The 72,089-nt window shown below is 28.6% G+C and overlaps 2 protein-coding genes across 4 annotated transcripts in view; one reads left to right on the top strand and one right to left on the bottom strand.

Annotated features, from left to right (window-relative positions):
- Positions 1-10,558: 10,558 nt before the first annotated feature.
- LOC129960307 (sugar phosphate exchanger 3-like) lies at positions 10,559-42,084 on the top strand. The gene is made up of 14 exons (XM_056073645.1): positions 10,559-10,848; positions 14,801-14,906; positions 16,794-16,886; positions 17,594-17,677; positions 18,889-19,034; positions 19,898-19,994; positions 20,129-20,213; positions 22,826-22,995; positions 31,215-31,356; positions 32,414-32,439; positions 32,526-32,601; positions 35,613-35,812; positions 37,130-37,195; positions 40,887-42,084. Exons 1-14 carry the CDS (start codon positions 10,700-10,702, stop codon positions 41,031-41,033), a joined length of 1,587 nt encoding a protein of 528 aa, XP_055929620.1. The 5' UTR covers positions 10,559-10,699; the 3' UTR covers positions 41,034-42,084.
- Positions 42,085-42,680: 596 nt separating this feature from the next.
- The window catches only part of LOC129960714 (spermatogenesis-defective protein 39 homolog), a 37,323-nt gene continuing 7,914 nt past the window's right edge, over positions 42,681-72,089 (bottom strand). For all 3 annotated transcript variants that reach the window (XM_056074287.1, XM_056074284.1, XM_056074285.1), the window contains exons 3-17: positions 71,515-71,635; positions 70,318-70,424; positions 64,092-64,154; positions 61,926-62,018; positions 60,820-60,956; positions 57,579-57,606; positions 56,485-56,558; positions 55,381-55,471; positions 54,775-54,915; positions 53,889-53,930; positions 49,277-49,366; positions 46,065-46,151; positions 45,688-45,777; positions 44,427-44,531; positions 42,681-42,850 (exon numbers count right to left, since the gene is read on the bottom strand). In XM_056074287.1, coding sequence (XP_055930262.1) covers positions 42,830-42,850; positions 44,427-44,531; positions 45,688-45,777; positions 46,065-46,151; positions 49,277-49,366; positions 53,889-53,930; positions 54,775-54,915; positions 55,381-55,471; positions 56,485-56,558; positions 57,579-57,606; positions 60,820-60,956; positions 61,926-62,018; positions 64,092-64,154; positions 70,318-70,424; positions 71,515-71,635 — 1,290 coding nt within the window. In that variant the 3' untranslated portion in view covers positions 42,681-42,829. The remainder of the gene's footprint in view (positions 42,851-44,426; positions 44,532-45,687; positions 45,778-46,064; positions 46,152-49,276; positions 49,367-53,888; positions 53,931-54,774; positions 54,916-55,380; positions 55,472-56,484; positions 56,559-57,578; positions 57,607-60,819; positions 60,957-61,925; positions 62,019-64,091; positions 64,155-70,317; positions 70,425-71,514; positions 71,636-72,089) is intronic.

The raw sequence follows: 72,089 nt of genomic DNA on the forward strand, positions 1-72,089 counted from the left end.
TTGATGAAGAGATGACTTATAAAACACTAAAAAGTTAAGAAGCTCATTGAAAAAGGTGAAAGAATCTTCCACAATTTCTCACAGACATGTTTCAAAAATGATGGTAAAAATATCCATCTCTCAGTGAGCTCCATATATAATACGTGCTGTTCCTTTTCAATGAATGGTATATTTAGATTCTGTGTTTAAGAAAACACCCACTAACTGTAATAATCTTGTAAATTTTACTATCAAATGAACCTTATAATAATAAAAATTAATCTGAAAAAAAAAAGGTAACACAAAAATAAATTTTTAAAAGACACTTTTATTTGTATATGCTAAAATGCAGAAATGTTTTTTATTTTAAATATTTTCAGTTTTTTAATATTTAATTTATAATTTATTATTATAAATATTCTGGAGTCTTAAAATAATTTTTCCAAAAGTTCACAACCAACTAGAACGGGAATCAAAATTAAATTAAATTAATCGATTAATGAATAATTAAGTTCTGAAATAATAAAATAGCTATTTTTATCAGAAATACAAAAATGCACATTTCAAAACTCTAGCACATCAGAATGTCAGTAAAAGATCGATTACTAAATTCCATCTGTGAAAGATGTCAAATAAAACAATCTGAAAATAAACAAGTTCTTATTGGGACTCACTTATTCTCTTTTTTCATTATTAACTTAGTCTGATACCATGTACTAATTTATTAGTTTAAATTTAACTAGTTAAAACTAATTTATTAGAGTAGATCATTTTTTTGTAACTTTAAAATGGAAAAATATGTATAAAAATATTCGTTCGTCCTTTGATTTATTAATGCTAATAAAAGAATTTCAAAACTCTTTTTGTATATAAGGAATGCCTTTTTAACTCGTTGTAATTTAATTTGGTTGACTACATGAGGTGTATTTAGGGATGGCGTTTTTTCAGCATTATTCTTAATTACTTGGAAGATAGTGGAATAGGAGCTCACACCAGATGCTTTGGCAAATGAATGTCCAATTACATGAGCTATTTCTTCTGGTGACGAAATAACTTCTGTCCCAATCTTCAGTATTGGAAAAGTGAAATCTCTATAGATACCATTGATTGCTTTAATTTTCCTCCATAGTTGTTTACTTGATGTTAAAGAGGTGATTGAAGAGACATAGCATATGAAAGATTCTTTTTGACTCTGCCGCCGTATTCGACGAGCAAATGCCCGAGCCTTCTTAAAGGCGATGAGGTTTGACGTTATAGGATAACGGCGAAATACGTTCCATAATTTTTTCTATTTCTTGTATGCTTTTCGGCATGTATCATTCCACCATGGTTTGCGAAAACGATGAAGTTGTGGGGAACGTTTCGGGATCGAAAAATCAGCAGCCTCGATTATAGTTTCTTTTACTGCATCATTAATATTTGCAGTCTGTACCACTGCATTAGTAATCACTGCCAATTGTGTGAAGTTGCTCCAGTCCGCCCGTTGGTATATGAAACTATGTGGTCGCTCAATCACACAAATAGTATCAGCATAGGAGAGGCGCAGTGGATAGTGATTGCTATCATATAGGTCACTTCCAATATTAAAAGCTAACAATGTAAACAGAGAAGGAGAACAAATGGCTAAATCTAGTGAATGAAATGACCGTGTTGGTTCGTGAAAATAAGTTTTCTCGTCTTTATTAAAGAGACAGACACAATAATCTGAAATCAATTTTTCAATCTGTCTTCCTCGGAAGATTTACATCATCACTACCCCACATCATGTTATGTCCATTGAAATATCCGACCAACACAAATGGCTCTGGCAGCTGATCTACTAATAAATTAAGACCATGTAGATTAATTTTATCATGTGGTGGAATGTATATGTTACAAATGGTAACCAAATATTTAAAATGTACTTGTATAGCAACAGCTTGCAATGACGTGTGCAGTGGAAGAGCATTACTCGGATAAAGGTTTGATGTTAAGATGCAAACTTTCCCAGAGGAGCCAATTCCTCTTATCTACATCTTTTCGAGTACAACTATAGCCACGTAGTTTAAAAAGCTCCTTTCGAAACTGTTTCCTTCAAAAAGGTTTCCTGAAGGCAAATGCACACAGGCTGGTACATATTAATCATTGACTTGATATCCTCAATTTTAGAACGGTAATCGCGGCAGTTCCAAGAAATGCAAAGAGACATTAAAAAGAAGAATAAAAAGGAAAAAAAATTTACTTCGGTTTCTTAAAGAACTTTGATTTGTAAGACTTTCGTGAAGGTTTCTTCGAGTCTGAGCTTTCTCGGTCTTGATCCATGTCACTTAAAGAGTCATCAGATGGATGAATTGTAAGGCCGATGAACTTTTCTTTATCGTCAGTTTTATATTTCATTATTTTTATTAACAGCAGAAGTTTTTAGATTCGTCTTATCTTTTTGTGTGTTTTTCTTTCTATTCTGTTTTCTAGAGGAAGTGGAAGATGTTTCTTCCCATGACTTTTTGATTTCCAATAGCGCTAACCATTCACTCATTTTAACAGTAATTGTTTTCTCTTTTTCTTTAGAGGGGTAAATAATAGAAGTGGAAGTTTCGGAAAATTTATTTACTGTTGAAATTGGTTACAGAAAACTGCTTACGGTTGGAGTTTTTATAGTTGAAGAAAACAATGGAAACTTTGATGCAGGAGTTCGAGCTTCAACGACTTTTCTCGCTTCTTGGTAGGATAATTTTTGATGAACTCGGATCGATTGAATTTGTTTTTCTACTGTCCATTTGGGGCAGTTCTTTGAATATGCCGAGTGATTTCCTTTGCAGTTAAAACACAATTCGGAATTCGTACATGATGCATCCTCGTGACCAGATTCTGAGCAATGGGCATAGTTCACAGTATTGGATAGACAACTAGTTTTCGAATACTCAAACCTCTGACATTTAAAGCAACGTAGAGGGTTTGGGACATATGGGCGGACTTTACAATTTAGATATCCAGCTTTGATAGAGGTGGGAGATTAGTCGTACGAAATGTTAGAATTATATGTTTGGTGTCAAAAATTTCAGTGCCTTTTTTAATTTTTATGCGTCTAACGTGTTGTACTCCTTGTTTAGATAAACCTAAGAGGATTTCAGCTTCGGAAATGCCTAACAACTCAGTTTCTGATATAATTCCTCTAGAAGTATTCAACGTATTATGTGATGTAACATTAATTGGATGATCTAGAAAGGTTGTTGCCAGAAGGAAAGATTTCGTTTGCAGAGATTCGTTGCAGAGATTCTATTAAGAGGTCACCAGATAGCAACTTTTTCACAGATTTCAGTTCGCCATCTATGCTTTTAATAGCTTTCTCAATCGCAAATGGCGATTTGCTTTTCAACTTACCTTGAAAAGAAGTGATTAAAAAACGAGTGTAAGAAGCCAGTTCGTCCACGGTAAATGTCGGTGAATCGTGATGAGATGAGCCCATATGACATTAGAAAAGATTCAGGCCCGATGGCACCACCCACCATGGAGCCCAACAAGGGATGGCAGCCACCGGCTCTGGCCATTCCCAGCCTCGGAGCCTACCATGGTGCTAGCCGGAACCTATACGCTGGGAGTCACCCCCGGGTACAGTGACCACCCTTAACGCCAAGCCCGAGGAGTGACCTCTTCGTTTGATCCCCTTGAGCAGCCCAGTCATGTGCCTAGGATACCGGCCGATTGATACTCCGGGAACCGAAATGTACCACCCGTCCTGTGGGTCGCTATGCACGGCCAACAAGTGGATTTTTGGCTGTCCATGAGAAGCAAGAAACAATGTAAAAGGCAACCGCTTCCCATGGAAAGCTCCCTCGCTTACCGTCGAGGGAAAGAAACAAAATAAAAGGTACAATTAATCAATATATGCAAACCAAATCTTACAGAAGGAAAAAAAAAAAAAAAAAAAAACGGTTACCCAAAATACAAAATGATCCCCAAAAAATGCAAATTTCGAAAAGTTGGACAAATTTAATTTAAAACTAGGAAATGCAAAGAAATGATCTATAGTCTGGAGGTGAGGAAATTAAAAATAAAAGGGAAAAGATTGCTAAGGTATCCCAGGGTCGTGACGCCCGTAACTACTAAAGACAGTAAACCCTTTGAGATAGGAAAAGATCCATGGGTACCTCAGGGTCGGGACACCTGTACTCACCTATAGTAGGCGAGCCCCTGAGGGGGTAAAGTTGAGGTCACAAGAACACATACCGAATTTTATTTATTTATAAATCACGTCGTTTACAGGCATGAAAATAAGTATGTATATTTTGGATGTTTAAATTGTATACCAAATTTTATCTACCTCTCTTTTTGTGTTTTGTAGTTGTCGAGTTCACTTGTACTTAAACAGCCAGCAAACAGATTTCCTGTGAACGGATTTCGTTCAAAATTTGATAGAAACTTACAAATTTGATCTTAATTCCATACACTAAAGTTCAGCCATCTAATTGTTCAAAGTGCTTTTGAGTTATTGTGTTCACAGACAGACAGGCGGACATAAAGCTAAAAATGCGCTTAACGTAGAGATTCGTGAAAATCACGAATTCGAGATTTTTGTCGATTACAATACTTCCTCTATATTCTTCGTATACAAGAAAGAAAAGAGACACATATTTTGATATTAATAATAAAACTGAAGGCCAAATCGCATCCATCACAGATTTAAAAAAAAACAACACCGTGAGTAATATCGTTCAAACAATTTATAAACGCACTAAAAATATAAGCATTTTTGTGAATGAACTATTATTCAGAAAATGCTGACAACCAATAATAAGTTTCAGTAATTTGAATTAAAATAGCAAAAGCTGCGAATCAGAAAAAATGACGAAAATGATGATGAAAAGTAAAAGCAAGTGGAGAGAAACGGGAGAGGGGAAGAAAAGCATGAGTTGCGAGCGCATAGATAGAAATTCATTTTTATATAGCTCGATAGCTGACAGCAAATGGAAAAGAGAAATATAAATACTATTTCACAAAATATACATTTGTTAGTATTTATACATCAAACTCGCAAGGCAACAATTGTGTGCGTTTTAGCAACTTTTTTCAAGATTTTTTTTAAAGATTTCATTGATTTGAGTGTACTTAGTTTCCCCTTCAGTTTTCAAAGGGTTCATATATAATTAATAAGCCTTTTAATGTATATTTCTAAATATTGGTGAAATAACTGAAAGTGTAAAAGCATCAAATGAAAGAGAATATTGTGCAAGGCAAATATTTCAATAATGAAAGTAATAAAGACATCGTGAAGGTTAAAAGCGATACTCATAATATCCTAAAGGAAAAAGAAACATATTTATCTTGAAATTTTTACTTTCAATCTACCATATATATATATATATATATATATATATATATATATATATATATATATATATATATATATATATATATATATATATATATATATATATATATATATATATATATAATTTAAATCTTTAATATTTTTTAACAAAATAGTTAAATCAGTCGCTATAGGGCGAATCCTTTGTATATATGTAATATATGGAATAAAGTTATTTAAAGTAACGGAGTTCTAAATATTAAGATTAATTTGGAGTTAGTACCAATAACCGGTGTCCAAAGAATTTTTATTTTTAAAGTGACTATGGCTAAAGATGATAAAAATGGCGAAGATATTACACACAAACTGTGCAAAGTAAGTATCGAAATTCCTCCTTTTTGGATGGATCGCCCAGAAATTTGGTTTTTTCAAGTCGAAGCCTAATTTAGATAAGTGGAACTGTTTTCGACAAAAATAAATTTAACTACTTTGTATGACAATTAGAACCCAAATATGTCGAGAACATCTAGGATATCGTAACAAGTAATTCCTCTACAAAATATTCATAAACCAAAACAAGGCTCCTATGTTTATTTAATGAAAGTGGAAGAACTCAAACTAAAAAACTTATTACCGAAATTGATTCAGGTAACTTGAAACCAAGTCAATTATTACAAAAGTTAAAATCCGTTGCAATATCGGATGCGTACGAAAACTTAACCAGAACTTTATGGTTAGAGAAATTGCCAGATTCTATGCGTAATATAATACTTGTTAGGGAGGAAAAGTTACCCAAGTTGGTGATCATGGCTGATAAAATTTCAGATATGACACCTTTCAATGAGATTTGTAGCGTATCAAAAACTGTTAATTGCTCGAATACAGACCTGCTAATGAAAATTCAATCCCTGAAGCAGCGAATTGTCCAAATGATTTCTCGTCATATATCGAGACCACGATATAGGAACAACTCTCAGTTAGACAAACGATCTCCTAGTACTTCTAGAAGAAGATTTAATCCTAAAGAAAAATATAAAATATTGTTTTTATTATTTTCGTTTTGGTAACAAATGTCATCAGGATAAATGTACTTAGCCGTGCAGCTGGTCAACTGATTGGTCATTGAATCAGGGAAACGACAACGCAGTAGAGAATACGGCCCGCTCTGCTGGCGATAATGTCCCAGAGTGTCGCTAATTTCACTTATTTACAAGAGATAAAAATTCGAAGCTGTGTTTCTTAGTGGACAGTGGTGCAGACGTTAGCATTTTACCCGCATCAGGTCAAAATAAACAATCCACGGATTTAAAGTTGCATGCAGCGAATATGCTGAAATTGAAACCTATAGTATAAAACTGTTATCATTTCAATTGAGACTTAGGCGTGAATTTTTATTTCCATTTATAGTGGCCAAAGTTAATAAAGATATTTTAGGAGCTGATTTAAATTAATAGATTTAACTTAATAATTTATTTGCATAAAAAGAAACTGATTGATGGAGTAACTCAACTAAAGGTGATTGGTGAAGTTGCTTCCATCCGTGGAAATAATGATATCGTTACAGTAAACACTTCAAAAATTCACACTGTATTAAAACTATACCCAGACTTATGCAAACAAAATTGGTTCTTATCAGATTTAAAACAAAACATTCAACATCATATAAAAACAAATGGTCAACCTGTCCATTCTAAAACAATCATCAAAAGCTTGCAGTAGTTAGTTAATCAAGAGTTCGTATTCATGTTGGAAAATAACATAATAAGACCCCCTAGTTCTCAATGGGAAAGTCCTCTTCATGTGGTGCTAAAAAAGATGGTACTCTTTGCCCATGTGGAGATTATAGACAGCTAAACAATAGAACAGTTTCTGATAGATATCTTCATCCAAGGATTGAGGATTTTCATCATATTTTAAAAGGTATAAATATTTATAGATTTATTTAAAGCCTCTACCAAGTGCCTATTGCCGAAAAAAGCAGACGTAAAACTGTGATTATTACTTCTTTTGGACTGTATGAATTTAATGTAATGAGTTTTTGTTTGAGGAATGCGCCAGCAAAGTTTCAAAGATTTATAAAGTTTTTGCTCATCTGAACTTCGTTTTTCCTACCTAGATGACATTCTGATGGCATCTGCTAGTTTCAAAGATTTATAAATAAAGTTTTTTCTCGTCTAAACTTTGTTTTTTCCTCCCTAGATGACATCCAGAAACCAATATCTCATACATGTCTAGCTTAAAGGAGCACGAAAAAAAGATAAACGAAAAATTCAATGGACAGATGAAGATAAAGAACAATTTCAACGATGCAAAGGTGATTTGGTTAATTTAGTCAATCCCTCTTACCATTTCTGAGTCATGAACTATCTCTGTCACTATATACAGATGCTTCAGATTTGGCGATTGGAGCGGTACTTCTACAATTTGAAAATAAGGGATGGAAACTTATTCCATTTTATTCCAAAAAACTAAACGAAGCTCAAAAGCATCACATGATCTGGAATTATAAGGAATTTACCTTTCCATTACACATTTCAAATTTTTACTGGAAGTAAGAACGCTTAAAATATTCACGGACCATAAACCCATAACCTTTGTTTTTAAACAAAAACCAGAAAAAACATAACCTCCTCAACTTCGGCATTTACAATACATTTCTGAATTTTCAACTGATATGCAGCGCATTGAAGGTCGAGACAACAACGTTGCAGATACTTTATCTAGAATTGAAGAAATTTCTTTGATTGACTGCGATAAAATAGCAGATAAACAAAAGATGAATAAAGAATTACAGAATTTGAAGACATCAGCAATTTTCCTGAACTTCAAGCAATATCCGCAACATCTGGGAAGTTTTTGTAGTACGAAACGTCAACGAATAATATCAGATCATATATTCTTGAAAGTTATTGCATGAAAATATTTTATCAAATGCATAACGCAGCCCATCCTGGCATTTAATCACCTGTAAAGCTCTTATCATCTAAATTTATTTGATCAAGTATCCGTAAAGATGTGCCGCTTTGGACTCTATCTTGTATGGCTTGCCAAAAAAAGTAAAATTAATCGGCAAAAAATCAAGTTTCGGTGGTTTTCAACTTCCTTCAGAATGATTTAATGATGTGCATATTGATCTCATTGGACTCATGCCACCACCAAATGGGAACATTTGCTGTTTTACTTGCACTGACCGGTACTCTAACTGGATGGAAGTGATTCCGCTTAACAACATTTCAGCAGAACAGTTGCCAAAGCATTTTATTCTAACTGGATTTTAAGATTTGGTACGCTAGTCACAGATCGTGGAGCGCAGATTAGTTCAGAATAGTTCAACAACCTATCAAAAATGTATGGAATAAAACTGCAACATACAGCTGCTTACCATCCCCAAGCTAATGGGAAGGTCGAGTACCTCCATAGATCTCTTAAGACAGCACTAATGGCACACAATAACCTGGCCTGGAATGAAACACTTCCATTCCAACTGTTCTTCTTGGCATACGCACAGCTATGCAAGAAGATTTTGCTTACACCCTTGCTCAAATGGTTTATAGACAAAATATTCGTTTACTTGGAGAATTTTTCCAAAAGAGCACAACTCCTACACCACCTGATATTTTTGTAAGGCAGCTTGAAAATTCTATGGAAGAAATTGGGCCTAGAACAGTATCTGATAAATATGTCCAAAAAATATTCGTTCCTAAAGTTTTGTAAATGACATCACATGTGTTTATTCGCAAAAATAGAATTAAAAAGCAATTTGAACCTCCTTACGATGGCTCTTTTCAAGTAGTTGAAAGAAAAAAAAATATTTTATTATAAAAATCAAAGACAAAGATGTTACAGTGTCCATTGTCAGATTAAAGCCTGCATATTTCTTGCAAATACCAGACACTACAACAGAACAATCAGCAAAGTCAGTAAGACAACCTGTCAAACCTCTAACACAGTGATTCCCAAACTATTTTGGTCGTGGAACCCCAAAATTTTTTGCCAATGATCGCAGAACCCTGAATAATTTTTAATCAACGACCTTTCAAAATTCAATATCTGATATTAAATTAAACAAGTATTATTTTGGTATTTCAGTTTTTATTGAATTAAGCAAAACTAAAAAAAAAAAAAAAAAATCATCATAGAAATAATTAATAAAAATACAAAACATAAACAAAAATAAATGGAAAATCTTTAATGTGAAGAATGCACCTGTTTCTTTGATTCCAAGATTCTCTTAAAATTGGGCATTAGGTTTGATAACTGAACTCGCATATCTGGTGCCGCATCAAGTTTGTTACGATATTTGGTTTTTGTCGCAACATATTTTGAAAACCCAACTTCACACAAATAAGTGGTTGCAAACGGCAATAGAATTCGAATAGTCTGTTTTGCTAAATTTGGATATTCATCGAATACATCTGACCAGAATACTGTTAATGAAAACCGTTTTAAATTTGGCTTCTAATTGTGTATCCAAACTCAATTCAATTCAATTCAATTTTATAAAAAGGAACTTAGTTGTGTGGTGAATAGCTTATAAGCCAGTTAACATATGAGCATATGCTTTGGACTGCGAACCACAAGGTCCCAGTTTCAATCCTTGCGCATCTCAAATTGGTGACCTCGGACAATGAACCTTCAACCTTCGTACAGCTGTTGTGGCGCCATCTATCCACAGCAACACAATGTCGTCACACTCAAGGGATGCAGCAACCCAAAGTCGTCACACTCAAGGGATGCAGCAACCCAAAGTCGTCACACTCACGTGATGCAGCATCAGCAACCACTCACCCACACACATGCTCGCCATAGTCTGTGATGAATAGCATATAAGCCAGTTAACAACGACGCTACATGAGCATATGCTTTTGTATCCTGGTTATGTTACTGGACTGCGAACCACAAAGTCCCAGGTTCTATCCTCGCGCATCGCATATCAAACCACTAAAGCTGTCGAAAGATTCTTTTTATAAGAAAGTGAATTTATATTGGAGTAGAACATTCAAATAAATAGTTTTAAAATACATAAAGCTCACCAGGCAAGGCTACAGTTAGCATATGAATAATAATGAATAGTGTAATTAATATGGCATTATAACTGAAATTAGAATTATCGAAAAATAATCTAGTTGATAATTTCTGTGGGTATTTAAGATTCATACTTAAGCATGATTCTAATGACATTTGAATTAAACAATAGCTTATCTATGGATCAAATGAAGGCGAGAACGTACTGCAGCTTTTATCCTTTGTTTAGTTTCTTGTGATTGGCATCAGTATGTTATCATTGATAAACGATCAGCGTGTTTTTGTTGTGAATAGTTTCTGTCAGTTTACTCAGGCGACTCAGCTGATGCATTGTTTGAAAATGGTCTTCAAATTTTAAAAGACAGAGCCGATTTTGGAAGTGTGCATAGCCAAATAGTGACATTACCGATGGCAAGTCGTCGCGCTGTGCACCGATCTGATTATGAAAAAGAAACTCCTTCGACAAGTGAGGATTTGGAATCAGCCAAGATATTATTAAGAAACCCAAAACCGCATTCGAAGTACCATATACTTGCATTTGTGCTTACGTTCTTCAGGTAATTTATTCATTAATAAATATTTTATAGTCTCTATCATTGTGAGTGGAGTCGAAAGTTATTATTTATGCTGAATTTGTGTACGAATCTCTTTATGATTAATCTGTTTGTAACTATGGCACGTAGACTTGAGTATCCATATGTATCATTTTCGGAACGAATCTAAATAATAAATATTTCTGTAAAAAATTTTTGACTTTATTTTCTTTCCTCTTATGAAACTTATTTTCCAATCAATTATTTATTAAAAAATATTTATTGATCGAATTTAAAAATGAACATGAATTTTTTAAAATTTTATTTTATGTAAAATACTAAAAGCAGTGATCAAGGAAACGATTTTTTCAAAGTAATTCTGGAGTGAAAACTTGTATAAAAAATTGACATATTTATATTGTATATTCAGTAGTAGTCTGAGAAATTGGATTTTTCTGATTAATTTATTCTTTACATTGTGTTTGAAAATTGGGACATTAAATCTGGTATTCTACATATTTAATATATATATATATACGCGTATAGAAGTTACCTTGATTTTGATCCCTCTTAATATTTTATTTTGTTATTCTATTGCATCAGTTCTCAACTTTAATCTGTTCACATTTTTTAATGTTTAATACTGGTTCATGTTCTGTTACTTTATGTAACTTGTCTTGTTACAAAATATCTGACCAGTTCCTTAACAAATCTCATTCCAATGAAATTTTTTTAAAGAATTTTGCTACAAAAATTTACTTGGTACTTTCTACTTTTTAAAATAACTTCAAAATATATTTGGAATCAGGTTTAAAATGATGTGCATTCCTGTAAGTGATCTGTAATATCACAAAGATCGGAATAGTGTAAGTTTTAGGAGTCATTAATTATTCTATATCATGTGTTATTTCTTGTGAAGTGAATAATATTCAAACCATCTACAAAGGCAGTTAAAAGTTCTTAAATGAACTTCAAAAACTATCCAGGCATACACTGACAAACTGCATGTACATAGGAGCATGTTAGCAAATCAGTACATCATAGAATAGACTGTTACATGATATAATGGCCTATATTTGCCTGAACTTTATTGTGACAACATTTCTTCTAAATATGATTGATAAACTTTCTTGCCAGACTATGCAAGCATGAGCCAAGGGAGTAATCTCCCACAGTGCCAGGCTAAATGCTGATGCTGCTGTATTGCATGTTATTGTCTTATTACTTCCATGAAATTATGGCATCCTTCACGAAACAATCACTGACCAGAAAATCAGCCTTCATCATAGCTTTTGGCTTCATTGTCTCAATGATCTCACCATATGGTATGCTTTGAATTTGCAGATATATTATCTTTTTTTAAAAGGACTTGTATGCTTGATCTGCTGTTAACTCTTTCAATACTGAATTGCCTGTTTAAGTAAGTATGGTGATCACTCAAAATGCTTGATTATCTCTGTGTTTTATTTAAAGATTCTTGCCTCATCCTGTATATTTCAGAGATTTGAAAACTATGAATAAAATTCATTAACATTCATTCTATAATAAGACATAAAAAGCTTGAAATTGAATAGGACATATTTTTTATTTGTTTATGAATTATAATTTTTAAGTTAAGGCTTTTTATCATAGAGATTTAGTTTGATAAAATAGCATAATTTATGCTCTAGTCTGAATAACAATTGATGTATTAAAGATTTTCAAAACACTAATCAATAAAAAAAGAGTATAATGAATTTCTTCATATCACCATTATCTGCAATAATCCTTATTTTTATAAAGATCGAGAAGAAGATCATAAAGATCATTATAAAAATCAAGCAGTTAGCTTTAAAGGAATTCAGTCCAATGTATAAAATCAAAGCAAGTCTCAAATTCTTTGTACCTAAGTTTAAAATATCTGATATTGAAAAAAATTCAAGAATAACTGTATCATATTCTATTATGATAATTAGTTTGGATTTATTCCGTTTACTTTTTCTGATGGCTGCTTCTTGCTCTCTACATGATTAAAGTTAGAGGCTTTATATATTATGTTGAAATGCCCAGTTTATCCTAATATAATAAATGCTTCATTACTGAAATTATTGATTAAAGTTGTTTTTTCACCATTCATTGCATAAAATCAAATTATATTCTCTGAATTTTATATTCATAGTATACATTCTAATCATGGTTCAATATTAAATTCTAAATCTCTTACGATAAGCAGTTACTTCCAATTAGAAAAAGTTTTAAATGACGTAGCATTAAATTTTGTTTTTGTCAATAAATGTACTGCTGAAAAAATTACAAAATCTAAGTTTTTATTCAGTGCATTGGACCTATCAGTCATATTTAGTAAAATATTCTGGATAATAATGTTTTATAGAAGAAAAAGAAATTCCAACTATTATAGTCAAACTAGTTAAGGTATCAAACTTCGAATTTCATTAATTTAGACTATTCAGCAGCCGTGTCAATGAAACAAAATCAGTTGATTGAATGATCTTCCTTGAGAAGGTTGTTGAAGTGGTCCAGAATTATCCAGAATAGTAATATTCAAAGCTTCATAACTTGATTAGTTTTTTACAGAAGAGTAAAACTTTTTTTAATTTAAATGTTAGTTTGTCATGGATACTTTACTGCATAAGATTAATTGGTTGGGATTATATAAAAATTTATTCATAATTTCCCAGAATTACATTTATTCACTGAAATAATTATTTGTGTCATTTAAATCATTTTCCTAATTTGAACTACATGTGTGTCTGTAATGGATTTGAATTTATTTTTATACCATAATTAGATTGGGCACCTTACATAAATATGCAGGAGAAAAAATTGAATTTCCCCAATGTAAGGATCAAAAATTATTCTGCTTATATTTCTTGCTTATAGGGGAGGGGATCCCATTATTTTAATTTTAAATAGTTACAATTTATATAGTAATATAAAATTTACTAGCTGTCTTTTATGTACTTGGAATTTAATATATCTTATTTTCCTTGAATTTTCTATCAATATTTTGTGAAAAAAGCATTTATCAGTAAGATTTTTTTAAAAAATATACTGGAAGTTGATGCATGTTTTCATTTCTCATCATTCTAAGTATAGATTAGAGTTAATTGATTTTCAGATAATACAAAGTCAATGTGCAATGTTTACCACAAGTTTGATGTCCTGGCACATAATAAGACAATATATCATTAAATGTTGGATGAATTGGCCTATATTACATAACTATGATTAATTGACTTCATTAAGAAGTAAAAAGTATAAATAAATAAATAAGCTGATACAAATATATTTATATTGAAAGATATTATTTTCCTTCCTATCATGTTATCAAATAAAAATAGTTACACCTTTAATTTTTTCTTGTTTAAATGCCCTGTTTCACAAGATTGGTGCGTAGGAAATATAAATAGAAGAATTTTACCTGCTTCTATTTTTTGATCCAACTTTTTGTGAATTAATTTAAAATGAAATGTTGATTGATTAAGATGTTTGATTTTTTTTTCAATGTACTTAAATTAAGCAGGTATTGCTAGATGTGTTTAAATAAAGCCAAAAGGTGGGATTTCGAATTTTCTTAAAATTAGAGTATCTCATGGGCAATATCCCCATACATTGAAGCTTAGCATTTTGATTAAGCTACAAATGATGTTGACTTCTGAAATGCACATAAAACACACACGCACGCACGCACCGCACGCACACACACACACACACTATATTGTCCATTAAACTTTGAAAAGTAGAAAGGCTGCTTGAAAGTCTCATTATGTTTGCATAAAGCCTGTGAGTATAAATCTTGATGTTCTTTATAATAAATTTTGTATTTGGGAAAGAAGTGATTATTTATAAAAAGTTAAATGGCTAATACAAAGTTTATTTATTTGAATTTATATGTAGCAGTAGTTTTCTGTTTTAATAATTCTGCTCTTATAGTTTTCTATTGAAGATTCATATACTTTTTTTCCTTCCTGTTTAGCTATGCACTCTTCCATGCTACTAGAAAAACCTTCAGTAATGTTAAAGTTACTATATCTGCCACATGGACTCCTCAGAACTTATCTTTACCAAGTGTATTTGACGATGTAAGATTTTTCGCAAATAATGAATTTGCTTTTGCTTGAATAAAAACTGTTTTGTAATTTAAAGATTTTTCTTTTTTTTGAATATAGTTAAAAACATTACCTTGAAAACTTCAGCATTGGATTAAAAATATTATTATGACAGTGTTTTTAGATATATTCAAGTCTTCAATTTTAGAGCTGTATTAACTTTTTTTTTTTTTTTTTTTGCTGTATTGTCTGTATTTGTTAAATGCATCCATGATCATTTTAGATCATAGATTTTTTAGATCTGTGATATTTGATTGTTATTCAATTTTGTTTTAGCTCTAACAAAATATATTCTGAATCAAATTAATGAAATAATTTGAATTTGATGAAAATAATGAACAAAACGTGCTTAACATTTTTTGATTTGAATTAAATAATTATTCCTGTGACTAGATGATTTTCCTCCTTTTTAATGATTTTTTAGATATATGATATTAGATTGTTATTAAATTTTATTTTAATATATATATATATAATGATATCTCTTAATCTAATTTAAATCTTAATTGTTTGATACTGTTTGCCGAGCACACTAAAATTCTTTTTGGAGTTCACATTAGTTTCATCCCTAGATGACAATTACTGCATTGACCTTTGTTTTCATTCTCTTCTTTTCATTTTATTTCTACTTTTACTATTGTTTTAGTCATATATATATAATATATTTATGAAGCTTAAGCTAATCTCAGAAATGCTGATAGGCCAATTTAAATGTGATTATTGGGAATCACAATAGGTTAAATTCAGTAACAGTATGAATGACCTGAATGATCAGAAAATTAAAAGTTATTACTCAAATCCAAATTATCACATATGCAGGGTGTTTGAGCAGAGTTACAAACATCTCACTAGGATGCATTTAGATGACTCGGAATCGCATAGCAGTGCTAGGGCAGAAATTCTTGCCAGACAGGTAGATGGCATTACACATGAACATAATTCCAGAGCGTTTCCCTAGAGACTCTTTATTTCAGCATTCCATAGCAAAATTCGGTGATCATAATCAAAGACTTCATTGCTGCTCATGTGAGCAGAGAGTGATGATAACCAATGATGCCATAGTTGACATCACTGAACCAAAATATTTTTCAATATGCATAATTCTTGTGTAGGTGGAATCCCCCCCCCCCTCCATTCTCCCATATGCATATAAGTAGTTTACTTGATGCCGTCATCAAGTCTTTTTATCAATTGAAAGAAAATAATATTACATTCACTTTTGTTTCTTGAGAGGAGAATGTAAATCTTTTTATGCAGGATTTTTACTGTCATTTCAGTTAAAATGTTGATTGAGAAGACTTTTTTCAATCAACAGTGACATTTTTGAAATATGCATTTCAGATCTAAATTTTGGATCAATTGTGATGTCATTGGTTTTTAGTCAGTGTTCAGTTGTGTGGTTAGTTGTCATAGGTTAAGATCATTGAGTTTTGCTATGAAATGCTGAAATGAAAGTTCTCTTAGAAAAAGCTGCAGAATCATGTTCAACACCATCTATTGTGTCTGACGAGCGTTTTTGACCCTGCATTCCTACATGTATGATTCTCATCTAAGTGCGCCTTAATGCCTCTTAGAAGTAAGTTTGTAGCCCTGTTTCTGAGACACCCTGTCCATTTCTTTAAATGATGTATTGAGATAAAAGCATATATAATTTCAATTTTCTGCAGCTGATTATTTTTCCCTGCTCTTTATTCTCTTTTTGTGATTTTAAAATTTTCAGATGTAGTTAATTCATTTATGTTAATATATCAGATGTAGTTAATACTTTTTATTACCCTTATGTATATTTGTAGTTTAAGGTACAAATTGGACATTGAGTTTGATATTCGATTTTGATATTATATTAATTATCTGTTTTAGAATTGGAATGGTCACCATTTATTTGACACACCAGATGATACTTCAGTATTTCTAGGTGTATTAGATACCGTATTTATGACTTCTTATGCAACTGTAAGTTCAGCTTTTTAATTACTGTCTTATTTTAGGTTTAGTGTCACCAAAATTCAAGATGTATTTATTAAATTTTATTTTTAAATTCAAAAGCAATATATCCTAATTTTATTTAAGTTGAATAATATCTATATTACTATGACTGAAATGCTTTGAGATTTCTAATATGTTGATATTTTGTTTTTAATATCATAATTTTTTTGTGAGCTCATTAATTTTATCTGGGTGCAAAGGAGGACTGTTCCTATTTTAATCTATCCCTAACTCAGTCTCCTAAAGAATAACAGTTTTTTTTTAAATAAAAAATAGATTTGCAGCCTCTGTTATGTAACTGATATTTGATTTCCTGTCATCACAAAATATTGATGCTTTTGCTTCATTTAAGCTTCTTCAGCATGATATATTATCTCAGTGAGTAGAATGAATATGAGATTGTAATGGGATGAGCAATGGAAGATCATTTTTAAAGATATACAGAAAGTTTACATTAAGAAATATCAAAACTTAAGGAATTGGTATTCTCATATTGTACCTCAGTAGGCAAAAGTGAACCTAGTCAGAATTAATTTGTTTCATTAATCTAAAATAATAATATAGCCTTCTGAGATGTAACTTATTACTTATGGCAGATTTAATAAATGTTTGATGTTGCTTATTTATTCTTAAAATACATAACTAGCATTTATGAAATTAAAATCTATTTGTAGGGATTGTTCATTAGTGGTGCCATTGGCGATCGAATGAATCTTAAATACGTTTTAGCATTTGGAATGTGTTCATCCTCTCTTACAGTAAGTATTTTAAATTGTTTATTTTGCTTGAGCTAAGCTAAATTTCAGTTTTTGAATACTTTAATTCTCTGATTTTTTTCTGATGAGAAATGCCTGAATATATTTAGATTGTTGTTTCATTAAATTAGTAAGATTTTATGACCATGGAATTTCATTGCAAATATTTACTCACTTCAGTTATTTCGTCCACCTCAAAGAAGTGAAGTACATAACCACAACCATCATTCATATTATATTTTTCAAAGTTTTTATTCAAATTACCTGCTGTGTTTTCTGTCTGGGCTTTGCTATATACAAAATTAATGAAAGTTCCATAGTGTCTCTTTGCTGTAAGCCTTTTTTTGCATCAATGTATGAAGGGGGGGGGGCGGTCAAGTACAAGAAAATGACAAATAATTGGGTTATTGGTTCCCTTGCAGTCAAAGTAAGTGATATCAATTTGTCTTGTTTCTATTATGATAAAGCACATCATAATGGGAATATGGTTGGTGATTTTGGAATTATGGCCATTAATCATTTGTATGTATGTGTTCTTGTGTGTAGATAAAACGTGTGTATGTCTTAGGCTTTGTCCTATCCATTGTTTGTGTGATTTTAGTGTGAAACCAACCATTTAGTTTTTAAGAATATACTTTATGAAATATTCGTTCCTTACTTGTAATAATTACAAACAGGTTTGAATTCGCTTATTTTCTGCAGTTTTTTTTAAAGGTATTTGTAAATTATATGTATCACATTATAAATGAAAATTTAGACCATGCAAGATTTGTCCCTATGTTGAAAATTTTTCATTGTGTTATCTAATCTACCATTATTCTTGAGTAATTATTAAATGAGTCACTTTTATGCAATTTAAAGCATATAGCTGCCATGTTTAAAGATTTTCTGATGTAAGTTCTGCTTATTTGCATTTCTTGTTTACTTTTAAATTAATCCTGCATGCACTAAACATTGTGGAATAGTACTATTATTTGAGTTAAAAATTCTATTAACTATTGTGCAAATTGAAATTATTAACTTATATTATTTTCATGTTTTTTGTTTATGAACACATTATGTTTTTCTGATGCCAATAACGCTCAGCTGTTGATAGAAAAAAAAAAAAAGCATAGAGTATACTGTAATGATTCGGTTTCTTTGTATTTTCTTTTATATTGCTGTTTGAAATACTTTTGGAGGAACAATATATTATTAGATACTTTTACTTTTAGGTTTTTATGTTTGGAGTAGTTAGTGAATGGCTCCATATATACAGTAAGATATGGTATGTGGTATTTTGGACCCTAACAGGCTTATTGCAGTCTACTGGATGGCCTACTGTTGTAGCTGTTATTGGAAATTGGTTTGGAAAATCAAGGTGTGTTTCAGTTTTAAAAGCGACTAAATAACTTCTATGATATTAATTTCATTACCTGCTGCTGGTCTACTGTATGCTGTATCTTCTGTATCTTAAGATTGTTCATCGGAATTTTTGTATTTACAAAGAAATCTGGAAATTGCTTATTTATTTTAAAAAAAGATTAAAACGAGAAAAGACAAGGGATATTTAATCAGCATATATCTTTATGCTGATAAGCTTATAATTGACACCAGTTTAGGGTTAATAAAGAAGGGAGTGGTTTCTTGCGCACTACAACTCATAGCACATGCGACTTTATATAACACTTCAGAAAATACTATTAAAAACTATCTTTTTATGTAATTGTAATAACACTCAATTTAAAAAAAGTGGAATGGAAACAAATAATTATATTGGTATGATATACAAGTTCTTATGTTGTTTTTTCTTTTTGATTATCCAGGTCTCTTTATTTCTTTTTGGATAATTTTACTACATACTCTAGTGGATAATTTTACCTAGAAATATTGAAGATAACAGCTATGGAACTGGAAACCATGTATCATTTTATGGATTTTGAATTCATTTTTTAAAACTACCTAAATGTGTTTAATTTGCATCTGGAATTTTATCAGCTGCAATTCAGTACACAATAGCCTACATGGAATTTGATGATAATTATATATATATATTCTTGAAATGATTTGCAAAATATTTAATTCAAAATGACGTTTTGTAGTTGCCCCCTTACTGTGTAACTATGTCTTTTTTTTGTCCGGATTCTTGAGTGAATTGTTATGAAATGTTAATTCTGCTCATTTGTGTTGAAATTTAGAAACATATTTTTTCAATTGATTTTCCTCCTTTTTTTGTATTTTTAGTCGTGGTTTTGTTATGGGAGTATGGGGAGCCTCTCCATCTGTTGGAAATATTGTGGGAACTTGCATTGTGAATGGTGTTTTACATTTTGGGTACCAGGTATGATGAGAAAATTTATAGATTTATTCTGAGATAATTAAATTAGTATTTATCTATATAAAAAAAATATCTGCTCTCTAACACTTAGTTACTTTTATAAAATAATCTAACCATCTGCTCATTTTTCTTTCAAGTACTCTTTTCTGGTAACATCCAGTGTTACATTTGCTTTTGGCATTGTTATCTTGTTCAGTTTGATATCATCACCACGTGATGTTGGTAAATATATCATTTATTTATTTAAAATTAAATAATTTTAAAATGATATATTTTTTATATATTTCCTGAAATAGACATTCTTTAAATGCCTGAAGTAAGTATATGGGAAACTTAATTTTTTGTTTTGTTTTATAATTGAGTATCAACTATAGCTCATCTGAAAACATTTTTGATTGTTTTTGTTTTATTTATTTATTTATTTAAATTTTGTAGATTTAGATCAATGAACATCTTGGTGTTTTCTTCATTTTCATGCCAACTGATTTAAACTAATATTTCTTTCTATTAATTTTAATTTGTATATTCCTAACAAAAATTTATGACTTGTGTATATATTATATGCAGTTTTGTTATTTTGAATTTTATTTACTTGCACTCTATGATGAAGTATAATTTTTATTTAAATCTTAACTTTGATTCTCAACTAAACATATAATTATTCATTTTTTTTTTAGTTCAAATGGTTATCTTAGAGCTGCAAAGGTTGTAACAATAACTATAAATTCATTTATTTGCATTAATTATCAAGAATGCTAATACAGCAAATTATTAATATCAGGGTTCATTTAATGTAGAATAAATAGGGTTAACCAAGTTTAAACGACTTTAAAAATGGAACTTAATGAATTGGTTAAGGATCAGTTGAAAATAAGTTAGTGATAACACAGTAAATAATTTATAGTTGTCATACGTTGAAAACAGGTACAGTAAAAGATCGAAATGGAATTAGAGGTTTTCAAAACAGGACGTTTATTGTAACAACTTAACAGATTTTAATTCCTTCAAAGATAAATTATTAACACTGAATATATGTATATTATGAGCTAGAAAAGCAAAAGAGAAGCACAATCTGAAAATTACCTTAGTTGAAAGTGCAACTTCCAATTAGACTTAATCTGTGAGTGAGGGAGAAATGTAATATTTGTAAATATTGTGCATGGTGGTATATTTTTTGTTGGGTTCTGTGTTGTGTAGTGTAGTTGGGCCTGAATTACTTTGATTTTGAATGACACATAAAAAAAAAGACCCCTTTGGTGATATAACGTTGTATCAGTGTAAAATATTTTCTTCTAAAATAACGCATTTTATAAAGAAACTTTTGATATCCTATCACCTTTCCTGGTTGAAAAAGCATTAGCTGTAAGTATTGATAAAGTGAAATCAATAATAATAATAATAAATTCTTGTAATTTGCCGCTGAAAGTTAATACTGAAAAGCAAAGTGAACTTTAGTCAAAACCCTTTATATTTCGATAACTGTTACAATTGTAACAGTTATCGAAATATGTTACAGTTCGACAGTACAATTGTAATTGTACTGTCTGTATACAATTTTAACTTTTTAGAAGACATAATTTCTAGTTACGAAATATTAAATGTTCCAATTAAGGAAATCACTGAGTTGTTTAGTGGTCAGATAATAATCCTTGTCGGACTCATTTCTATGCAGAAGCACAAGCTGTTGCTGGAAAAAGCTCCTTATTTTAACATATATATATACTCCATATTTCCTCGATGTGTAAAAGATGACCATATTCGCTATTTGATAAGAGGATATATACTTAATCCACTATTCTCAGTGTCTAATATGATTCAGATCTCACCTTTACTAAATGTCCAATATTTTTATGCTCGAATATGAAATTCAATCCTCAAGGATTATCAGCCTGAAAGTGGACTATTAGCTTATCATGAGACTGAGGTTCAGAACTGCATGAACTATCTTTTCTAATTTACATTGTAAATGCGAATCAAGTTACTTGTTTAACAAGTCAAGTCGACTTTTTTTTTTTTTTCCCATTCAAATTATGAAAGTTTGTAAAAGAATGCTATGATGCTGTTTAAACAAATGTCATTAGATATCCTAAAAAAAATCGGCAGAATACTTTGAATAATAAAGAAATCTCGATTAAAAATTTTTTTTCTTTAAAGCATTTGTTTATTGAAGTCAAATTTTGGACGATTTGTTTTTAAATAAACGTAGTTGGTTATTAAGAATTTTCATCATGATGACAAGTCCTTAACTACTATAACTGTTTTTTTAACAATTGTCTGTCAATCTGCATAAACCAGGAGTTGCATATAACAGAAAGGAGCTGAGGAAAGATTTAAGAAATTTATCCCATAATCAATCGAGAAAGAGATTAAATTTACAGTGAACATTGCACAAAAAGTTCTTTGCCTTCATATGATCTATAAAGAATTCTGACGAAGAAAAAATGTATTTCAGTTTATTCATTTTGTTTTAAGAATGCCATGATACTCTAAATTCCCTTCAGTGGAATTCTTTTGATGAAAATGTTCATATTAATAATGCTATTCACTTTTCTACATGGTAAAGAATTTCTTTTAAAGGGTAAGTTAGTCGAAGTAACTAGATCTAATTTAATAATAATGGAAAATTCAAAAATTTGGAAAATTATCACACGTGCTGTATTAATCTTATTTTTAATTATACTGTGTTTAATTTTGATTATGGCTGAAAAATATATAATTTTTTTCTTAAATATCGTTAAATGTCTATTACTTTTTATTTGATATTTTGGATTATATTTCTTAAATTGCTTCTTTTTTTATAAGGCGAACATTTAAAGAGAAATTATGATATATAGGTCTTCCTGGGCCTGATGAATTCTCTAAATCTGCTCGGACCTCTCTATCTCCTGATGAAGAACCTCTTTTGGGACCTGGTATGGCGACAAGAAGTATTGAAAGCACAACCTCTGTTCGGCCTACAGCTGTAGGCTTATGCCATGCATGTTGTTTGCCTGGTGTTGTGGCTGTAAGTATCGTTACTGTCATTATTTTCCTCTGTAAGAAAGTTTATTCATGAATTGTAAAGCGCTTTCATTTTCCTATAATCTCATTTTATGTATTTTTATTGTTATTTCTAAAAAATGTCATGATTGAAGTACAAGTTATTTAACTCCATAAGCCCGTGCAATGTGAAAATTTCAGTGCTTCAGTGTTCGGGGAAGTTTCTCGTCTATGGAAAAGGAATAAAATCGTTTCTTCCTTACGAATAATAACCATAAGGAAACATCTGTTGAGCCATAATTGAAATGCCAGATCCAGTTTTTCCTACAAATTGGACATCCTGTGGTTACAATTTGCGGTTTTAACCCTTGCAGGACCAGAGCTTGAAGAACGAAGCGCTCTCAGAGGACCGAGCGCTTCGAAGTGGAGTGTCGCCATGGGCCTACACAGTTTTCGCGTCATTTTAATGTAATAACTTCAATTTCACAATTAACATTTGTAATATATTATTACTAAATATGTATTAATATAAAGATTATAACATTAATAGAAAAAAATGAGATAAGCTAAACAACTTTTAATTATACCCACGAAAACGAACGTTGTACACATGAAAACAAAGTTCTAAATCCAAAAATTGTATAATATTTCATTCTCAACCCTAGCAACAGACATCTGAACGCACTTTCCCATATTCTTCTAACGTCAACATTCTGTGAGATATATTCCAAAATTATCAGGGACTTCAAACGCCATCTAGCGTTGTTTAAAAATTTAAATAAAACGTACCAAATAGAAATAGCGCCGTCGTAATCGGGGGCCCATAGAGATGGAAAGGCTTGTCGCGTTTGATACTGTGGACCGTGAAGGAAGACTCACGTGATCACATATACTTGATCATAGTCCTGAACGGGTTAAGAAAGGGTTTCCTTCATTTGTTGATAGTTGCTAAATTTTCACTCTCCCGTATTTGGAAGATTTTAAGAATATTTTTTTTGTATCACAGCAAAATATCAATTATAACTACTATATAATTGGGAGAAAATTTTTTAAAATAAAATAGAATAGACGAATCTTAACTTAAAACATTATCATCTATAATATTTCTAACTAGAGGTTCGAATCTTCTTGAAATTTTATTCTCAAGAAATGTATTGCTTATTTATCACATATGAAACCATTTAATGATAAAAATGAAATTATTTTAAATTCACTATGATTGATAAATTTTCCTCATAATTTTTTTAAAGTTTAATTGGCGACTTAAAATATAAATTGACTTTTTACGGTTTTTTAATAACGTCATTCGCTACATGGTGAAGAGAAAACTGCTTTATTTATCCATCTTTTCTTACTTTTTATAAAGATCTCAATTTTGTTTATAGTTTTCATGTTTCACAAACAATTCATATTTAAGCGATTTTTAGTTTAACTTATTTTACTACTTTTTTTTCAAAAATAATTTTATACTTCAAGACAAATTTGAAATGTAAATAGTGATGTGCCATTTTGATGCAAAAAGTTTTCTGCATTAAGAAAACAATTAAATGTGTCAGATTAATAAACACGTATTTTTAATTTGTTAGTTTTTACATTTTCTTACTAGAACAATGAAATGATTTTCCACCATTTTTATTTACATATTCAGATATAATTTTAATAACTCTTAAATTTAGAAAAATTTTATTCAGAAAAAAATGCTGACAGTATTACTACAAGTTCCCATTAGAAATAAAGAACAAATTTCTAAATTTCGTTTCAAAGCAGTGTAAGGTATTACCAATGATGTGTATATAGAGGGTGATTATAAAACACTGTCCCGATGTATAAGACCATAACTATCGTACCGTTCACAGGAAGAGAATAAAATTTTGATTCAAAGTATTTTGAGGTGTGAGCTCAAGAATCATATGAAAAATAACAGCTAAGCTCTATAACTTATGGTTTCAGTTACAAAATTTTGAAATGGCAATATCAACTTTTTTTATTGGAATACTAGCCGCCTTTGGCGACCAGCCTGTTTGCCAGTGTTAATACTCGCTATAATAATTCAATAATATTTTATGCAACTTGTTCTTATAATAGGTTTTTCAGCAAAATATTTTTAAGCTTCAAGTTTTGATAGTCATATTATTCAATTATTCTATTATGTAAGCCTAAAGCCGTTCTGTTCATTGTACTACGCATCTCTCTCTAATTTTCAATCAGCTCCCGTAAAATTCAGTTTTCAATTAAAGTGGAAATGACGAAACTGTAATTAATAGAAATACATTTTTTTTTTTTTTTTTTTACAGAAACCAAGCATATTCTAAAAAAAAACCTATGAAAACTGAGAGAAGAGTTGTTCGGCATTGAAGTCTTATGTGCGTTATAAAATTATTTTCATAATTTATAATTAATATCTCAAAGTATTAATCAAAAAAAATTTCACGGGTTCATCGTAAAATTTAGTTTTTAATTTTATTTGCAAAAGAATTTAAAGGATGTCAAAAATAATATTTTATTTTTTGGTTTATAAATATACTTCAAAAATTATGCAATCTAAATTTTAGGCAGTTCTTTGGTCCTCAAGAATCATAGTCTGCAAAATATTCATGACACTCCAACTTTTAAATAAATAAATAAACTTTTCTATCATCTATGATCACATCTAACCGATTTATGAAGTTTTGAATATTACAATATTAGAACAATCAGTATTTTCATAATCTAGACCAATCACTCTTGAAAAACTCTGGAAAATGATTGACTTCTTTTAGACGGTCGACGATCTATAATCATCCATTTTTATTGATTAATAATTTTCGAATTTTCATAAATCGTTCAGTATTAGTGATTGATTTATTTGATTGGAGAGCAACTCTTTTTATTTAAAATAGTATATAGCGTCTTAAGAATGTTTTGTTAAATGTGATTCGCGGGCATAGGATATATGTAAAAATTTATAGTTCGTAATTCATCAGTATTTATTCAAATTATCTAAAATATTATTATTTCATTTCATTGACCATTTAACAGCAGATGTTTTTCAATTGCTGAAGATTTAAAGATTAGCTGTTGGGCTCCGATTAGAATAGATTTGCATATTAAACTATATTTGTCTTAAATAAAACTGCTTAATTGAATATAGGTATTGTGAAAGATAATAGAAAACGTATCCTTGCATTTACTTTTCAAAAATTATCATATTTCGTATTTATTTAATTTTATACAGACACATGCTGAAAATTACATTCTTATATATAACTTTTTTATATACTTATTTTTTTTAGCTTAAATCAATGAGATGACAATGCTTTGCAACTTGGACGTGCAGCTTAAATTTTATTTTTATTTTGCACTGAATAAATTTTTGAAAAATATGATAAAAATATTTTTTTTAATTCATTAAAAATAGAAATTTAATTTGATCATTAAAACATTAGTATCATTGAAAATATTATTTTTTGAACTTCAATATGATGTAAAAATCAATTTTGTGCTGTAATATTTTTGGAAGTTATAGCGGAAAAACGCCAAAATTTCGCTTAATTTTTAATTAAAATTCTAATTAAAAATTTAAAAAAATCTCTCCGAGGTGCACATTTCCGACCTCTAAAGTATACAGATGCCAAATTTGGTAGCTATAGATCAAACGATCTAGCCCGTAGAGCGTCAACACACACACACACATTGAGCTTTATTATAAGTACAGATATTCTTCATAGCTAAAAACAATAACGAGCATTGGAACGGTACATGTAGCACGAAAATCACCAGCTCTATACAGACTAAGAAGAAAAGAGAAAATAAAAATTAACAGCAGAGGAACAATAGAAAAAACAATTTATTATGTCTCACACATTTTCTATTTGACCGACTTCAACCACAATGGCACTTTGCATGCGACAGATGGTGCCGAAAACCAAAGCAAATGGGATGCCGGAAGGAATGTGTTGAACTTCACTTCTCTGTTAGACACATCACAATTGTTCTCACTTTTCTTCTTAGTCTGTCTAGTGCTGGTGGTTTTCGTACTGCAGATACCATTCCAATGCTGTTTATTGTTTTTTTTCCATGGAGAACACATTCCAACAAAAAAAGTTGCCATTTAAAAGTTATGAAATTTTGTCACTGTAACCCTAATTGTTGTAGCTTAACTATTGCTTTTTGTATGATTCTTGAGTGCATACCTCAAAATACTTTGAACTCAAAATGCTTTTATTCAGATCCTGTGAACAGTATGATAGTTACGGTCGCATATATTGGGATAGTTTTTTTTATAATCATCCTGTATATATTTATAATACATTTTTTAGAAAAATGTATTTTTATTTGAAGCTGCATAATAGTGTCGAAAAATACAATAGAGAATATCATTTTATAAATTATGAACCTTTTTGTTTTTTTTTTAATTAAATTTGAATACATGAAATTTTACTTCATTTCGAAATTGCATTCACAATTTGATTTGAACTACATTTAACAATCAGCATGTTTCTCTAAAGTATGAAGGTAATAACGCATAATAAAATATAAAAATCCTGAAGAACTATGGGAAAAAACAGTGAATACAAAAACTGGTAATTTTCTAATTTCTGATTTATTTTTTTAATAAAGCAATAAACCCAGCAAGCTAAATCTAAAAATTGAATAATTTGACTATCGTTTATAAAGATTTCGGGGGAAAAAAAGTTTTCTTTTAGTGATAAATGCTTCAAGTACTTAGTTACTGTCTTTCCTCCCTTCTGCTCCTAGCTTCATTAGAATGACAAAAAAACCGCGAATTAATCACTGTCAAGGGTATTGGAACCCCATAGAAAACATAAATACTGGTGATCACGAATTCCCATCATCCCTTCATTTGAGAATCTGCTTTTTTTCATGTACCGCATGGTTTCTATTTGCTTTTGCATTGACATTTTTGTTTCAAGCTTTGTAGCTGACAAATAATTTATATTTGAGTGAAGTCCTTATGTATGGTTATATATGCATCCTCTTAAATAAACTTGTATAGTTGTGTTAATATTTTAACATGAGTTATTAACAGTGGTAGTAGATTTAAAAGTTTATTTTCAATATGTGTAGTCCCAAATGTGCCATAATCTGCTTTTGTCTATTAAAAATTAATGAAAGAGGAGAAATAAACATAAAAAAGAGACCTAAAATTATTAATTAATTAAACAGTACAGTGATGCACTGCAGTAAAATATGTAATATTGCATTGAATACATTTTCAGTGCGTGTATATGATCCTTATTGTTGCATATTTTCTGTCATGTTCTTCTGATAAGTTTTTGTTGCAAGATATGCTTCTTTTCCTATTGCTGGCACTAACATTATCTATCTTATTAACCCTTTAAAGGGCCATTTTTTTCTAGTCATAATATGTTAAAATATTTTTAGGTTTGAAATTAGAATAAGAAAATGGATTCATTTAGCTTATTAGATAAATTTAATTTGATTAATTAATTGATTTGGTTAATTAATAATTAAGTAACAAATCAAGACACATCATTTTGTCTGAGATAAAGAACTGAAGCATCTAAGTTTCTGACTTACTAAAATAATTTGTCAGAACTTATGCCAACCTACATAATTTCATACAAAGATTGATAAATTTGGTGGGAAGCATACTTCCCACGGCCCTAGAGAGGGTTAATTAATTTTATTCTTCAAAATAACAAATGCTTATAATTGTTCGTATGCATGTAATAAATTTTTAAAGACTTGAAGCTGTAAATACGAATTCTGTACATTCCATAGTTCCTTTCTCCTCAAAAACATCTGTAGAGGTTGTTTGATGCACCTATGATTTGTGCTTATCAAAACCACTTCTGCATGAATTAAATAAAAGAATTTATAATATATGATTATTATATGTTACTTTCAATAAATTAGCTTAGCTGGACTAATTTATTAAAGCTAATATGATGTGAAATTAGATAACAATAATAAATCTGAAGGATGCAGGTTAACATTAATTTAATAAAATTAAAGAAGCATAGTGTCTTATATTTTTTTAAAGACATTTGCATTTTTATAGAAGAGCTATAGCGGACAGCGAATACCTTGCATTAATAATTTGTGTACAATTTCGATCAATGCTTGCTTGTCTTTAATTTTATCTATGAAATTACTGTGTTTATGTCTCGGTTAAAACATTTATAAAATTCATTAAAATGTTAGGTAAATCGAAATGGCAACACACTGATGCTTCTGAAAGGCTTTATGTGTCCCACATTATGGTTCGGAAACTGAAATAGGTTTTAATAAAAGAATTGTGAGAATTTGAAAATTATTTAATAACAAAGGTTTTGCGAAGGTATGTTCCAGATCACCTATATGTTGCAATTCCTGTTGAAGATTCTTTCTAGTTTTTTTTTGGCGCAATAAAGTAGGACCGCTATTGTTCCTTAGCTTGTTTCAGATCATTTTTCTGCAACAGGGATAAAAATAGTAACCAATACAAACGCAGTACGAAGATGTCTTCACAATCAAAGATAGTATGCAAGAAGACTGCATGCGTGTAAACCTTTTAACCCTTAAATTCATAATTTTATTTTATTTTTAATAAATGAAAATTGAAATCAACCGGGAAATGGGTGTAGTTAATGGAAAAAATACAAATCCAGACACAAAAACTTTTATAATTTTCAAAAAATAAAAATAAAAATTAATGTATTTCTACATTATCGTGGGCAATCACTTCTTGAGTTCTACAAATCTACAAAATATTATTCTCTTTACTCTTATCATACGAAAACAATTTTTCCTGTATGTTCTTATTACTTTTTATATAAAATTCATGGAGTAAAAAAAAAAATCTGTAAATAATTCTAGTTACTTTCGGAAACGATAAAATAGTTTTGGTAAAATTAAAGTTTATAAAAAGAAGAAAGTAAGTACTAAACATGCCATGCAGATCTGCAATGCTGGGCATTTAAGAGTTACTCAATATCAAGAAAGTGCCCATTTACATTTGGCAAGAGAGCATCTTACCTGTACCAAGCAATAATGGGTTTCTGTACCCTTCGTAGATGAGTTCAGATTTTCTCTGGAGAGTGATTTTAGATCGTATGCTGATACGGAAATAAAAAAAAGTAACAAGCAACCAGAAACCAGTAGTCTGAAATTATTGAAAAACAGAATTATAAATGATATTGAATCATAGATTGGGCTGCAATATCTGGATGATCACACTGACCTCCATGTGCTTTGTGGGGGATTTCTTACTGCTGTGAGGTATAGACATACTCTCAATCCGTATGTCAGATCATATGTTAGTGCTAATGGTGAAGAATTCATCTTAATGGATAATGATGCTCATCAAGCAGGGCTTGTCAGGTAATATCTTGAGGATCAAGTTTGGGAACAAATGGGCTGGCCAACCCAATGTCTGTATCTTAATTCGATAAAACATCTTTGAGGCTATCTTAATGGCTAGTGGTTGCTTTAAGTACCCTTTTGAGTTTGATAGATGAGCTGGAACAAGCATGAATGGTCGTTGCTGGCCGGCAACTTAATCGAAAGCATTTAAAATCGATACCACCAAAGCATTACAGCTAAAAGACACATTTTAAATTTGTAAACTAGATTAATAATTTGATAATAAACCGTGCTTGATGCTAAAATTCGGCAAAATACCATTAACAACTGTTTAAAGCAAAAGTACACCAATTATTATGTTTTAGGTCAATTTTATTTGCATATTAGACACACACAAAACAGGTTGTACTTTAACCTTTGGAGGTCAGTGCTATGATAATAATAAGTGGCAGAATGCTGACCTTTATTAATTAACATATTTTCGGCCAATTTATTAAAATCCATTGTAAATATTTATTCGTTTTCTCTGAAATCTGGTTTTGACAAGTCGCTTTTATTGTTTTGTTTTTATTCGAACGCTTTTCTTTGGTCACTGCCATGATGGATTTTTTACTGTCACTTTGTTTTCAGAGAAATGAAGGTAATTTTTCACTTCTTGTTACCTGTTTTTCACTTGTCAAGAAAGGTTTACCTTTGGCTTTATATTTATGTATTTATGATTTTATTATGTGAATTACTTGCAAATGTAATCTGATGTGGCTAAATGCAGTTTTAATATATTTGTTGTTCTATGAAGTTTTGCTGTCAAATTTCATTCAGCAATGAACTTTTAGTGAAATTTGATTGTCAAACGTCATTTATTTAAGTATTCATTTTTTTTTTTTGCTTCTGTTTGAAAAAGTTATTTATGTGCTGAATTTGTTATTCTTATTCCAGTATTCTGTCGCATATGCATGTTTGAAGTTTGTCAACTATTCGTTTTTTTTCTGGTTGCCATATTATCTGCAAATGGCTTATGGATGGAAAGAAGATAAAGCTGATTTGCTTTCTGTTTGGTATGATGTTGGAGGAATAATAGGTAAATCAAACGATTATCTATTTTTACCTATCAAACGATTACCTACAACTTTTCTGCTCATTATTTTATTTGTTCTTTTTAAAAGTGTTTTATATTTATAAATTTTTATACTGGTTTCAACTTTGAAGAATGGGAGGTACTTGCTATTCATTAAAAATCAATTTCTTTCAGTGTATAAATACTTTCATTCATAATTTCTGAAGCTAGTTTTTAAGAAATTATAGTATATCAAACGCTCCTGGTAATTATTAAAACACTGTAAATTTAATAATCATGAATTAGAAGAAATATTAGCTTATATCGGCATAGCGTTTGGGCAAAGAGTGCATTTATAAAACGTCTTCTGATTGTAAATAAAATATTATATTCTATGTAATTATAGATTATTTATCTCCTATGAAATACAACCAAAAAGTTCATTCATATTATTTGAGAATTTATATTTTTTTCCAATTTTGGTAAGGATCTAATTATAATTCAGGACATTTGATTTTAGCACGATTCATTCACAATCTTTTAGACTTAATGTGAATTGTTTACAGAACACATTATAATTAAATAATATTTCGCTAACTTACAATTTATGTTACAGATTACTGAGATGTTTTTTGTTAATATAATTTCTTGCGAATGGTAGATGTGTAAAATTGCTAACATTTTTTTTCAATGTTATGAGTAGAGTTAAATTATTTGCTTTGTCAACTATATTATTAATTTCAGAAAGTCGGTATATTTATAAGGAAATTATTCTAGTTGTTTTTTCTATTTTATAAATGAATCTAGAAAAAAATAAAGAATATTTGAATAGATTTTTCCAAATTATTTACTGTTAAAAGTTTGATCAAGTGAATCTACCTCAACCATTTCGTTTGTATAAAAAAAAAAAAAAAAAAAAAAACTTCTTTAGAATATTATGTGTTGAGATACATTACCATTAAAATGATATTAATTTAGTTAAATTTAACTATTATCAGTGTTGTGAAAAACTTACATTTTCTGTTAGCTTGCACGAGTGTTAAATATTTTTATTGATTTAATTTTTTTACATTTTATGTAGGTGGTATCCTCATTGGATTTTTGTCAGTAAGTAACTATTTTTCTATTTAATTATATGTCTTTTTTATTTCTTTCGTTTTTTATATCTTTAATATTATAATTTCCATTTGTAGGATAGATTAGAAAGTCGGTCACCAGTTGTTGGTTTAATGCTTGTTATAGCTCCATTTTCTTTGTACATATATAGTGGTATGTGAAATTTTCAATGATTTTCCATTTCTTTAAGTGTGATGCATAAATATTTTATATATAATATTACACAATGTTTGTAGAATAATAAATGGATAATGTTGGTGTAAAAGTAAACTTGGATTTGATATAGTATTAATTAGGATTGGTATTATAAGTTCCGTATAAGTAGAATTTCTGAGAACAAGGCATCTTTTAATGGTGAACATGCATTAGTTAAAATTCTATCCCTTTGGGATTTGTAGTTTCTTGTAGATAGATTATATATATATTAGAATCTAATTTATAAGAAATAGTGCATTTCTTTAAATGAGTAAAATAAATGTCTTCTACTAATTACAGGATAAAAAGATATTTAAAAAATGTATAAATTAAGAGTATTGAAATATTTATGGACTACAATGCACTTTTGTAGCTCAGAAAAAATGTGATTATATCATTACTTTGAAACTATATTGAGCTAATAGCTGAGTTTTGCCTTTAGGTTCAGATGGTTGTGTTTTTAAAATCCAATTTCATTGTGTTTCGCCTCTATGTACAGTTGCAAAATAATATGAAGAAGCCACTCAGCTATATTTTTCTGTTGGTTATCGTATAAGGAATCTAACATTATCTTTCTATAAGTAATATCGATTACTAAAAGATTTTGTGTAAAATGTTTTCAAGGGATTATCTGTGTATTTAAAATTGTACAAACCTTAAAGTTTCCTACGGCAGTACTTATTTATGATGCCATTAATAGATTCCTCGTGGAATAATTATCTTGAGTAGAAATTTTGTTTAATGTACTATGTTTATTTTGGAAAATATTTGACATTTTCTGTTTAGGTGTCGTTTCCGTATTTCGATATTCTCTTGACGTTAGTAATAGCAGTTTTGCGAACACTTTAAAAACAGCTTTGAATTTAAAATCTGCATGTTATAATTGAGTGCTATTTGAAGAATAACAAAATATAATTGCAAAAAAGAAATTTGATTCTTTGCCCCCCCCCCCAAATTTTCAAGAGCATTAATTGTTTAAAATGCTCTTGAGCTTGAATTGCCATTTTGCTCAAAGCACTGAAATTGAAAGTTTTGTTGTTTCAGCAAAAGAAATTAATAGATATTTCATTATTCGAAAGAAATATATAATTCCAGTGTTAAAATTAGTATCTCACTGATGAAGAGAGAAAAAGAAAATCACTAATCCCCCCCCCTTGCGCTTTATTTCTGCATTTTCTTATCCGTATAAGCCATTCCTAATGTCATTGTGTATTTCTTGTAAATAAATGGTCTACCATTTTTTTTTACAGTAATATGAAAAAAGTGGTGAATTTCAGTCACTGGTAAATGTTAATAACTTTCTTACCATGTTTTCTTACAACTTAATGTTCTATGCCAATACATTTTGATTGCAAAAGATTTCATCATATAGAGACATGTATACCGGATATATATTCGTACCATGAACATGGAAAGCAAATTGCAGAACATGTCACCCTTAAATATATCCTTCATTCTATATATCTCTAATTTCCATTGTTGAAGCATTTATTTTAAGTAGTTAAGCTGCTGATTCATCACATATTTTTCTGCTTCAAATATGAATAGATATTTAAAAGCAGATATATATAATATTAAATGCAGCAATAAAATTAAGAAATAAGAGTTGTAAGAATGCATTTAAATGTAATTAATCAGAAATAATGTAATTATGCATTGAAAGTTTTGAGAATAGATAAAAGTTAAATTTTTGCATTAGTTCATAAAACTTCAAAATTGTTTTTAAAAAGAAGTGAATACAGAGCTTTAATTCATAACAAAATTAGTAGACAAATCACGATTGTTCTCATTTAGTTGAAGTTGAACAATAAATATCTGAAAATACTTTAAAATCAATACTTATAATATCTACTTTGTAAGTCACAAATTTTTAAAAATTCATGAAAATAAGTTTCAGTGGATGTATTGTATAATTTTGTAATAAAATATTTTTTGCTTATATCGAAAGAAATTCTTCTTTTTCTGGAAATCATTCAGTAGGCAGATTGTAATTTAGTATTAACACAAGTAGATAGAAATTTATTGTTTCTAAATGATTTGAACCTCGTATGAATTTCATTAAATATAAAGTAAGAAATTCACAGTTTTATACAGCAATCTAAGATGTTAATTAATACTTTGTGAATGATCGAACAAATTTGAAATTGTTCGGTTTGCTTTCATAAATGTTTGGAATAAATATATTTTGCACCTAAAATTTAATATTGAATATGTAATCTAATAATGTTTTGAGCCTGAATTTAGTTCCATCTTATGATCATAAAAATTGCGATAATAAAGATAATTTTGGTAGATTAGTTAGTATGAAATTAAGAATTTTGTTTTCAATGTGAAAACAAACATCAGTAATTACTAAATAAATAAAAATGTCTCTTTTCTTGTTACAAAATAGGAGTTTTTTATGTAATAATTATAAATAAATAATTTATTTTTCCTGCTAAATATATGCTTATTAAATACCAGTCGAGGTCAAAACGCAGGTTTCATCTGTTGTATTCATATGAAATATTATGGTTTAAATACAAAATTATTTTTTCTATCTTCTACTTTTTTCTAATAAGTTACTTTAAAGACTAAATTTCAAAACATCTAAAATTATTTATCCATAATGTTGTTTATATTTGTTTTAATGAAATATCAGCATTGTTGATTCTTTGAATTGCTAAATTTAATTTCATTGATTTGTAGGTTTTTTTTATTTATTTATTCTGTGGTCTTGCAATTTTATGTAATACTTCTCATAACACAATTTGCATTTATGTGGCCCCTGTATCACATGCTAACGTATGCCTATGTTATATATTTATAATTTTAAATACTTCTTTTCATATAAACTTAGTGTATGATCTAAAAAATCTGATGACTTGCAGTCAGATTTGTAATCAAACTTTATGTATCAATTTTATTGTGTATTCAATTATTATGCTAATAAATTGTTAAATATTGTAATTTTTTAAAAATTCATCTAGAGGCTCCTGCTGATCTAACAATAAATGCTGCTTTGATGACTTTTACTGGAACAATTATTGGTGGTGTTGCTAGTCTTATTAGTACTGCTGTTTCTGCTGATTTGGGGAGACATCCTGAACTTGCTAACAGTAAAGAGGCATTATCTACGGTAACTGGTATCATTGATGGCACTGGAAGCTTTGGTGCTGCTATTGGACAAGTGAGATATTTTTCTACTAGAGAATGGTACAATAGTTTTAAACAGTGATTATATAAATGTTTAATAATAAATAAGTGGTTATGTATATCTGAATTGCAAATTTTTTATATTTAAAAATTTTTACTATCAATAAATATTTTTAAAGAATTTATATTTTGATGCTATGTAATTATCTCCTTCTATAAGTAAGTGAATATGTATGTCTGAATTGCAAATTTTTCTATATTTAGAAAATTTTATTATCAATTAATATTTTTAAGGCATGTATATTTTGATACTATGCAATTATCTTCTTCCTTCCATACATCTTAGTATCAGTTTTATGAAATAATAAGATGAATATTTTGTAACACATTTCATTTAAAGAAAACCACAGTTGTACCATGTTGTATATTTTTTGGGTGCGCGCACACACCCAAACTTTTCATATCCAAATTTATTTTTGGAGGACATGAGAATTGGCGTATGATTAATATTCTTTTAAATGACTCTATGATGTAAATTATATTTTTGTTGGTTATTTATTAAAAATACATGTTAGAATTTTAATCGTACTTTATATTTTTTAATGCAATGCAATACAACCTAATTTTAAAATGATCAGAATGAAAACTTCTATTATTGGAATATAACCAGTTTTTTATCATACAAATATGCTCTTTTGTAATTATTTTGCCGATACATTATATTAATTACCTGTGATTTAAAATGTGCGAATCTGCATTCAAATCACCCTTGTAATTTTAATATTGTTTTACTTCACTCTTTGAGTAATCTTCTGTAATTTTTATTGAGATTAGAAACCAACTAGCATTTTATTCAATAGTAGTTTGCTGTGAGAAATATTTCTTATAATTATTTGCATGTTATTACTTATTGTGTTAAATGTGTTTTTAATTAGCTATTAAATCGTGCTCTGTTATGATTCATTATTCAGAATTTTGATTATTTAGAATTCCATTTATTAAATAGCCTGTGAAAGTTTCTGTAATTGTTCTCTGTACAATACAATATGTGTACTAATTACATATTTATTTCATAGCTGAGAATTTTTACTTTCTTTTTACTTAGATGTTACAAAAATGTTATCAGCTCCTTAATTTTCAGTGCATTCTATCAAAATTCTGAATGTAAAAATTGAAATTCATTTAATGTTCAGATGCAGAAGATATAATTTGTTAATATACATATACACCCAATATTATATGCTTTCTCAGAGTATTTGATTTTACATAATGTTTTACTTGATTTTCATTTTTTTTTCATTCTATTTTTTAAAGTAATTGTTAATAAGTTTCATTTACCTCGACTTTACAGGTTTTAGTTCCTATTATTATGAAAAAATTTGGATGGAAATCTGTTTTTTATGTGTTCATTATTATGGTAAGTGTTTTTTCTCTTAATTTTGACATTTACATCTATAATTTTATATCAATCATCTTTTTACAGCGGATGTAGTGTCATAAAAAGTGCTTAATTTGATAATCATTTTTAAGCACCTTAGAAATGCTTAAATTTGGAAAAAAATATCTTTAAAACTGTTTAATTTTCTCAAAATGTACAAAGAAACCTTTTTTTGTTTTGTTTTTTTGTTTACTTACCTGATGTATCAAGAAAGACAAATGATGAAAGGGAAAGATTTGAGAAAAGAATCCAGGGTGATGTAGAATCAGAACTGTCAAAACATGTTAAAATAAAGTTTAATTACAATTTTTTCACTGTCTCGTTTTTAACATTTGGCATCGCCGTTTATTCAAGTACTGGAATGACTATCCCGAAGGGGCATTGCTAAATATGAAGTTAGTGTGATTTATTGTGATTAGAAGAGCACTCGAACTTTTTAAATATTTATTGTTTTATATGATGAATTTATTTATGCCTAATAAGTGGTAATTTACCCTGAATGGAGAATAAAGAAAATTATTCAAATTGGTTCTGATTGACGGAAAATAAGAATAAAGCAAGATGTATTTCTTATTCATGAGAAGATCTATATATCAAACATAAATAACTTTCTTATAAACTCGACATTTAACTGCTATTATTATTAAATTAAAGCCTCTTTAATATGTTATACATTCGATCATCGTTTCTGTTAATATGTCATTTCGGAGCGATGTTTCGAACGACTCTCTAAAGGGATTTTGCTGTACTATTTTAAATGACAATTCATTACAATGCATAATTTAGTCGATTGTGTAAAAGCCAGGGATGAAATTTTAACTTGCAGATGAAGTTTATAATGATTGCGATTTCTTTTGCGGTGTACTTTCCCCGTTATTTAAAAAATTATTATTTGTTAGACCAATCTTGTCAAATTTTAATTTTTGTATTAAAAAAAAGTCTTCTAGTTATGGTACTTAAAATTAAAAAAATCAAAAGGGTTTTAAGAAAATTTAGGATTTAAATTAGACCATTTCTTAACGAATTTTTCCTTTTTCTCTTTTTGTAACTCTTACACATGTTTTGGAACTTTGACACAGGTCGCAGTGATTATATATATATATATATATATATATATATATATATATATATATATATATATAATGGTTTGCCCTAATTGACAAAGCTATGCTCAGCCTCAACCACTGAAATTAGGAATGGAGTTACTTTTTGAGTGGATTTCACATATTAGAAATTTATTTAAAAAAATCTAATTTATCTGTCATAACATCAAACCATTATATCACACAAACAAATGTATGTCTGCAACACATAGACACACATTTATATGATAATCAATACCTCTTAAATCAAATTTTCTTTCTGCTCTTTTGTGAATTGAGAATGTCAACCTTATCTTTATGTAACAAGTGACAAGGCTGTATTCAACCTCTAAACATAACCATTTTTAGAATTTGCAATATCATATTAGAATATTTTGATTAAAATACGGAATTTTTTTTTGTGAAATAATATTTCCACAATCAATCGACATGAATGCATTAATTAATATCCATATGCTATATTATTGATATTTAAAAAAAATATTCTTGGAACGTTTTTAATACCTTGTAAAATGTTAATTGATTTTATTAAATGCATTCTCTAATTTTTATTTCAGCTTTCATATAAATGATAAAAAAATTGTCATGCTATGTTTTTACATCAATGTTGACATTTTTAGAAATGATGTATTTATCCAAATTAATTGATAATTTGTTAATTTAAAAAATATTTGAAAGCGGTTAGAGTTTTTTTGTAGTTAATCGTATAAATGTTGATTTAATGCAAATTGTCAGAACCAAAAATTATTATTTTTGTCAAACTAGAATGACATTTTACAATAGAACATATTTGCAAGTTCAAAAATTAACATTAAAATTTAAAAAATACATATTTAAAATAATATATACACACACATATAAAACTTTTTAGTAAAAACTATGCATTATTATAAAATCAGAAAGTATAACATCCTACGTTTAGAAAATATGTGGGTCTTGGTATACATACATGTTCAAAGGTGCATTCCCCCTCTTTTGTCTAAGGTGCTTGAAAGTACTTAATTTTTACAGCAGTTTCCAGCAATGCACCTTGTTTTTTGATTTACTCTGTTAATAGGATATATCTCACTGTTACTTTTAATTATTTAAGAACTCGAGCATATTTATGCAATACAATACTTCATGTTTATCTGTTATCTCCTTAAGCACTACAACAAATCTCAAATGTAAATTATTCTGTCTGTAAAAGTATATATTTATAGTTTAGGTTTTTTCAACCCCAACTTCTGTTGATAAAGGAATTAAAACTGTGTGAAAATATATATGTATGAATTTACAGCTTTTAAATCTGCTACTAGTCTGGCATGTCTTCTATGTCAGGTCTGAAATTTTCAATTGGATCAAAAAATGAAATATCAGCAGAATATTCATAAAATCGTTAAACTGAATTTTCGAAGGTGAAATTTTCACCAAGCTGAGAAGATCAACATTGTATATAATCTCAAAATTGACAACTATTGCATTGTACATATTTTGTAAAATCTGGTTTGAAATTATATAATAATGAAGACAGGAAATAGATTTTTCTGATCTGCACGATTTGAGATGTTAAATAATCCAAAGGTAATATACTATTGGTAGATGCTCGTATCATTCCTTGACACCTGTTCCGAAGTAAAAGAGAATTATCAAAATGGAAGAACTTAATTCAGCATTATAATGTAACTCGTGGAAACAGTTATTGTAGGAAATATTTATTTGAAAATTGGGAGGGTCAAAAAAAAATTTCGACTAATTTATTTGTTAGTCAAAATGGTTTACAATTGTCTGAAACTAGAGAGATTAGAAATAGAACTCTTAAGACTTGAAACCTTATACTATCAGATAATGGTTTGCCAGGAGAGATAGATATAGCATCATAGAAATATATTTTTGTGAGAAAGGTATTAAAACTCATCATAACTAACCAAGGTACTTTATTTAAGATCATTTTAAAGAATTTTCTTAGGTGTTGCATGAAAAATTTATTATAATACTTTCATCCAAGTCCATGCCTAGAAAAAGATCTCAGACAAATTAACCTAACATAATTTTGCTTACTTACTGCCTAGCTTTTTGGCAGTTAATTCATCTGTATGAAAAATATTTGAAAATGCAGCCTGGTAATAAGCCTCATCCTAGTAGCAAGGGTTTCAGACATTATCTTAATGATTAGTTTTTTTAGTATATGCTATGAATAAAACGAAATTTGAAAAATGTATTAAGGAAAACTGTAGCCATTTTGATAAAAAAAAAAAAAAACTATTGCTTTACATTTAGAAATATATTATCTATGCTACTGCAATCAGATATATTCTTTTATAGATAAGATTAACTGAAATATTTACAAAACACGCATGCAATTCTTGCTTGCTAAGTTTGCTCACGAAGCCCGAATAGAGCTTTTGATTCATGTATGGTCTTGAAATCCGATAGAATATTAATATAGCTTTATAAAATTTACTTTGTAACAAAATATTTACTTTTATCAAAATTATAGTCATTGAATTAAAATGTTGTGGGCAGCATTTTTTGTACTTTCTAAATATTATAGTAGTCACTGAGCATATTTTTCTTTTTTTTTTCAGACAATTTTAACACTTGTATGTATTATTGATATTGTCTATCGAGATACAGTTGCTTTAGTGAAAAGAGTTATAAGAAGAATTTTTGCTGTCAGTGTGGACGATGGGCTTATTAATGCTGAGAGAGAAAATTCTTCATTGGATCAATGAGAATTTTGCTAGCAAAATTTTATAGGTAGATTTCTGAATGATATCTTTTCAAGCATGACATCTGTGATGATGCTAGTTGAATTTAAGACTTTTTAAAACTGAAGAGCTTGCAGGATTGCATTCGTTTCATTTGGTTAGATTTATTTATTTTTTATTATTTAAAATACTCGGCTGTTTTACCTGTTATGCTATTTATTATCTGGCTCTGTGAAGATGATTCTAAAAAGGTCACAAATAACCTGCAATCACCTATAAAAAATATTATCCAGATAAAATGTTAAATAGAAGGACCTAAGACATTTTCTGCCGTTTTTATTTGTTTGCTTGAAACTTTCTACAAAACTATAGGAATAATCTCATCAGTGCCGGACAATAAATATTACGAAATACGTTTTATGGAGAAGTTATATGTTAAACCTCTTAAATAATGTTAGTGGATAGACTTAGGATATTCAAGTTTTATTTGAATATCCTATGTCTTCCTAAATGTTTATTTAAATTGATATGAAGTTATCGGTGATTTCTGTCATGTGTTGTCAGATCTATCAAGGGAGCATTTATGTTACTATTTTTTTAAATGTATATTTAATGTATGTATTGTAAACAATATGCTTTATTGATTTTAAATATTTTTAGAGAAATTTTATCAGTGTTAAAAATATATTTATAATCAGGATTTTGTTAATATGTCTCATTCTTTAGACTTCTTTAGGCTATCTTTTTTTTTTTCCTTTGAAATTCAAAACAGTTATTTGCTCCTTGCTGTGGATAAACTATATGAATATGTGGGAATGACATATTTAACATTCCAGCATATTTTAATGAAAATGTGATTAAAATTGCAGTCCAAAATTACATTTAATAGATGCATAAAATTCCATTGTTTCCCTGGAATCTACAAAAATTATGAATGATGAGGATTTGCATGTAATTCAAATAGATGTGCGCCCTTTGTTATTGGTAAATATTATTATATGTATGAAAATTTTTGTTTCCGTGTCATTTCTTTGTACTCAGCACAAAAAAAAATAAAATATTTCTATGAAACATACACATTGCTTTAATGAATTTAGTGTTATGATTCTACTTATAAAGTTACTATTATAATATACTAATTATTTTTATTTCTGAAGTGCACTAGTCCGAAATAGATTTTCAAATGCTTAATCCTTTGTTAAAATCTTTATATTGTCATTGATTGTGTTTTAAAAAAAAATCATTATAGAAAAAGCTAAATAAGAAATTAAAGTTTACATTCGTTTAGTAGATTAAAAGTAGGGTGTAAATATATGTCTTAACATGAGTTCTAGAAACATAATCAATCATTCAAATAAATTTTAATCGTACAAAATTTTTTTATAATTGAAAAAAACACACACACCCATAATAGGGTGTTTTTTTTATATATATATAATTTTGAATCATGTTGATCAATATATGTATTGAAGAGCCAAAATAATTAAATTCAAAGCTGCATAACTAGATCAGATTCAGTTACAGAAATGTGAAACTTTATTTAAAATGTTATGTTAAGCAAAATATTTTTGAAGCACTGACAAATAAAACTGGAGGATTATAAAAAATATATATACCTATGTCTACTGGCTTAGAAATAAGCTATTTGCCCACAATTAGAGTGTATATTAGCACAATTAAAATAAATTTTATTGTAAATAAGGGACAAAATAATACAAGTCTTCATGAGTAATAAGAAAATATATTTAGAAATGAAATTCTTGACATGTCCTGCATAAAAATTAAAGCTGTGCTTCAAAGGAATGAAAGCCCATACAGAATCAGTTTCGCCAATTCACCGGCTAAAATAATTAATAAAACGTATAAGATATTCTTATGAAGATGACACAATCAGCAGAATAACAAATATAAAAATTTACACATCATCGTAAAATATTTAGTTGAAAATATGAATTACTGCACTAACAATATAGAAGAATTCAGTTATCTGGATTTGAGTAAGAGAATAGGTAGAAATACCCTCCACTGTTTTTAAAGAATATATGCACGGAAGAGAACAATTAAGAAATACGGTCTAAGCTATTGCTATAAATGTTGCAAATGGGCATCATTTTCATGAATTTTTGGATTTTACTTTACATGCTTCATTTATATATAACTGGTTAGAAAGTTTCAATGGCATGATAGATTCACCATGGTAATTGATAAATGATCTATATAGAGTCATACGGAAGTATAATCTGAAAAATCTATCGATATCAGCAAATTGGAATTACAAGAAACCATGCCAAAATAAATAAATAAAAAAAGTTTATAGGAGAGCAGTTTAAAAAAAATGTGATTATTTACAGCTTCTTTGGAAAAAAAAAAGTTTTTCAGTAAGCCTCATAACACAATTATTATTGTTACTATATTACTGGAGCTGAAATCATAATACTGCTGCTTTTAGGTTTATTACTTTTAAATTTATTTTACAAAATGAATATAACTTACTTAGTGCCCTATACCTCAGTGTAGTGTAAAATAACCAGCAAATTATACTAATATTATTTAGATATTTTTGAGGGGGGGATCTTTACCTCTGGTATATGGAAATATAAAATTTATTTCTGTACTTCTTAATTTATGAAACTCTATTTAAACTGAATTAAAGTTAGAACTTTATAATATTATGAAATAAAGATACTTTTCTATTAAAAAACACTGCAAACTATTCGCGATTTTTAAATATTACTTTGGATGTTTATAGTTATTAAAGGAAAAAATGAGGAAATATTCAAAACAAATGTTTCCTAAGCATTTCTCCATAAGAGGCTATATCTTTGCACCTAAGAAAAAATCATTCAAATATTTTCACAAATATATTAGTTTCTTAACAAATTCATTGATTTATGTATTTGTTTTGAAACTTGTAAATTACTATGAAATTATTTGATAAATCACAACAGTGAGTGATAGATAATAAGAAATTTAAAAATAAAATTGTTGTAACAATTTTTTATGAAATAAAAAAAGACAAACACTTTTCAGATTATCCATACATTTTTCTGACAGTAGATTATAAAAACATACATTAACATGAAAAATACCAAGCTAGACCTTGAGGACTGATTCTGGTTTTTTCCTTTATGAGAAATTTTAAGTAACCACAGTTCAATAATCAATGTAATAAATAAGTTTTTATATAATACTAGCATTTGGCCAAAGGGGAAAAAGAAACGATTTATCCAGCTGGATTTAAATGTTCTACCTTTTCTTAAGTTACTCAAAAATAGGGCGGTTATTAGGTTGAATGTGGCTCTTTACAAGTTGATGGAAATATTTAGACTCTCTAATTACCTTTGAATTAGGATTCTGTATTAAAAGTCTTTGAACCAGAATAAAGATCGTATTGATTGTAAAAACAATTTAACTTACCTCGTTATTTAAAATAGTAGTAGCAGTGCAAAAATCAACGGAATGTGGTGGTAAAGTTGCTTTATACTCAATAAGTCCTAGCCTGTCCCGATTCTTTTTAAGGATCTAAGAAATAAAAATATATTCAAGATAAAGAAAAATCATTCAAAGATTATAATGCTCACTTTTAAACTTTCAAATAAACATTTAGTGTTGTAAAAGTGATAAGAGCCATTAACTACGCTGGTATTTGAATCCTTGTAACAAAAGCTATATTCAGATGTTTTTATTTGTTAGAAACGCTTTTCGAAATCATTTTAACATACTGCTAACTTGTGATGATTAAATTTTTAAAACTAGGGTAGGACATCAACATGTAAAATATTTAATTTCTTTAAATTTTTAAAACCTAGTATAAGGTCATCTTCAAACTAAAGAAAGTTTCCAATCTTTATTTAGTGACAAATATGAAGAGCAAGAATTATTTCTGAGATAAATTTAAGATTATTATTTACATTTTACATAACTAATCAAATGGTATATTTCAAGAGGGAAGGATGTTCTTTTCTCAATTGTTGGAAAAGTTTCATTAAAGAATAACACAGCTTCTACGATTAATTTCTAGAACATTTAATATAAGAAAATCAATTATATTGATAAGATTTCAAATTTGAAAGTGCAACAAAATTTTCCAGAAATTAAAAATTTTTAAATAAATGCAGGAATCATGAACATTAGAGTTCATGCAGTTTTATTTGTTTTAAATAGTCTTATTAAGGATCCACTAAATGCTAATTATATAAATTAAGCAACTAAAATAATAAATTAGTTTTTACCTAGATTCTTACAAAACTCATGAATATTAAAAATATTGAAATGCAATGTTTTATGTATAGTCTATTATAATCATCAGAAGAACCGCATATTTTAGTTCAAAAATTCTTACTGCCTGAAAGTAAGCCAACAATACAAAATGATCGTGTTAATAATAAATCTGATTGGCAATCATTAAGCGATCAGCTACAAAGATAATTTAATATAGTAGATAATAATTATGTTTACTAAAATATCAATTTGTAAATTACCAATGAAAAAATTTGAAAGATTGAAAATTATTTTAATAAATTGATCATATATATATAAATACCAAAATCTTATCCTTTATATGAGTTATTTAGATACGTACGAAAGGGAAGAAATTATTGAGGTTTTACTTTCAAATTACTTTCATTATAAACTTCAAACCTTTATTACCATGTAATGCAAATAAAGAAAAAATTACCTCAATCACAACAGAATGACATTTGTACTTTTTGGCATAAAACAATTTTGAATCTTGGGACTCCAAACAGGAAATGTACTTTTTCATAACCTGTACAAAATAATGATATCTTTTACAATATATTATTAATTAAACAACATGCAACAAAAAAATTAAAGAATATACTTATTATTTTCTTGAATATCCATATATGTAAAATAATCAAGTTTTTTTTTTAATACTAACATTATTAAACAAAAACTTTTTAATAGAATCGATGAATATAACAAGATTTTTTAATAATAAAATTCACAACAAATTAATATAATAGCAAAAATAACATTGATGATAATCACTAATTTATTTGAAATGTATGAAGAGGGAAAATGAATTTTTACTTCGGGAGGTGCACCTCTTTTTGCAAGGATCTCGAGAACTCGAACGAAACCAATACAGGAACGCATTTTTACAGTACGGAGCCAATTCTAAACAAATAAAAGAATTTTTACATATATACTGCGAATTTTTCAGAAAAGTACTAGCAGGAATAAATAACCATCAAATAAATCTTGCAATGTATCACAAGAACTTATTTTAGCTAAAAAAGAAGTTTGATGAAGTTGATTAATCAGTATAATCGGTTGAAACTCCTATAGCTTGTTTTTTCAGACTGATAGTTTAAAAGCTATACAGAAACAAATTTATAATTTTGTGAATTTTCTACCTTAAAAATCATAATTACATATTATATAAAATGGATACTACTGGATGAAATTCACTAATGACTGTAACTTAAAAACATGAACAATAGACATATGGATACAGGAAATATGAATCAGAATTAATTACTTTAAATAAAAATTTAACTAACTGGTATATTCAAATTTTAAATATGTATACAGCTAATTGTCGTATCTCTATTCATGAAACAGTGAGGCACAAAATATTGTGTTTGGAAATAAAGTAATATAATATGCTTATTGTAGAAGGATCAAACATTTTAAAGTTTGCTTTATGCTGCAAAAAAATTTTAAAATGCTCGATTTTACTTCATCTTGATTACTTTTATGTCATAAAGTGCATATGATGGTTAAGACTAAAGCATTTTCAAGGAACTACATACTTATCTGGAGAAAAATATTTGAAATAAGTATTTTAAAATAGCATTTCCTACAAACTTTTACAAAATAGAATAGCATTTCCTACAAACTTTTACAAAATAGAATAGCATTTCCTACAAACTTTTAATTCCTCAGTTTTTTTGCAGTCAATCTTCAACACATTTTTGTAAAAGATTGTAAATTTAATGCTTCAAAGAAACAGGTACTTTCCCTCTCATTTGATCAATTGTGCTCATGAAATGTTGAAACTGGAAAATTCTCAAATAATCTCAAAATGAACTTTGTTGTTTCAAGGAAAGAGGTTGTTCTATTTTATTTATTTATTTATTTTTTCCTATTCAGTCAATGAAATTTCAGAGATTTCTCTTGAGCAAATTTGGACAATATTTTAAAATAAATAAGTAATTATTTTAATTACAGTTTAATGTTTATTAAGTAAGTGTGTCAACAGTTTCGACTTCGCTTCAGATCTATCGCAGTTCCATTTTATTTCAAGTAAATATTTTACAAATAAAACTTCCACAGGCCAACTTTTCGATTACATTTAACAAAAACATAAATCTGTTCTTCTATATATGCGTTTCAAATATACGCAATTTTGAACCTGCGGTCACAATACTTTAACCCCTTCAGGACCGGCGATACGAGAAAGAAGCATTCCCCTAGGCCCGCGCGCTTCGTGAGTGTACATGCCCACAGGCTTAGCGATATTTCCCACTAAGCCTAATTTTAATTAAAAATTCATATAAAATCATTACTGCAAATAAATACGCTGAAATTTACAGTTTATTATGATTGATAGTATATAAATATACTGTAATAAATTTGTCGGGATATTAAAAAAAAAACAATTGTTAAATTTAAAGAAAAAAAAAACATTTTTATTAGAGTAGCATTTTAATAAATAAAGTAATATATACTTTTAGAAAATGACATGCATTTGCTTACTAATAATTAAAACATGGAAAATATTAGAAAACTTAATATAAAAAAAAAATTACTTAATTATATCTAAAATGTTTGAAGTTAACACTTTTTGGGACAAATCCCTACGTTGAAAATTTGCATTTATAATAAGATAATTTCCATTTTTTTTTCTTTTAAAGAACTTCTTTTGCATACTACACACTGTCATCTTGACTTTTTGCCATTCGTATCAACATATAATTTTGGAAAATGACATCCAGTTAATCGTAAAGTATTGTTAACTTGTTTCATCAACTATAATTTCTATAATTTCATCCGTGAAAAACAAATTTTTAAAAATCTAATTCTTTTTCAACTGACTCTGAACTATTTATGTAGATACCACTATTTCCAGAAAACTCCAGTGATGGCAGTTCTTTGATATCTTTTTGCCAATCATACGTATTTCAATTATTCGCATTATTATCCCCACAATCAATTATTTTAGTGTCATCTGAATAGTCAGATTCACTACTGCTTATATTCGAAAAATCGCTTTCCTCTGTTTCACTATCTGATTCATTCATCAATTTAGAAATCTCACTCATTTAAATAATTTGCTCCTTTCGCCATAGTGACTAAAATAAAACTGACCCAGTATATATATATATATATATATATATATATATATATATATATATATATATATATAAACTATCTAGCAAACACCCCAAATGCAAACAATAAACCTACATCCGCTTAAACCAATAAGTAATCTTTTATCCATCTTAGTCAAAATATAAATGTAAACCCAGAGCGCAGTCAGTCAAGGTCCTTTAAATGGCCAATTTTCTCGAGAGAGCCGAAAAAGTTTAATTGTTTATATGTTTAAAGACTCGGATCAAATAAAAACTCGGAAACAAATGAGCATATTGAAGGTAAATGTTCTGTGAAACATTATTCGAAATTATAACGGACTTCAACTGCCATCTAACGCCATTTAAAAATTTAAATAAAACGTTCCAAATTGAAATCACGTATACGCGATCATGAGCTCCTGGAGTGGGAAAGGCTGATCGCGGGCCCTGAAGGGAGAATCGCGTGATCACGGTCTTCAACAAGTTCATTCACCAGTCAAATATGAGTTATTTCTATAATATATCGAATTTAAAGGAATCTTGCCTCTTCATATCATTGATAGAGTAATTCTTGTGTATATTTCTAGAATCTCAGAAAATTATAATTCGAGTGCTTATAATTTAAAATTTCTTATATTTCAGAATTTCCTACAAATAGATGCAGATTTTCTTACAAACAGATTTTTACTGCAACAGATGTTGCTAATATTAGTAAACAATGAATAGTCTTTTCTTTCTCGCATCATTAGTTTTCATTCTATATTATATAAGAATTTAAGTAAATATCATATAAGCAGTTCCAAAATGCACCAGTGAAATTTTATTTTAAAATCATTTACATTAACTTCGTGATCAAATATTTACCCTTACCTTAATTTAATTAGTATCGTCATCTATTTTCTAAAAATATCAAAAACAATATAGAAGTTGCAAACTTTCACATACTTTACTCAAAAAAAGCTCTTCAATTTCGGCCCATTTATTCGTTGCTGCTAACGTTCTGAGGGCACACCATGTATACTGTTTTTGTGACAGCTGTAATGAAGAAAGATAAATTAGCAACGAATAAAATAATGCAAAAATCAAGATGATGATAAGTTTGGAAGGCTTTTCTATCAACAAAAATAATTGCAAGAGTTTAGAATTGAATAACTTATGGTCAAAGATGAAGTTAGAAAGAGCTCTACCAATAATAAAGATGAATATGTGTACGTCTTTGAGTGTGTTGGCATTCTGCAAGTCAAACCGTTTGACCTGCAGCTACCAAATTGCCATATATAATGGTGGCCAAAATTGTGGACACTTTTGAAATTTTTTAAGTTTTCTAAATTTGTATGCTTATATAAAATGTAACGTTTCACAAAATTCAAACTCTTGATATATCATTTTAAAGAGAATTTAATGCTCATTTCAATACAAAAAGCAAAATTCAAATATTTATAATACAAAAAACAGTTGAGCGGCAATTATTATCGAGATACATTAGATGTTGATGACTGTAGTTAGTTATCAGTACTTAGTAGGGTGGCCTTTATTTTTTATTACAGCTTCACACTGATGTTTTATTGAGCTGTCAAGAGTTTTAAGCTCTTCCTTCGATATTGCATGATGTCAGGAAACAATTACAGACTCAATTAATTCTCTTTTATTCGATGAGCGCTTCATTTGTACAAGAGTTTTCAAACGGTGCCATAATTTCTGAATAAGTTTGAGGTGAGGATGATTTCCTGGCTATGATAATAATTCAATGCTCTTTGTACTAAACCACGCTTTCGATATTTTTGCTGTGTGGCAAGGAGTTGAATCCTGCTAAAAATAAACGATATGTTGTTGGGAAAGAGATCACTGACGGAAGATGTAAGTTTTTTGCTCTAGAATAGTACAATATATTTTCTTGCATTTAATGTCCCATGAATGCGACCAATACCGTCTGCTGACATGCATGACCACGTCATAAAAAATTAAATGAGTTCTTCATAGTTTCCTGAATGCAGTCAGGACGTAGCTCTTCGTCTATTCTATGTCCTACATCACTACCGAATAACAATATCTTTGTTTCATCACTCCGTATAACTTGAGATCACTGATCATCGGTCCAATTAATGCGTTCCTTTGCCCACTGTAATCTTTTTATACGCTGCTGTAAATTGAAATAAGGATTTTTCCGTTGAATTCTATCTCTTAGTCCAACATCTAATAATCCTCTCCTGATTGTTCTTGAACCGACATAAATGCCGGCATCATTCAATTGACTTCTGATGGCATTCTTCTATCTTGGAGACATAGTCATTTTATTCTTCTATCATCATCAGATGCGATGCACCTTTTTCAGCCATTTCCTGCTTTGTTTTTAATGAATTTGTCTCCTGATATAGTAATCAAAACTTTCGGACTCCAGATGTAGTCACTGATTCATCCACCTGTCTTGCAATTTCAGCATAGGAAATACCACTTTCTTGTAATACAATAATCTTAGTTCTCTTTTTAGGTGTCCGATATATTCTTTTATTTGATGTCATTGCTTAACTAAATATTAGAAATATTTACAAAAATTCAAATTATATATTTAAAATTTTAACAAAATTTCTAACTTGCAATTTGATTGCATAAAATACAGTCTTCCTTCTACAGAAAAAAAGCACAATAATGACTTGTTCCAACTTTAAACATGATGTCAGCTTCGTTAGCAGTTATTAACATTTGATTGGTTCCTGGAACAAGAACAGTGATTTGTCAGGAAAGTTAGAAATTACAATCCATTTCATCACTGTTTGTTATTTAGATTAAAGTAAGAATAATTTTTTTTGTATTACAAATATTTGAATTGCGCTTTTTTTTATATAGATAACAGCATTAAATTCTCTTTAAAATGATATGTAAGAGTTTGCATTTTGTGAAATGTAACATTTTCTATAAGCATACAAAGTTTAAAAAAAAAACCTACGATTTTCAAAAGTATCCACAATTTTGGCCACCACTATATATACCTTGGAGAGTGGGAATATGCATCTAAGAGCGATTTTTTAAAAAATTTAATCGAAATTTTAATCAATTAAAAATTTTTGGCGTTTTTGAGATAACTTCCGAAAACATTACTACACAAAAATGAATTTTACACCATTTTAAAAAATTATCTTTTTAATGATACCAATTTAACAGTTGAGTAACTTTGTCCCGAATTTTGGCAATTTTTTAAAAATAATTTTTTGCTTAATTTCCAAAACTAAATTGCATTGTTGGGTTAAAATTCAAAGCATTATTTCATCAAATATTTAATCGAGTGATTTTCTTCCACTCTTGAAAGCTAAGGAACGTGGAATCTGTATAATAATTGTGTTCGTTCATAAGATGAATAATAATAAAAAAATGATGTTATCATACTGCAAAATTTAGAAGACATTTACGTTTTTAATAGCGCTATGTTGTCGCAGAAAGTTCCAAGTACATAATGGACAGAACTTATGCAATTAAAAAAACAACGTGACTTTAATGAATGGCAATTCAACAGAATCATGACCAAGAAGTTATATGCATACGATATAAATAAAATATAATCAATATCTCCTTGCGAATCAGCTGATAGCCAAAGGTGACTATTGGAAAAATAAAACATAATGTACCTTCATTATTATTAATCAATTAAAAATAAAATCAGAATGAAATATTTGTAGCAACAATGTAAACAATTCGAGCTTCTTAATAATAGTGAATTATGTTTTTGTAAAATAAAAGATTTTCAAAAATAAATTAAAAATAGACCAGCAATAAAATTAATATCATTCAAAAAATAATGTTTCAAATTTCAAGACGGGATAAAATTCTTTTTTGTTTTATAAGACTTTCAGCAGTTTTGGGAGAAAAATGTCAAAATTTTGTTTAATTTTTAATAAAAATTCTAATTTCAAAAAAAAAAAAAAATATTCTGTAGTGCACATTTTTATTTTCCAATACGTAATGGTGACAAATTTGGTAGCTCTTCTGCTCCATTTGCAAAGCTACCGAATTCCCGTCCTTTTTTGGATCACCGTTTTCTTTATAAAATAATTTTTAAAACACATTCTAACTATAATTGATAAATTCTCTTCTATAATGATTAATTATAACGAATATTAAAATATTGTTGTCTGTATATCCGCTACTGCCTCCATAGTGTTCCCATGCCAATTGGGATCGGTACCCCCCCCCCCCCCCCGGGAATCTATGGTCTAAAGATGTGATTGTATGTAAAGTTTGTACACAGCACACACACATTCACTTTTATTAGTAGTAGATATAATAGTAACTTCAGCTAAATAAGTTATATAATTGTAATTTAAATTCGTTTTATACATGAGCAAAAGAAAAACAATGACCATTGAATGTCAGGGTTTTAAGCATGTTTAATTTTGCATAAAAATATTAATTCAAATATCAGTGAATTTTCTTTCTTCATTGTGTGTATGTGTATGTGTATGTGTATGTGTGTGTGTGTGTGTGATTAATTCATTTCTAGGTCTTCTGCAATAATTAATTCCTTCAATTTAGGCTACACAGTTGAAAAATTTAAAAATGATTGATACAATTAATACAAATAATAAGATGTGCACACAACTGACAGCTGAAGATTGGCAGTTTTAATACAATAAAAGTAAAATAAAAACAGAGAAACAAATTTAAACTCACCTCTTCAAAAAAAAAAAAAAAATCCTGCCGGTTTACTTTGCATGTTAAAGATATGCCTGTCTTACTTTCTGTTTACTATAAACAGGAATACTATATTTTCCCTTAACTGTTTGTCCCGAAAGAATATATAGAAATCTGTTCAATAGGATTGAAGCTTCTTTGCTTTTCTTACAACACCATAAACATGATCAAATAAATGTCTCCAAACACATAAATCTAAGAAAAGACATGTGGTTCTTTTTCTCAAATGTGGCTTTGTTCATCGAATATATCATTCTTTCTACTCTATTGTTAGGATTTTATCAGTCAGAAAAAAAAACTTTCATTTAGCCTAGAAAGATCAGTTAACTTGTCCATCAATTTTATGATAGCAAAATGCAGTTCTAAAAAATAACACATAATTTAAATCACCTCTTGCAAGGACCACACATTTACAGCAAAGAGAAGTAGCATCCATTCCCTCTCACAGCGAGACAACGACAATCGTAAAAAACCTAAAGATTAATTGCGGCAAATCCTAAGAGGCTGCGTGCTTGCATCAAAATGAAATACTTTGTTTACTTAGATTCTAAGGGTAAAAGAAATTTTTTAAATTCTCTGCTAGAACCTGTTTTTTCATATCATGTGCTCTCTCTCTCTCTCTACCACACACCATCTTATGATCCCATAATATCTTATGTGTAGAGTACCTACTTGTCATAAGACAAGCTGGTAATCTCGCCAGACCGCCACTTACATGGAATATTCACTAACAAACATTGATTGAGCCAGAGAGTTGGGGTGGAATAAAATCCCTCCATACATGGAAATAATAATACCATATGAAATAAGCAAATATTTAGAATTTTAACAACCTAAAATTAATACAAATGATGTAATTATACTTTTTACTTACATTGTAACGGGATCTAATATTAGATGGACTGATAAATGCAATCTGAAAATAAATAAATAAATAAAAATAATAAAGACAAGAAAAGAAATATATAAATCAATAGCAGAAAATTAAATACCTAAAAATAATGAGATTGAAATAATGAATTATTATTAAATTAAATAGAAGTAAATTAACAAATTTTATTCTGAAAATACAAAAGAAAAATGATTCATTAAAAAATTAATATATTTGTTTAAAATTATAAAATGGAGCAAGTTAAAACTTTCATTAAAAAAAAAAAAAAAAAAAAGCAACGGAATCGGACATTTCTATGCTAGCAAATTCAATCTTAGCAACCTCTTTGTAATCACCAAAAAAAAAACAAAATTTTCTTACCTGAGCTTTATGTTAAAAGTACGTGAGAAAGATATAGCACTTTAGAATAACTGCAAACAGTAGCGGTTCATGTAAAACGGCTGTGGAACTAGAGCACTCACATTTTTTGAGTATATAAATTAATCCACTTATTTATTTGGTTTTTTAAAAACTATCTGAAATCAACCACAATTTTTTTAGAGGTTTTCAATCTTCAAACAAAACCCAATAAATAGTTCCTATGAAATTTTCTTTATTCTGTGTTAAAACTAATTTTTTCTAGTCTGAAATCGAGAAATAATTTTTTATAAACCAGTTATCAAACATTCAAAATTGATTAAAAAAGATGCAATTTAAGTTATGCAGAAATAATCGTCATGCAGAAGTGAAATTTAAATTACAGCATTCCTTGGTGATAAGGCATGAGACACCAAATATTTTAAGATATTCGTTTATGAATTTCACAAAAAAGTAAAATCAATCAGATAACAAAAAAAAAAAAAAAAAAGCTATAAAAATTAGATCTTACCTTAGGAACATTATAAAAATAAAGAAGACAAAAAATAAGATTTGACATAACAGACGAATCTAACAGTTCCTTTTTTCCAGTAAGTTCTTCAAAAAATTTGGCAGTCACATCATCATTTACTTCAGACGAAATTCTATGGTCCTGAAATATTAAAATGAAAATTTCACAACCATATTCCTTTCAACCATTCAACCACATTCATGTTTTCTTTATCACTCTGTCAGTTACAAATAAAAATCATCAAATAGCTTTTAGACTATAAAAAGCGTATTAGATACAATTTGTACTTTTAAAACGAAAACAATACACATAAATGCTTTTCTCACACAATGATTCCAAATCTTTTTTTTTTTTAAATGATAATGAGAAAATTTAGAGAATTAAGATGAATCACAGCAATAATTAAAATAATAATCTTATTAGACCTAAGACTTTTTAGTATATTAGTTCAAGAGTGTTTTTAAAAATTGTTTTTGTTTAATTCATTTTAAAGAAATTTTAGAAAGAAAAAGAAAATATTGACATACAATAAAGCTAAGCTATTTTATTATCACACACGTAATATCGTCAAAACGTTTCAATATAAATTTAAGGTTAATATCATACCTCCAGAACTAATTGATCCTCAATGCAGGTTTTGTGTTCCAAAACTGATTCTCTAAGAAAACGATGCACTGACCCTACCTGAAAATGTGTGCTGTAAAATATGATATGCAAAGTTAATTTTCCTTACATGTAGTATATAAAAGTATAAATACGAAGCTAAAATGTTTGGTAAACACTATGAAAGAAGTTAGCTTTATTTCCCTAGGTCGCAGCATTTTACGAATACTTGCAACTAGTTTTTATGTCGCATGATTAAAAACAACCTTCAATGTAGCATGACTAAAAAACAACAGAAACGGCAACCGCTGAATTATCTCATCCGTCCAAGAATTACATAACGAAATTAAAATAATTCTTCAAGATGCATTCCATTGAAATTAATATCAAAGACATTCCAGTAAATCAAACTCTTTTCATAGCTACCAGAGCCTTTCAATATTTTTATTACATCGTCTAGAAAGGTATAAGTCAAATTTGTTTTGGGTTACTCATCAGCTTATAATTGAAGATAAAATATTAGACCAAACAGATATTCAAAGACTTTTTCAACACCAAATAAAGTACACTAAAAATCAAATAGGCTTTGTTGCTTTTTATGTATTTAAAATTTTTAACTAAGAACTGATTCCTATTTCACTTTAATATTCTGACTATCAGTTATAGTAAGATCAAATTCGGGAACTTCATGATCTTGTCAATATTAGAAAAGGTTTTAAGTAAGCCAATTCTACAGTCTTCTCAGGAATCATTGCAAAAAATTTAAGATGAAAAAATAGAAATTATTTGAAAATAATTTCTGTTAACTAAAAACGCAAGCGAATGCAAAAAGCTGAATTAGTAACGATTTTGTATAAACTTAATCTTAACATACAAATGAAACAAGATAACATTTCCATTTTTTTTGTTACTTTTCTTTCGAATTGTTTAGTTGAACTAAATTAACGATTCATTAGTATTCATATATTCTGACGTTGCTATAAAATATCAAGACACTAATAACTCTTTAGATAATATCAGTTGATAGAAAATAGCCAAAGAATTTCTTTTACATAATACAAAAGTAATCGGAAATTTTAAAAATGTTGAACAAAAAGTTAAACATACTTAAGGCAATTTTCTAACAGTTTAAGTTTTCGATCAGGAGCTTGAGTCATAATTGCTGCATCGTACTTCAGCATCTAAAAATAGATTGTTTCACTGAAAATAGGCGCGTGCACGCACACGTACACACACACACACACAAAAAAAAAAAAACTGTGCAAAATATATGTGACATCACATTCTCAGTTAACTCACACTTACGTTACTGTGGATGAAAAATTTTCATATTCATAAAACAATTTTAAAATATATAATTATCTATTCGCTTAAAAGATTGACTCTATAATGTAAAGGAAATAATAAGTAACTGCCTAAATAACTTTAAAAGTTTTTAAGCATTAAGATTTCTTTTAATGTTATAGTGAATTAAAACTGCCATCCTATAAGAAAATCGGAAAGAAATTTGAAATGGAAATAATATTTAAAATTAAAGTTTTAAATTACTTATTACATACGACTTCTGAATGACAGAAGATTCTATGTTTCATCATAAATATCAGAATAATATCAGGAAATATATCTAAGCACAAGGAAAGTTAAGACATTCTTTGAGTAAAGATAACCATGAGACTGGTTGCTCAATCAGTTATTAAAAATGGTAATATACTAATATATATATAAAAGACTGATAATTATTCAAAAGTTTTAGTTTCATTCGAAATAATAAATGCAATTTTATTTTTCTACATTAACAATGCATGGCACTTTATTTAATCATAACTATTTTTTTATAAAAATAATTTTTTTAATAAAATGCATTATAACAAAATTTTTGTGAACTGAAAGCGTAAGAAACAAGCCTTTATTTTTTCTAATACTTTAATTTCCCAAACTTACATAAGATGTTTGTTAGTTTGTTTGCATAACACTTTCAGAAATTCAATTTAATTTGAAACTCGTAAGTGTCGAAGTCACCATATAAAGTGGTCTGTGGTAAAAGATACAATTAACATATTTGATGGCTTTTCATAACGGCAATATTGCAGATCTTTAGAATTATTAGGTAAGAAATAGAAACATTTACAGTTAAAAAGTTATTATTATAACTTTGCTTGCACAATTTTTCAAAATGTTCGCTTTCGCAAAATAATACTTACAGCAGCATCTTCTGGTTTATTTAATAAGCTGTAAAAAAAGAAATAATTTTTTGTAAGTTTTCACATGATATATTATGTCATAGACTAATTGAAAATTTCGGCTAGTTGCAAAGAGTGTCGTCAATTAAAGGACGGACGCACTATTTCAGATAAGCCTGTTTTTTCAATTTACCTACGATATAAATAATAAAAAGAATACTAATGCATATTCAGTAATAAAAAAAAAATGTCCATGTTAAAATTGCTGTATTAAAAAAACAATAAGATATAAGATGCATTTTTTTAACTAAATAATATATGATTGTATTTAGCTTTTAAATTATTAGACTTTTAAACTCATGACTTGCGTAGATGGCATCAAAAGCAAAAATACTTTATTCAGCTTATTTGTAATACCAGTTTTTTTTTTTTTTTTTAATTAACACAGTGTTGCATTCGCGGCATATATATTTCCAGCTATAATTGTAGCTAAACTATACATCGATATAAAACTCAACACATTCCTCTTGCCATGGTTCATGCTTCATTTCTTGTTTATCCTGCATGCAAATTATGTAACGATCGTGGGGAGAAATCGCAAATTTAATTAAAATATTTAGTTGCTATAGCGTTCTTTCTTTATCCTTATCAGTTATTTCCATTTTTTTTTTTTCGTTTGTCTTATGTCGACGTTCTTTGTGCAATCGTTCCATTAACATTCATTGCTTTTAACTCTGTCAGTCAATTAGCAATGCAAAAAAGTGTATGCTACTATTTTGAGTTTTAGAAAGTTTATTGCTGTAACTTAATCACGAAAGCTGATGTTTCAATGCTCTTAATTACGAGAACATATTTCGCGAAATACCAAAAAAAAAATGTCATTTTCATTTCATTAATTCATTTTCAAATTTCATTTGCATTCATTACTCTTAATGGCCGATATGAGAGAGGTCGTAGTTTGGAAAAAACTATTTTATGCCTACTCTGTATTTTATGACGCTATGTTTTGTCAAAATTATTTAAAGATAAAACGTACCTATCCTTCATATTTTTGTGATTTCATCATTTTCTATAATTAGACTTTCATATTCAGTCTATAAAATAAGTATCCTAATTGCATACTATACATGAAGCCCAGTAAATAGATGCTTAAAAAAAAGTGCTTTAAATCAAATTGTGGCGTAGTTCTGATCCCCCCCCCCCATATGTTTTCTGGGGTGCTGAATTCGAATCTGAGGTTTACCACCAAAATGTTCCCTTGGAAGTTAAAATAAAGAGACATTTTTTTTTCCAAAAACTTTTTTATAGTTAAAACATTACCAAATTTTGTAAAATATCACTCTACATTACTCACAACATTTTCTCTAAATCTTTATATTTTTACTATTACTCGGTTTTCATGAGAAGGCGTTTGTTAAGTAACTTTCATTTATATCAAACGAGCACATTTTTTGTTGTTGTTGTTGTTGGTTGTAATTATATTTACGTCACATTTTGAAGCTTTTAAGAAGGCAGTTTTGGGATTTCGAAGTAGGAGACATTAACAAATTCATACTCATAATAATACTGTTTTTCTTTAGCAATATTTTTTGTTAGCAATTGATGTTCTACAATATTATTCCTATGTTTTCAGAATATTATGTGGCTTTCAGAATGTCGAATGTCATAGAAATATCGTATAGTATCTTGTATTAAAAGAATTTTTTTCATTTCGTATTTCTTCCTATCTCAGTAAATGTGCTCGTTTGTCTGAGGTCCATTTTTAATGTACTTTCTTAAATTATAAGCTGTATTATGGTAGGAAGTAGATTTATAGAGTTATTTAGTATATCCAATGAATTCGACTGATAAGATCATTCCAGAGCTCGCTAATTCAAGAGCAATAAGAACCAATATTTTGGTACAAACTGCTGTAGTGACAGTTATTCTGGATATGATTCACTTGCTCTGTCAATTTAAGACTATTGTAGAGAAGATTGTAGAAGATACTAATAGATCTGAGGTTCTTACAAACGAAGAAGAATATGTTAAAGAACTTACTGAAATATTCTTACTGAAACTTCAAACATTGAAATGTTGCGTCCCCACAGGTAAACTTTGGATCCGATATTTTAAAATTGTTACCTCTATAAAACAATTTATTGAATCTGCGATAATAGGAAATAGGAAATTCCAACTTCAAATCGTAACAAAAATACTACTTTATCATGCAATCACTTTTTATACGCTAAGTGCTGAGATTTATACTGGCAAGATATGCATGACGTGGATACAAGATATGCATGACGTGACTAAGAATTTGATAAAATCACAACCTAAGATAACTTCAAAATTTGGCAGACATGCAAGCTCTGGTTGGATATGTAAATTGATAAGGTTATTGAAGAGTCATTAATATAATAGATGAAAATTTTATTTGCACAAGTACTTTACATTAAAAAAAATTATTAACCAGAACAGAAATGCATTAGATAGATAATATTTAAAGAAACAGATAGAATGTCTTCTGGCTGTTCAAGTCCTATTAACAGTTAAGTCAGATATTCGTTAAACTTCCATTAATAACTGCAACTAAAAGTACTCATAGTGAAATTTTTTGTAAAAACATAATAGGGAATTTCGTACAAATAATTTTAATATAGAATTATATTTTATCAATGGCTGATATATATTTTTTTAAGTCATAAGAAAAGAAAATGAACATTTTTCTCATGTTTAAAGTATATATAAATAATTAAAAAAAAGAAAGAAAAGAAATTCTTAGTGGCAAAAGTCATATTTGTAATTAGTTGCCCCAAAAAACACAAAGGAGTAAAAAAACAATATTATACCAGAATATGTCAGAGATAAAGGGGCTATATGGAGAGACTGAGAAATTTGTCACTGTAATTAGTTGGCAATACCATTATCATACTCACTCTGAAATTTCCACACCATTATGGATTTCAGCTCTATCTATTTAATGTGTATTACTTCATTACACAGGGAGGATTATCAATGAATCAAGAAATCTTTAATCATAAAATTTAGATTATATTAAAAAGTTACTGAGGTCCCAGTTCAGTCAAAAAGCTTTTCCAATCTTTACCACAAAAGCATACTAAACGAATAATGTTTTAAATACAAGGATTACTTTCATCTTCAAATCATGATGCATAAAAAAAAAAGAGTAATATTTTTTAATGCAATAACTATTTGGATATATTTTTAACTACTATGATAAATATTTTTTAATGTTATGAAATTAAAATAAGATACATACAGCATCATATTTGTCAGTTCATCTACTTCATGATCTTCATTTAAGTATGACAAATACATATTAACAGCATCTGGAAAATTCCCAAGCTCTCTTTGAAAGATTGATTTCTTCAGAGTATTTTTCAGGAAAATAACAACCTACACAATGGAAAAAAGGAAAAAGGATTTAATACATTTGAAGTGTAATACACAAATTCAGAGTTCCAATTTTTAATTATTTTTTCAGTTTACATTTTGTGGATTTTTAAACTGATATAGCTTTGTATTAAGTTTCCTCATTTTATAAGGTGCAGTTACCTTGCAAATATTGATAGGATTTCAAATAGCAATGAATAACGTAATCATAAAATAAGTTGGCCTTTTGAAGGCATTCTGTAGGAATTAATAGCTGGACGGATAGCAAAATTTGGAAACAAACCGATTTGTGAATTAAAAAATAAGTTCTAAAATTGTCTTGCAACAGTTGTTTCTTACAAATAAATGTGGAAGCTGTGTCTCAGAAGATCCTCCTTCAATTAAACTTCACCAGTGTTTACTCAGCTGCTTAGTAGATGGCGCATGTGGCGTCAGGAGATAACGTGCGTTTCAAGAACTCAACTTTTAATTCATTCGAGTTTGGTCTGTGTTGGGCGGTTGTACGCCATTGTATTCAGGCAGTACGATGAAATGCTCAGCCTATACCTGTACCTTAAAGAAGTAAATATTTATAAATAACATTCTATTTAACCCTAGACACCAAGTAGACAGTGATTTGCTATTAAGATAAATCGCCATCTCTCCCACATAAATAAATAAATTTTCGTAAAAAATTATACCCTAAATATTATATAACATTTTAACTTTTTTTAAAATTTAAAATCAAGGTAAATTTAATTATAAATGCATATTTTATTTTTAAAGAAAATAGAACATTTAGATTTACAAAAATGCAAGAAACACAGCTATAATTTAAGAATATTTCAAAATTCAGAGCAATGGAAGAATCTACACACAATTCATAAAAGCGTGTTATTACAATTACACACAATTAAAAAAGTAATTAATTTTACAAATACTATAAAAAATAAAATAGCTTTATTTTTAAACAAATAAATTTTTGACACTTACTACAAGAATGGCATTACCATCATGGCTATCTACAGCAGCTTTCAAGAGCTCTAGTTTTTGTTCTTTGGCTTTAAATGGCTTTAAGTTATAATCCTATTAAAAATGGAAATATAATGCTTTATATATCAAAAATAGGTCTTATTAAACACGAAATAGAACACCAATGCTTAATCTTTATCAAATACCTTATTTTATTACACTTAAGTTCAAAGGCGGCGGCAGAGATTTTCCGTCGGGGGGGGGGGCAAGACAAAGCCGCGAGGGGGGCAAACATAATATCTCTAATTAGGCTTCAAAATAATGAATTTTACATTTAATTAAAGAAAATCAAGTATTATTTAGCTTCTTTTCTATTCAAAAGTTGGTCCCTTCTTTCAATGTTAAAAGTTTACAAAAGTATTTGCAAAAATTTGTTCTCAGTTTCTTTTCCTGACCATCAAAAGATTGTCAATATTTGAGTCTATTTCTTTATAAGACTCTTGAGATTTAATTTCTCTGAGATCTAATTTTAGAAAAAATGTGATTATTTTCCATTTTAGACTGCAGTATACAGATAGAAACACAGATTGCGCCAGAATGGCGTGTCCTGCTAAATGAACAAATGCATGCTCTTATTATTTTATATCAGAAGCTATATAAAATAAATATTTAAACAAAAAGTTTTATAAAATTAACTTTTTTAGAAATCCAGAAAAAAAAAATATTCAATAATTTCGCTAAAAACCGATTTTTCAGAGTAGTCCCTTACCTAAAATATTTGTTATGTAAAGATTGCAACAACCAGTAAGAATTCAGATGTGTTACCAGTCCGAGGAGAATAAATGCGCGTGCTCTACAAAAATTTATTATAATTCGGATACGAATAATATAGAATGCGGAAAAGATACAATGATATTTCTTAAGAATGCTGGAGAAAATATTTTGTACAAATTTACTATTTTATGCAAGATATGAAAAATGGACTGCTTAAACATTAGACCCCCATGTATTTATTTATTTTTCAATATATATTTAGGCTTAAAAAGCCAGTGAATTTTATTAAGAAATAATTAGATCTCTAATATGAATTCCTCTATCTTCATTTTTAGGCATGCGTTCTTATGGTTAAGTACTTTTTTAATTCGAAGTTACTGCAAGCTAATATTCATCCTAAAAAGTGAGTTTATCATCTCAGTTGCATGTATTGGTTTTATCTTAACCCCTTCGAAAACAATGACGAGTCTAACTCGCGTATCGAATAACTAAATTTATAATTTTAACCCTGCAATTAAGTGAAAGTATTAAGTAATTTAAAATGCAAATATTACGGTGTTCAAAAATTCAGTTACAAAAATTCTAAAGATCTGCAATATTGCAGTTATGAAAAGCCATCAAATCTGTTAATTGTATCTTTTACCACAGACCACTTTATATATGGTGACTTCGATACTTACGAGTTTTAAATTAAATTGAATTTCTGAAAGTGTTATGCAAACAAGCTAACAAACATCTTATGTAAGTTTGGGAAATTAAAGTATTAGAAAAAATAGAGGCTTGTTTCTTACGCTTTCAGTTCACAAAAATTTTGTTATAATACATTTTATTAAAAAAATTATTTTTATAAAAAAATATTTATGATTAAATAAAGTGCCATGCATTGTTAATGTAGAAAAATAAAATTGCATTTATTATTTCGAAAGAAACTAAAACTTTTGAAAAATTATCAGTCTTTTATATATATTAGTATATTACCATTTTTAATAACTGAGTGAGTAACCAGTCTCATGATTATCTTTACTCAAAGAATGTCTTAACTTTCCTTGTGTTTAGATGCAAATCGGTCTATCAAAAATTGCTCACAAAATATGACATCTTATTGTCTTATCACCCTTTCGGTTATTTTGCCAAATATAGTCAATATGCTTTAACCGTCACTTGACTATTTCGACTGTTTACAGTATATTAATTTTAAGGTGCAGCTTCGATAATATGCAGCTCTCAACAGCCACCCTGTAGTGGTTAACGCTTTTGCCGACGAAATCCTCAAACTCTCGCCGACGGGGGAGGGGGCAAGAGGCTACCGACAGTGGGGCAATTAGCCCCCCTTTCACCTCTGCTTTTGCTATACTTAAAATATTTTAATTCAGTATGAAAAAGAGAGAAAAATGAATTAAAGAAATCACTTACCAAACCTAGTACAATGTTTCGAATAGTTTGGGCAGCAGTAAGAGTCTTTCTTTCTAACTTTTCCTACAAGAAACATCAGAAATTCGATTTAGAGATAGTTTTTTTTATTTGTGTTTATTATTTTTTAAAACAAAAAAAAAAATGTAGATACAAATAAAAAAAACAGAGCGATATAGTACATTCTGAGTATTATATTTTTGAACAGACATTGAAATTAAAATAAATGAAGAACAAGGAAAAAAAATTAATATGTAATTTTAATATAATTTCTTTTAAAAAATTCAAGTGACTTTCCTTTATATATGAACATCCAAATTTATTCCCAATTAGGTAAGGAAAAACATAAGTGCAAATGAAATAGAAGGTAAACAGCCATTTTTGACGATGAAAACAAATATAGTAACAGATCCTCATCGATTCAGCATTTTAATTATAACAAATCAGTGTATAAATTAAGACACTTATTGAAAGATTTTTTTAACGTTCTTTATACAACGTCTTCGAATAAATAGGAAAATACAGATACTTTATAATTTTATAAAGGTATTTTTCCTTGATAACTTTCTTAAAGAAATGAATATTCACTCTGCTGTAAACTGTACTTAAAATCATTTAGGATATATGCACAGGACACATGGACATCATAATGAAACTACTTTATATCAGTTGCTGGTGAAAACACAAAATTTCAACTTCGAGAATATAAAATGCCTATTTTCTGCTGGCACTAAACACAATTCCAGTAGCAAAAGGCAGCGTTCAAAACAAAGAATTTTTACGCTAATAATCAATAATATGGATATAACATAAATTGTTGCACTTAGAATGAGAGCAACACATGAATGCCACCATCAGTGATGGTACTCTGGAAAAACGTTTTGCTTTTGAGAGTGCATCAAGCACAAAGGATATATTAACAGATAATCAAAGGCAGCGATCTAGATGGGAATAATTCGGCACACAGAAAATGCTTTACTATAAGTTAATATACTATACTGTATTTCAATGAAATATTTCACAAGGGACTCATTTAAAATAAAGTACATTTTGGGTATTTAAATGCTGTATATCAGTGCATATGTACTTTACCACTCTTTTTCACAGAAAAAGGAAACATATATCCAACAAATAATTAATAAACTTTATCGATACTTCTACATCGACGAGTAATTTTATTCCTTGATTTGCCACACGCAATATAGTCACCTTTCAATATCATTAAAGTAAAATTTGGAAAATTAGATTAAAAAGAATATTGAATTTTAGCATTGTATTTCTTATACTATGAAAGCTTATTCACTCATTTTTTAAAAGCTTACTTTGATGCTTAAAAATTCACATACATATCAGAACTGAGTATGATAATATTTTATTTTTAAAATTAATTAGCTGCTTAGTTAAATTATGCTAGAAAATGATCAAATGTGTTTTTGAAGAAAACTCATTTTCACACACAAATATAAAACAATATATTTATCAAGACAAATGCTTTAGTGAGATATGGGTAACACCGTTAAAAAACACTTAAATTTTAGCTGAAATTATACAGTGATAAATAATTTAATGTTTTTGATATCATTAATGTTAGCTTTGTTAATAGTATCAGAATTATAGCACCCTACAAGTTCGAATTATAGCTTAATCAAATAATAACTTACCCTAGGCTCAAAGTTTCCAAGATGAAAGATACTAACAAGTTTTAATAAACAATTCCTTCTATAAAGTATTTTTGCTCTAAAATGATACATAAGTGGCAGTGGCAGTCATATTTTCAAGCAATATCATCTGATGACCCAATAATGATATAGGTATGTAACTCAATGCAATAATTAACGAATGACCTGATTTAAGTAACTAGAGCAGGAAATTTACTCTAGATTTATTTTATGAATTTGCACTAATTATTCATTATTACTGTCAGAATCATTAATCTTCTATTCTGGCTTATGCAGAAGAATGTAGGAAGATCACGTTATCATTAAAATGCAAATAAAATGTAGTGCCGATAATTCTAACAGGTGTACCATCCTTTGAAGATGGAAGTGTACACATTGTGTATCACTTTTAATCACAGCTATTACATAGTCCACACTATTAATACCCAATGAATTTACCACATCTCAGTATTGTTATCGGATTGCTTAGATCTTACATATATCTGAGTGTCAGCATCTAAGATAGTTACCATTCTTCATTCATTATGTAAAATGGCGTAATCAATAATTTGCTAGTTCAGGATGTGTAGGATCAAGGATAGATTTTGCTGACGATATAGTTTTAGTTTTATTTTCTTCAAATTTTGTAGACATCAAGGAAAAAACAGAAAGTCTCCAGAATATTGCGAGGCAAGTGGGTTTGAAAATAAATGAAAACAAAATTATAGAGATGAAAATAAATAGTAAAAGCAATGGTACGTTTAATAAATCAAAATAAAATAGAGGAGACTGACTATTTTTCATACCTTGGAGTAACAATCGATAAAATGGGAGGTATAAAAGAAAAGATAAAAATTAGAATTAGAAAGGATTATCATTCATTCAGAAAAATGCATAGAATCTGAAAACCTAAATGTAAGTAATAAATAAACCGTATATGTTTAATGTAATGGCAGTTGCAATCCTTTTAAACAGCAGGAAAGTTTACAAACTTACTAAATCACAAGAACAGAAATTAAATAGCTTCATAATTACTTCATAATACATAGCCATAGCCATAGCCACACACACACACACACACACACACACACACACACACACACACACACACACACACACACACACACACACACACACACACACACACACACACACACACACACAAATTCAAATAATGAATTGTATAACAGAACTTATACCAAATCTATTTCCGACAGAATAAAAAATAATCGCGCTAGACATGGATTGGACATATACTAAGAATGCCGCCAAATGATAATACAAGATTTGTTCTGATATGGGCAACGAATGTAAAGAGGAAGCCAAAGGTGACATGACTAAAGAGGAAAGAAATTCTTTTGGATGGCCGAGTTGAGAATGCGCTTAAGTGTAATACTGGGCCAGGTCAGGAAGACGAAGAATTTGTGGCCACCTGTGTCAACTTGGTATAAAGCAAACATAATACAAGCTTGGAACAAAAAAACCCTTCAGAAAATAATGAACTGTGCAAAGCATAATCATCGAGAAGTAAAATAAGTATAATTAATGAGCAACAAAATGTATAAATTTACACAAAAAAATTGCTTGAGATAATATTAAAAATATTTCAGAATTTCATAAAAAACTAATGGATCTCATAGCTGCTAAAATTCGATCCGAAAACGCTGAAATCTGCATTTACGCGGAAGTGTGTCATGTCTGTGTAATGGGAAAGGATGATGCGATGAGATAGAACGGAGAGGGGGGGGGGATTATGTTCTTCTTCTAATCAACAAAAACAAATTCTTCTGTTATTATAAAAACGGATCAATCAAGGGAAAATAATTTTCCTTTAATAGAGAAAAATCTGGTGATCAGGGAGTATATTATATTTTCACTGACTTTTTATGCTTTAACAAATAAATAGAACAAGATCAGTTGTAAAACATATTCAAACAATGGACCATTTTCTCAACAATTATATCAATGGTATCTTATATTTAGAAAATGATTCCAACTGATATACCATATTTTTAAAATTATATAAAGAAAACTGACTTTTTAAAAATACCATTGCCCAAGCACTCATATTTAGAAATATATCAAGCTTTAATTACTTTTGGTAAATATTACAAAGCAGATAAGTTATGAATGATCGTTAGATTATGAGTTTTACAGATATAATTATGAGAGACAAATTCTAAGGTTATTATATACATATTATATTATATATATATATATATAATAGAACAAATTATTTACATTTATTATACAACCCAATATAAATAATCTTCAGTGTAACCATTTTTCGGGGATTTTGGAAAGGGAATACTTTAAACATAAAAATTAATATATTGTAAAAACAAATTTTGCACGAAAGCTTTAAAAATAAAGATAATAAATTGTTGCTTCTAATATAAAATGTAGTAAAGAAATTAAACATATTATAATAGTCCATTGAATCTTCTGTGCAATTCAGGATAGATTTTATCAAAATAAATAAAAACAGAAATCAGGAAAATATACGGTTTCACAGTAAGAATTGTATAATTTAATTATATTACATTTTTCTTGATCAAAATAAAAAGATATTATTCAAATTTAAGTCGTATATCATCATTAAGCAATTATTTGTGAATCAGATTAGTACCATTAACTTAAAATATATATTTTAGAATTAAAGCACCGATATTGAAAAGAAAGAGGGCAGTATGTATTCTAACCTTCAATGATACGAATGATGAATTTTCATTGCAAATAAAAACTAAAACCTTCAACTATTTATATTCTAAATTGGAAAAAAAAAAAAAAACATATATTCAAGAAATTTGATTTCTATAATTGGCATGTGGACTGTTTAAAATATCAATTGCTTTTTAAAAACATTACTTCAGAAATATGTAATAAAAGGTAACTGAATAATGGCAAATATAATATTCTTTTCAGCTTTTAAAGATTTATGTTTACCAATTAGAAAAATTTACTTGTGTTTCTTAAAGGAACTTTAGAGAAACAAACAGGAAAAAAAAAAAAAAAAAAAGAAGGAAAAAAAAACTTTTCTAAACTTTTTATAGTTAGATATCAATAACTTCCCAAATATTAAATAAATAAGAATGAGAAACTGGAAATGTTTCCTGATGTTACACAGCAAAATACAAAAGCATAAAACTATTTTAAAGGCTGCTATTACTAGCCATTTAATCATGAAAGTTAGAATTCTGATCAGGATGATCATACTTTAACCATTCAAATCTGAAAAGAGTGAAATAAAAACCAAATTTATTTCATTTTGCAGAAAATCATTAAATTACCAAATAGAAACTAAGCAAAATAAATAGCAGAAAAGGACAAATTGGTGAAAAAAATTTGTAAATTTCAAACAGGTAGCTTATTTAAACTGAAAACTTCCAAACGAAAGCCAATTACTTAAATATTATAAATTATTTATATTGAAAATGAATTCTATTCAAGAATTTTTATATTTATCATATAGATAACTTTCAACAAAGAATTTTTCTGTTGCAACTACCAAATTAAAACATTACAGAAAAAACTAATCTTTACTTCCTTGTATATGAAAGGAGGTATTTTAATTGTATTGAAAATGACTTGAAAATTGTAATGAATCCCCGTGTTTAAGATCTCTTCGATTTCGTTTTTGGAATTATGTCTCTCTGTGAACACAATGACTAAAAAACACACAATGAGCTAGGTAGATAAATGTGGTATTCATCACACCAAAATTGCATATTTCTATCAAATTTTTGGATCAAATGAACCCATGAGAAATCTGTCTGCCTGTTCACGTGCAAATAATATTTAGAAAATGAAAATAGTTAGATGAATAAAATGTAACAAAAGGTTTTATCATCAAATTGCAGATGTTCATCAAATTTTGAACCAAATCTGTCAATGTGTTGACTATCTATCATTCTGTATATTTACATGTAGAAGAATGTTATTAAAAAAGAGAAACAGGTTAATAAAATTTCTATTATGGTTTTATGATCAAAATGTAAACCTGTATCAAATTTTGCATCCAAAATGTCAAAATGAAGTCATCGAAAAAGAAAAATATATAATGAAGTACAAAATATGCCATATAGTGTTAATATACGAGAAAATTGAAGAAAATACTTTTTCTGATTCGCCGGAGACTTTGATAAATAGTGCTTAGTAAAGTTTATAACCATTAATAAGGTAATAAATGTAAACCCGTATTAGAAATAACCTTCCCTAATAAAAAAACATGTTTAAAGAATAAATAAATAAAGTTTGCAATTTGTTTCAATGAAAATGACTACTTGATGCTAATTATACTAAACACGTGAAGTTTACACATGTATGTCATAAGATAAGGCATGCTATAAATTATTCAACATATTCAAATTTCTAATGAGATTAGACACATATAAAGCAACTCAACCTCAGAAATATTAATTGATATATAACTTCTTGACCCTCAATTGTAATTACCACACGTTTTTTAACAAAAACATTTAAAAATCACAATTTTTTTTTAATGTAGTAGCCAATCAAAAGTAAATATTATAAAGTTCATCATTAAAAAAATTTAAACTAGACACCAATACCTTTAAGTGAAATTCTAGAGGATTAAAACTTTTAGCAAGCTTTTGAGCTTGTTTTTCTTCCTCCACAGTAAGAATATGAGATGCCCATAACTCTTCTGATGAAGATTCTGGAGAATAAAAATAACAGTTAAATATACACAAGAAAGTAATCTTTTGCAATAAGATAATTAAGACAAATATGATAATTGATTTAATTTTTAAATTAAAGAGAAACCAGCCTACGAAGTACACAAGATAATAGAATATCAAATATAATAAATAAAAAGATTGTACAATGCATTTCTAAAAATTCTTTAAAATATTTTTACTAATAACTAATGTAGCAATTTATTCTTATCTTGAAATTTCTCAGAACCCTGAGTGCTCACTATTATAATTCCTATAATCAAATTTGACAACAAAAGTAAGTAGTAAAAAAAGTGACAAATTTTGTGAACAACTTAATGAATCGACGAGAAAAACATTTAGAAATTTTTAGAAAGGTAAAAATAAGATTATCTGATTGGGTATTACAAGAAAAGTCCATTATAAGCAAGAAATTTTTTTAGGTATAACATAATGCAGGTCATAAACCTAAAAATATTCACGTGAAAATCAATGTTATTGAGCTTGCAATTCACAAATGAAATACATGTAAGAGATAGTTAGTTAAAATTTCTTCTTTCTTTCTCAAAATGCTGATTCGGACAAGATACTCAAAGAAACTTTTTGACTTTAAGGAACTTTAAAAATGTCCACTCACTATTAAAGCACTCCAAAAAATGAAATTGAAGTGAAAAGAAATACAATAGTTTTGTCCTGGCAGAGTACTAAAATATGTTTATGCAGAGGTAGTGGAAAATGTTGCTGTTCAAGTAGAAGAGAACCGAATTTCAACCTTTCACAGAAACACTAGAGTCTAGTGCAAGTTCTACTCGAATGTTAATTACTTTTATAACAGCTGTAGCATTACATTGGAAATTTTGTAAGAGTACTATGGGTTTTCACGTTAATTTGTCATTTACTAACTATAATTTGAACTAATTTTTTTAATTCAATGAGTGTTTTACCCATCCCTTTACTGAATCATTTGTGAAGTTGCACGCTTTTTTGATGAATGATTATAACCATAGGCAGTTCTGAATACGGAAATTTGATTACGGATTATATTAATACTCAGCATTTATTCTTAATTAAAAAAAATTTTTAACGTCATACTATTCTCTGCAATTTCATTTAATCCATCACATCTTAGAAGATCAAATTGATTCAAGTCATCATTTTTTCTCATAGTAAGAGACAGAGAAGACAATTTGGAATTCTCAGCTGATGATGACCACTGTAAAAAAAAAAAAAAAAATTATTTATAAATATGTAATATTTAACAACGAAAAAGATCAAATTTTGAAACAAAATAATGTAACTTTTACTTTACAGATGGATGAAGTCTAAAATCAATGTTTTAAAAGTGGGATTCCTAAGGAGAAACAGAAAAGTGCTTTCTATATTCAACATAATAGGAATGATGTCTCATTTATTTTCAGATTAACAAAATGAAATCTAAATTTATTTCTAATCAGCAAAGAAACACATTTTTTTCTTTGCTATTTAGAAACAAATTTAGCTGCAATAAAAAAATTGATGGGGGGAGGATAAGTTATATGAGAATTAGAGTACAAATAGGTAAGTTCTGTGGGAGAAGTGAATATCTAATAGCTTAGTGGTATATAGCATATGGACTAGAAAGAACACAAAGGCAAACTTCTACAGATTAGAAGCTGTATCATCCATAA

This window comes from Argiope bruennichi, chromosome X2 (assembly GCF_947563725.1).
Source record: "Argiope bruennichi chromosome X2, qqArgBrue1.1, whole genome shotgun sequence".
Taxonomy (NCBI): Eukaryota; Metazoa; Arthropoda; class Arachnida; order Araneae; family Araneidae; genus Argiope; species Argiope bruennichi.

Bases quoted from the DNA above. Each gene is read 5' to 3' on its own strand.
- LOC129960307 (XM_056073645.1), top strand. From the start codon at position 10,700: ATGGCAAGTCGTCGCGCTGTGCACCGATCTGATTATGAAAAAGAAACT. The intron at 14,907-16,793 runs GTAAGATTTTTC...TATCTGTTTTAG, and splicing joins TACCAAGTGTATTTGACGAT to AATTGGAATGGTCACCATTT. The intron at 20,214-22,825 runs GTAAATATATCA...TATGATATATAG, and splicing joins ATCATCACCACGTGATGTTG to GTCTTCCTGGGCCTGATGAA.